At 41.2% G+C, this 62,904-nt stretch overlaps 2 protein-coding genes across 5 annotated transcripts in view; one reads left to right on the top strand and one right to left on the bottom strand.

The window, feature by feature from the left end:
• Window positions 1-6,187: 6,187 nt before the first annotated feature.
• LYPD6 (LY6/PLAUR domain containing 6) lies at window positions 6,188-43,759 on the top strand. 3 transcript variants are annotated; one of them, XM_065672837.1, is made up of 6 exons: window positions 6,188-6,243; window positions 6,597-6,848; window positions 32,035-32,195; window positions 33,709-33,807; window positions 38,933-39,063; window positions 40,122-43,759. In XM_065672837.1, the coding sequence occupies exons 3-6, from the start codon at window positions 32,078-32,080 to the stop codon at window positions 40,314-40,316; spliced, it is 543 nt and encodes a 180-aa protein (XP_065528909.1). In that variant the 5' UTR covers window positions 6,188-6,243; window positions 6,597-6,848; window positions 32,035-32,077; the 3' UTR covers window positions 40,317-43,759. The 3 variants fall into 3 exon arrangements, with proteins under 3 accessions (XP_065528909.1, XP_065528910.1, XP_065528911.1); XM_065672838.1 differs by having other exon boundaries at window positions 32,035-32,246; XM_065672839.1 differs by lacking the exons at window positions 6,188-6,243; window positions 6,597-6,848 and adding an exon at window positions 26,902-26,912 and having other exon boundaries at window positions 32,035-32,246.
• An 11,703-nt stretch (window positions 43,760-55,462) lies between these two features.
• MMADHC (metabolism of cobalamin associated D) overlaps window positions 55,463-62,904 on the bottom strand; it is a 12,700-nt gene continuing 5,258 nt past the window's right edge. For both annotated transcript variants that reach the window (XM_065671231.1, XM_065671232.1), the window contains exons 5-8: window positions 62,060-62,165; window positions 60,701-60,831; window positions 57,592-57,678; window positions 55,463-56,260 (exon numbers count right to left, since the gene is read on the bottom strand). In XM_065671231.1, the coding sequence (XP_065527303.1) occupies window positions 56,063-56,260; window positions 57,592-57,678; window positions 60,701-60,831; window positions 62,060-62,165 (522 nt within the window). In that variant the 3' untranslated portion in view covers window positions 55,463-56,062. The remainder of the gene's footprint in view (window positions 56,261-57,591; window positions 57,679-60,700; window positions 60,832-62,059; window positions 62,166-62,904) is intronic.

The following is a 62,904-nucleotide window of genomic DNA, read 5'->3' as shown; positions in this document are numbered from 1 at the left end:
TGGTTAAAATTGTCAGAAAAATTACTAGGAAGTCTCTTTGCAAATACGACTGAGTACAGGCATGTGGGCTCGCATTTTCACACAGGTCTGAGAGAAAGAGTTAATGGAGTACAGAGCTATCAGGTTCATTTCCAATTTTCCACCAGACTGTAATGAAATGCCACAATGCCTCAAACCAAACCCCTCATTAGTCTCCTTATTAGTTTTCACTCTAGTAAATAAAATAATGGTGCTACTAGCAGTTAATAATAGGCGATCAGGATCTCTTTCATGCCTGTCACTTTTCTCCCTGCTCTTAGAAAAAAACAACCTGTGTGTGTGAGAAAAAAATAAAATTAACCTCTTTTTAATTCTATTGACTCTCTTTCCCTGCACCCCCCTTTTATTTTAATCCTTTATTTCATGGTTCTGTGCTTTTTTATGGCTGCCACTGATCCAGAAGTACACTTTCTGTGAAGCATCCTTCTCTGTCAGAAAGGCTCCTGGCTAAGTTTCTGCAGTTGATACCCACCTCTGGAATTCTCTTCCTGGCACAGAGATGTCTCCTGCCAAAACCTGGCAGCAAAGGAAAAATACACCGTAAGCAATTTGCTGAAATATTGTTCCTGATGTGTACAATGGGCACGCTGAAACAGTAGTTTATAAATTGTGAAGCACATTGTTAAAACATGCCACACACATTTAATACTTCGGCTAGGAAACAGAGTTATGTAGCTGCTGAGGGTATTTTGGAGGTTGGTGCATGGCCAGAGCTTCTGTCTTGTTCCTTACTGACTTGGCCACTTTTTTTTATGGCCTAAAACCTTAGAAATCGATTTTGGGCATGTCCATGCTTCTGCTGTGGCACAGAACCCTGCGTTGGCTAATTAATCTATTTCTTGTCAGTCGAACGATAGCAGGTCCTTGAGGGTATAGGGATTTCCCTTGTCACCTAACCTTGGATTGTCTTAAATCTTCCATTCCCCTTCCCCACGCATTTATTTCTCCATGTTCTGTTACCCATTTGCCCTTGAAGCATTCCTACTCTTTCCCTCCAACTTTTCTATAGCTGCCTATCTTTCTATAAACCCTACCTTACTCTTTCCAATAATTTATTCTTTATTTGAGGTATTAAGGTTTTTTCTTATACTTGATAGGTGTTAAATATTGTTCTATTAAGCTGCGCTTTCTCAAAGGAATGTCCAAAAGGAATTGTATTTGAGAGTTACCAGTGTAAGTCACAGGATACTCAACTGGTATGAAATCCTGTTCTTTTTGAGATTGCTTTGATGATTAGGGTGTAAGACTGGATACAGTTAAAACAAATAATTGATCAGAGTTTTTGCTCTTTTCAAGTGATCCAGTCAGTCTAAAGTTAAATGAAGGATTCAAGAATGCTCTGCATGTCCTGTTCTTCATAAAATGTTGTCACTTAGTACTGTGTTCCTAGTTTTACTACTGGAAAGTAATTTCCAAATGCTAGAGACCAGTAACTCCGTAAATATTTACCTTAATTCTCTTTGTGGAATTGGAAAATTCACTATTGCTGCTATTGCAGAAAGGCACCAGTTTAGACTGCTCATTCAGTCTTCTGTCTCTGAGCATCTGTTGAATATTATTAAATGTTATTAATTATACCACTAATTCCATACAAAACAAAGGACTGTTGGGGCATGCAGGAAACTAAGCCTAACATTTGTATTATGATTATAAAACACTGACAGCTTGGAATATGTCACCAAGGTATTGTCCTTGAATCTACCACCAAATAAGACAATTTGGTAGAATCTTGTCAGCAGCTGAACTTGAAGCTTTAAAGCTCCATACATTCAATTGCGTTCCTTTGATGTGCCACTTAATATCCTTTCACTGATTTTGAACTTTTTTCTGCTGAGACTGATGGCTTGGAGTTGTGCTTTCTGGGGTCAGCACACAAACACCACAGTGCCCTGAGGTTTGCAGGAGGCAGAAGATAGGTGGAGGTTTGGACAACGTCTTTGTATCAAGACTCTCCTATACCTCTGAAGATGTGAAGATTCTGTTCCCACCAACAAGCAAAATGATTATTATAGCATATCCAGACTTGGGATATGTGGAAGCACCATCATGTTTCACCACCTCCTTGTAGTCTTTTTGCCCCAGATGGTGAACAGCCACAAGAGACGCTGGTAGACCTGCTCAGAGGTGTTAAGTGTGTGAGCATCTCTGCCATGCCCTGGCTTTTGTACAGCCTGATCATGGATGCCCAGCCCTAATTCCACCAAGCCTAAAGGTTAATGATTTACACTTCCTCTTCCAAAACCTTGGCCTTAATCAGGAGGTTATAGGAAACAGGCAGTGTGCTTTCTGGGAGCTGTCTGCTACTGCAGTAACTGAGCTGTTCTTTCAAAACCACCAAATGCTGGGTGCTCTTGGCAAGGATGTAAAGGTGACTAAAACTGACAGAAAGCTTTTTAGAAAGGGCATAGCAAAATTTAATTTAGACAGATGTGTTATCTCTGATGCTAGTAGCGAAGAACTATAAATAGTAATAATGAGGTACACTTACTAGGAGAGGTACTGTTCTGAGATACAGATGCAAAGAAGTTCAACTAGATTAGGTCATGACGGACACAGAGAATGAAATTATAGTAATCCCAGTTTAGTTATTTTCCTACTGTTTATGGAGAATCTGAGGAATTCAATCTAACAGTGTTAAGAACCACAGATGCACACTGTTGCTTGTACAAGCTATATGCAGCTAAAGAAATGGCTTTCATGTTCCCCAGCTATGAAGTGATCATTCATAAACCATTGCAAACAAGTGGACGAACGAAATGCATTGAATGTTGGCACAGAAACCAAGGGCTGTACTGAAGATACTGTTAAATAGTAATGTGTTTTCATGCCTGACCAATTAGGAAGCGTCTGAAGATATGTGAAAATTTAAATCTATTTTTACACAAGTGCACAAAAGCAGAGTCATAGCACTGAAGCTCCTCAAAAGCCCCCAACCATTTCTGAAGGACCAGATGTCACTCATTCTTTCACCATAAGAACAAAACTAGGATTTGTTATCAACAGAACTAGTGTTGCCAGCTGGTTTTGTCCACAATTGTTAATTCTTTCATGTAATCTTTTAAACTAATGAATTAATAATAGCTATTAATAGCTGGCCTTTGATGCATCAGGATTCCCTAATTTAACTTGGTGTGAGACACCATAGCACTTACTTGGACCTTTGCGGTTAATTACTGCTCATGAACCTGCCTTAAATATCATGTCAGTGCTCAGACTCTCAAAGGGGTGCAGATGGTCATTGTCTGTAGTGAGCAATCCTCCTTAGGAGAAGAAATAAATGTCTTTCACAGTAAATTACCTAGCTTTTTGCGGTTAACATAAATTATTTCTTTAATCCTCAAGTCTGTATGGGACTCTTAAAATGCTTTACAATTTATTTAATAACTTAAATAATTTTACAAGTTATTTTAATGATGGTTTTATGTACGAAGTTTCCAGGCTGTTTGAAATACATTGTGTGATTGCACATACAATCAGGTAGATATACCTTTTAACAAATACTAACGGAGTGAGTTGGTATAAATTGATTCATATAAAACCCTTTTCAATTAGGCTTCTTGACCTCATAGTCTCCCTACAGAAACGCAAGGCCTTTGTAACCTTCATGAGACTTACAGCCCTTATAATCCTGATACTGTTGCTGGATTTTTTGCCTGTCCTTTTAAACTTTTCATCTTCAAGATGCAGCCTCATAATCTTGCTGCTTGTTTTGTCTTCCCTTCAGTAAGCTCCTTGTCTGTATTGTTACGATGGATGGGATGATTCACAACCACTGAAAGCTCCAACCAGATGACTCTGTTCCTAGTAATGGTATTTGTAGGAATAAGTATGAAAATAATTACTTACATATTATTCTGTGTATCAGGCTAGGCTTTTTTTCTTCTGAGGCTTGATCTTTGAGCTGAGTTATGAACACTGTCCCAGTGTCCCAGAATCACTGTCCACCCTTTGTTAGCAATGCTCACTGTTCCACTCTTCTAACCTTGTTTTCTCATTAGTTCCCCTGAAAAGGAGATTTCTTTTTTTACCCACTGATTTTTGGGGGCAAGGCTGGCTATCATCTCAGTTCATAGAGGACCATTGAATGCTTGGTCTACTGCACCCAGTTTTACAGCCACCACCTGATACAATCTGTGAACCAAGGAGTAAAGGTCATCAGATGCCTTTCGTTGGTTCAAGCAATGCCCTGTATCCAATGGGGGCTGCCATAGCTGCCTTCTTGCATGAGCTTTCTGGCTCTTGTCATCTCCATCCAAACACTGCCAGCTCAGGACCAGTTTCTGCCTCCACGCCCAGCCTTGACTAAGGTCTTATGCCCAGAGCTGGCATATGCATTTCAAATCACCTGCCTAAGCAGTTCATCAGCCAGAAATACGCAGCCACTCTGGTTCTGCAGCATGGCAAGGAAGGAGATCTTGTCCTGCTCCCACAAAGGTTTGTTCCTCAGTCCCCTGATGGCTTTCCCGAACCTCTTTATTGCCTGCTTGGACTTCTTCAAGTCCTCCTTCAGCCTTTATCTGACTTGTGGGATACAGTGGTCTGCCTAAGGAGGTCTGCCCTTGATCCTGGGTCTCAGTGATCCATTACATAGTATTTTTCATGCAAAAGCCTAAGGAATCTTTAAAATTAATGTTTATACTATAGTAATCTGAAGAGGAAAACGCAGACCTCAGCAAGATGCTATGTCGGTAAGTTATAAGCAGATAATTCATAGAATCACAGAATGGTTTGAGTTGGAAGGGACCGTAAAGACAACCTACTTCCAGCCCCCCTACCACAGGCAGGGACGCCTTCCACTAGACCAGGTTGCTCAGAGCCCCGTCCAACCTGGCCTTGAATGCTGCCAGGAATGGGGCAGCCACAGCTTCCCTGGGCACCTGGTGCCAGGGCCTCACCACTCTCACAGGAACTTCTTCCTCATATCTGGTCTAAATCTGCCCTCTGTCTGTTTAAAGCCAGCTCCCTTTGTCCTATCCTTACTTGCCCTTGTAAAAAGCCCCTCTCCAGCTTTCTTGTTGGCCCCTTTAGGCACTGGAAGCTGCTCTAAGGTCTCCTCAGAGCCTTCTCATCTGCAGGCTGAACAATCCCAGCTCTCTCAGCCTGTCTTCATAGGAGAGGTGTTTCGGTATTTTCATGGCCTCCTCTGGACTTGCTCCAACAGTTCCATGTCCTTCTAATGTTGGGGGTCCATGCAATTGGATGCAGCACTGCAGGTGGAGCTTCACCAGAGCAGAGTGGGAGAATCAGTTCAGTTCAAGGACCCGGCTTGACTTTGCAGCCTTTCCAGTGAGTGTGCCATGGTTATAGCAACAGAGCAACTCTTAAAAAAATGAATTAGACATAGGAGCACACGTGCAGCAGTGCTCAAAACCCAGAGGACAAAAACATCTTTGGCTGTGCTGGAGATCTGTTTGAGGGAGCTTATGTTTTGTAGATGATATTCCCATAAACTTTGCAAAAGGAAAAGAGGGAACAGGAGCAGCATGGAACAGGAAAGACCGGTGGTGTCATGCCGGGCTCCTGCTGGAGCCCCTGCCCTGATTTGTGTGTGGGGAGTGCAGGATGGGAGCGGGAGACAGGTTGTGTAGCTTCTCCCATCAGCAAGAGCGTTCCTGGCTTGATTAGCAGCTTTCAGCTGGCAGCCAGTGCTGATTTAATACTAATGCTTTTTTTTATGAATTGTTGTTTAGTCTGTTTTGAATGTTTTCTGCATGACTAATTAATGTACCAAAATGAATTAAATTGTGTTGCTAAACTTTACAGTAGTATGCAAACACATGGCTGGAAGTCTCGGCTCCTCTTCAGTATTTTATCTAAACTTTGTGTTCTCAGGGACAGGGCATTACTTGTTATCTAAAATCCACTTAACTGAGCTAAAATGTGATGTCATGCTTCTCTAAATATGCAAAGGTATTTATGTTCAGCCTGTTGAGAAACAGACTTGAATATAGTGAGATATACGTAATTACGTTCTGTTAATGATAACAGAACCCACTTAAAATTGGCAGGAGATCAAAACCTGCAGCCTCATATATGGGGTTTTGCTTGAGTAAAGCATTCTGTAACATTATGCTGGGGAAAACCGGCATGATTCATCACCGGGAAGACACTCCCAGCTGGAGCAGATAGTTAGAAATCACTCTCTACTGACCCTTGTGAAGAGTGGTGTCAGCTCCTCTGAGCGGAAAAGCTGCCGGGAAGAAGGTAACCCTGCAGCCAGGGCGTTTGTATTTCATATTTGAACAGTGCTGGTGAGGTGCTCGGTTTGCTTTTCACTGTGAAGGGCAGAGCTGTGCCACACCACCATTCCTCTCCTCTTTTGGCTGCTAATTCCCCGTGCTTCTGAATTTGCGCTTTATTGTCCATAGACAATTTTCTTTTTCTCTCTGAAACAAAGACGATTTGTGTAAGAGAGTAGAATAACAGCATACGTGTTTGATATGTGTCTGTCTATGCTTGAAATAATCCAGCATCTAATTTTTAATGAAGCATGAAAGAAAGCTAGAGCTCAGCACAATCCGTGCCCAGTGAAGATCCTAATCTTCCCTTTCCAACAGCGGAGAGCTGCAGCGGGCACATCTGTTCCATGACCGAGCAGCGTGGCTGCCGCTGGCCCCGAGAGGGAGGTGCACTGAGCCGGCAGCCTCAGGTCCCTCTGCTGGGCGATGGGAACCGGGCAGCGATAGAAAGCAGCGACCGGCCGGGGAGCGCAGCCGCGGGGACGGGCCTGGGGTCCCCCAGCTGCTGGCTCTGCTGAGGGTGTGATGGAAACCCCCTGAACGACAAGCCAGGAGAGGCGTGCTGCACAGGTACGTATCTCTCTATATATGTTCTACAAAATCTCTTCTTTCTAACTTTTTTCTCTATTACAGGAAAAAAAAGTGAGTTTCTTGTCTAAAAGTCACATGCCCGTAGGAAAACACAGTGTGTTTTTAAAGGGAAACCTGAACATTTCCTGTTCATTTAGCTATCTGTTGCATTATTTCAGTACTGAGTATGGCTTAGTCGCTTCAATAAGGAGAAAAACTGTACCCTGTCTTTGCTGGGGGAGCCTTGGGGGAATCTGGTGAGCCTTTCCTGCTCACCCATTTTGAGGTGAGAGCACCACCACATCTTCCCCCCCCCCCCAACATTGCCCTACAGCAGACTCATTTATCAAGGAGGGTTTACTTGGGTGCAGAGCCGCAGGAGCGGTTTGTCCGGGTGCTTTTTGCAAGGTGGGGTGACGGAGCGGGCAAGGCACGGTTATCTGTCTGTGCTCCTGCCCTGCTCCCCAGTGGGGATGTTTGTATTTGGCAGCAGAATGTGGGTGTGATTAATTATTTTTATTCATTTTTTTGAGAGACTGCTTATGAATACATAGTTCTTTACACATTGTTCTCCAAGCAGAAACAAATGGAATCATTATCTGTGTTGTGAGTCTGCGAAAGAGAGCCGCATCGCTGGTGCAAAAGAGTTTCCCAGTCTTCCTTGTTACTTAAAAAAATCACTGCGTAAATAATTAATTTCTTAAGCAAACAGTTGTGTTTCCAATTGCAGCTAGTGCACGAGCTCTTTTCTGCTAAAGTACCCTTTCTTTGGAGGGAATATTAACAGTTTCCTGGTTAAAATCACATTTCATAGCTTATTGTGATGGAAAACACTACATCACTTGCCACTACAAGAGAGAGCTGCATAATTCTTTCATATCTCCACCCGATTTATTTTACAGTTTACTTGGTAATGGATATTGACAGGTATGAGAACGTGCCCAAATTGTTGGACTACCTGCAGCAGTATCTGTTGTGTGTAATACCGGATGTTGTTAGGTGTGTATTTGTCGACTTTTTTTAGCATCGAAAGCCTAGGCTGCAGAGAGGGGCTGTGAACTGTCTTTTTTTGCCTGTATGAGATCCATTGTAAGTCCATGCCAGAGCACGGGGCTGATTGTTATTGTGGATTGTGAACTACTCATGGGTAGAACTGACACATCATACGTATTCCCTCTCTCAAAAAATCCCAAACCAACCGAAACCCAATAGACCCTGAACAAACCCAAACCAACAAAAAAACCCAACAACTAGCCCAGACCCCAGTGTGTTGCTTCAGAGAGCTTGTTCTGTGGAAATTAGTAGTAAATAACAAAGATCTCAGTGTGAACTGGGTGGAGATCCCCAGCGTGACTGTTAACGTACATTTAAAGTGACCTTTGTTGATTCTAATTTTTTTATTGCTGTGGAAACCCTATTTTGCACAGAGATAGGACTATCTCGATGCAGCAGAGCTCAGGGCTGCTGCTGGACAGTGGTGCCAGGAGCTCAGACTGGCTCCTGCATCCTGCTCCAGCTTCATGCCTGCAGAACCTCAAAGGATTTCAGACCTGCACATTTGGTTTTCTGGCATGGAAATGTACTGGTGCCATCAGCTCTGTAACAAGTGCTTAAAGAAAGGTAACTGAAACAAAAACATAGATATTTCCCCTTTAGTAAGCGATGAGCTTGTGGGCTCCATGCATTGGTAGAGAGGAGGCGTCAGGACAAGGTTTCTTCACTAGATCTGTGTTTGCTTTACTGTGGAACAAGGTAAAAATAAATCATTGGTGAGGTGCTTATGCGTGAGCGATCACTGTGATAATAATGGTGATTTAGCTTATTAGGACTACTCAGATAAAATGATTCCCAACACTTAACTGATAAGTTATGCAAACACGGAGGACAGGCTTTTAATCGGGCTGGTCCTTGGGTCTAACCCCGGGGGGTGCCAGGATGTAGGGAATCTGACCCTTTCGGTTTCCACTGGATTTTTTTAGGCCAGTACTCACATAAAAACATTTGAAAATTCATCCTGATGGTTTTACAGTAGAAAATTGTTCGCTGTAAAGCCAAAACTTTATTTATGTGTCATTGATCTGCTTGTTTAATTATCTGGCATTTGTATGACTGATCTTGAGTCTGATTTCCTCTTCTGCTCTGGTGTAAAAGGTGAGGTATAACTTACAATGACATTTGGAAACAATGAATTAAATTGTTTGTTTGTTTTGCTCATGTGCAGGATTGGTGTTTTCCAAAGAAAACCCAAACCTGAATCCTTTGATTTGTCCAGACTTCCCACTACCATTAGAAAATGGATTGATCAGCAAGTATAAGGGGTTAAGGAGTGCTAAAATAATTGCTCTACACCCTTCAAAATGCTATTTAGTCATGTATGAAGCTGACTGCAGTAAGCTGTAACCCCCACCCCTTCCTTCTTCTTGCTTCCACATTGCACCTAATGTCTATCAAGTTGATGCAACGGATAGGTAGAACAACTCATAAGGTTCAAGTGATAAAACACCCAAGCTTCGGTGATGGTAAACTCTCCAGTAGAGACCAAAGTATGTATCTGTGCAGCTGGTGGTTTGATTTGATAAAGCTCAGCAAGATGTACTTAGTTAAAATGAACTCATTTGCCTTGAAAACAAACTCTCATTTCAATCCTAGGGTGGCTGATATGGTCTCTGGGTAAAACATGGCATATCTCGATTGCCGATAGATATCTTCCTTTTGTAAGAAGATGTTTACTAAGTAAGAATAGCACAGGGTAGGCATTAAGGTAGAATTGTCAGTACTTATTTGGTGCACTATAGTGGGGTTTTTTTTGTGAGGAAGCACATGAGCACAAATGTATCCCATGTTGGTGTTTTTTGTTGTTTTTTTTTTTTTTTGGGGGGGTGTTTTTTTGTTTTGTTTTTAATTATTTTGGATTCTATGTTTTTTTTGGAAGGACAGGTTAGTTCAGAGAAGGAAACTGCTTGTTGGAAAGCCTTCTTTCTCTTATAAAGTGAATAACTGTTCATAGTTTTCCTTGTTGCCATGTATTAAAATAGCTGAAGTAGACCTTAGAGGCCCATTTTTGTCCTGTGAGTTCTTTGTTGTGTGGTGTGACCTACTCAGAGAGGAGTGTATTTCTTATCCCTCAGTCACCATATGTTCGCAGCAATAATCATTGTTTTCCATAAGTATCCGTATTAGTTCTGTTGTGCATACGCTGTACTTTATAGTTTCTGATGTAGTTTTTATAAAGAGCTGTGGTGGAAATTGTGAGGGTTTTACAGTAGGGATGTATGTACATAGGCAGGACTGCTTCATCACGGGCTGTATGTCACTGTTAACTGCTTAAATAATTTTTACATTGGTATACTGAATAAAATCTCAGTTTATCATTTGGCATTTGTTAAAAAAGGGAAAAGTTCTCTATAAATGGTGCTGTCATTTGAGTGTTACACAGCTCTGTGCCTACGTGATCCCCAGTTCAGACCCTTCTTCAGTGCTGCAGAGTGCGATTCAGTCTGAATCCACAATATTGCTATTTATTTGGCTCACAGCAGCGCCAAGGCAGGCGTTAAAACTGGGTCTCAGAAAGGATGCTGCAGATGCACACAGCAGGAGCAGCCCCCCATGCCAGGACTTTACTTTGCTTTAATACTCAGAAAATTCTCCATGGAAACCTTGAAGTCTGCTATTAGAGTGTACTTCAGATGAGGACATAAAATATCCTGCGTGCTCCTCCATCGGCATGTATTTCTGAGTAAGCTGTTGTGGGGGCTTGCCTGGCTTTATAGAAACAGCTAAATATGCTATATAAACTGCTAAATCTGGTAGGCAGAGATGGGAGAAATAGAGTCAATTATAATTAAAAGTTTTATTGTGTTCTTTTTCCTTTTATGTGTTCATATAATATATAAAATTCCTCGTGCATTCTATTTAAGTTCTGGGGCTTTCATCTGACCTTTCATTCTCTTCCTATACAACTCCTTTCCTGTAATAGAATAACATAAATTACTGTCATCAAATTCTGCCTGCAATTACTTTGTATCAGTCAACCTACTGCTTTTGTGTGTATCTGCTTTCATCTCATTAGCTGTTGTACAGACGAATTATGACTTGTAGGTAGTTGACTGACTAGCTGTTGGATGATTCCTTTGAGTACTGAAGGTATTTGGCCGGCAAAATGTTGATGTAGATATTTCAGCATTAGGCAGGTTACAAAATGTTTGGGGTTTGCACTGACAAGGGAGTTTCCATACTAAGGCATACGCTGCGCAAATATGTAAACGGATTAACAAAGCAAATTATTTGGATTCAGAAACTGGTTTATAGTGCAGTGAATAAAATAATTCTGGAAACTGGAAGTCATGCAAACGGGGTATTTTCATGGTGACTTGTATTCAGAAATGCTGAAAGCTCATAACCTTGCCTAATTTTGAGCTTATTGGATACAGCTATGAAGTGCCCCCAGGGCAATTAAAAAAATTCCTTAAAAACCCCAACCCTCTTTCAATGAGGAGTTTTATGAACTGCTGGTGTGTTAGTGGGGGGGTTAAATTATTGGTTTCTTGTATATTAATTTTAACCCTCCAACTCAAATAGTTGGAAATTGCTAACTCCCGTCCCCATTCCCTTGCAGTATTATCATTCCTTTATTGATGCAGAGATTTTCAGATGCAGTCACTTCGCAGCGTGAGTCCATGATATTTTCCAGCATTCGTGCTGAATCACAGTCTTGGTGACTGCAACTTGTGCTTTTATGCCATGATATTCACATTACTGTTATGGAAATCTTTTTCTTTTTTTCTTTTTTAAATTATATAAGATAAATAAGATGTAAATGATAATAAAGTATGAGTAAATAATGTGTGTCTACAGTTGTGCTTTGGAAGAGAAAGTAAAGCTATACCATAAAGATACATATTTATGTATATATGATCAAGACAAAATATTCTTTACTTAAACCACTGGATTCTGTTTGCTACCTCCAAGATTTTGTGTGCATATTTTCAGTTGTTTGTTATTTCATATTGATGTGGGTAACTTCTTAAGTAAATGAAGTAGATTGAGTTAGGTTACTATTTCAGACGTTACCTTTGAATAATTGAATAAACCCCAATTTGGGCAATTGTGTGAATAGCCATTTTCCCCAAATAGCACCGATGTGAGTGGAAACAATAGCTTGTGTCTCCAGAATAACGGAAGTCCTTGATAAAATTTTAGCATCTTAAGATATCACTCCGAACATCTGTTGCTAAAGTCATACAATCTCATGGGCTTCCACTGACCAAAGTAGCAGCAGTTTAATTCCAGCATTCCAAATAAACGTGAACCTTTCCAACTGGTGAATTCTGGTGAGTGCATGCACTTTGTTTGAATGCTATAAGCACAAACAATATCTGCTTCAGGTGGCAGTGGATATGTTGTGATTTAACTGTTTCTCATGCACACTGGAAGGGATGAAACATGCAGTGCTTGTGTTTGTCTTGGAAAGGTTTCCCTAAATTACAGCAATGCTCACTTAGTTTGAGTTGATTGGCAGGATAATCAGTTCGATAGTTCTGATATGCGTGGGCAGTTGATTTAGATTCGATTCATATACATTGTATAAATACCCATCTCATATTTGCTTCAGTGTTGCTATGCAAGGTTTGTGGCACTTCTGTAGGTCTAAATACATGAAATACAACAGACTGTCTGAATTTTCATAAGTAGGCAAACCTTCAGATAAAGATGGCTTTGACATGAGCATTAGTGGGTTTTCATGACCAATTTGCTAATACTATTATTATGGTATTGCGTATGCTTAAATATTTAATGGAGTTTAAGTTTTTACTTATTTTTACTACAGCTATTGAGCTGTTGTTTTTTTTTTTTTTTTTGATGCTAGTGATTGAAGGCATTCCCAGACTTTTCTGACCTTAAATATTTAGCCAAGGGAGCTTGTTTTCCTGGAATTCTTGTGTTAATATAACAATAGTCTAAAGCTAAAGCAGTACACGGCTGGATTTTGCAGAAATCCCTATTAGTTTTAGAGCACAGTTTCCAGACAAACATTTGAGGCTAAACTGCTGAGGAAGCAGATGCTAGTCTGTAGGTACTAAGAGTTAATATCTCTTGAGATGTGTTCATTCTCTTAAGGAGCTTCCAGCCCCCAGCAAAGCTTTTCAACAGCAAGAACAGAGGAGCTGTTGGCCAGTGTCTTTGGTCACAGTGTTGAGTGGTGCTGGAGGAGTGGGTGAGTGTAGGGTAGGGATAGATCTTTGGAGCCAACTGTAAATACTGAACTTGAACCCTGCATCACTGGGGTAATGTCTGTGACTTTGGGTAGGTTTATATGGCTTTCAAACAAGTTAACTTGGTGGGTAATAATAGTGGTGCTTCAGAGCATCCAAGAGCGTCAACAACAAAGAGTGGCTTGGGGGAAGTGAAAACTTTATTGATTCCCCCCAACACAAGAAAAGACTGAGTGTACTTGTCCTCCTTGTTTTACCTTGTGTCTCTGCTGAATGATGAGTGTGTGTGCATATATATACATGTGTGTGTATATGTATTGTATATATGTATGTATATATATAATTTGTTGGTTTCCATACATAAGTATGTATTTGTTGGTATTCAAGATTTTAAAGTTGTTTTATCAGCATTAGGAAAGCAGCTAAGTGTGAAAGTTTCATTGCTATGAAGTTGTTTTCAACAAGAGTTTAGCTTGTGTAAACCATACACTACTATAACATATTATAAGGTACAGAGGGGTTTGTGGTTTGAAAACGTTTTAATAATTCATAACATAGTTTTCTTTTTCCCACATAAAAGAAGTTTTAAGCAGCTTCTACCTCAGTATACCTTTGTTCTAGATCTGATATTCAGATGGCAAAATGGAAAAAAAGCATTCTCATTGTATTTTGTTCTCATGAGTGTTTTTCTGTGGTACTGCTTTACTGAGCAAATTTCAGTTGAGGCAGCCAGGAGCACTGTTAAACAAATAAGTATCTGCTTAACAAAGGTAGAATTTTACAGACACTAAAATATTTTATCTAGAAATCTGGTGTTATTTCGTTTGGTGTTCAGACAACAATCTTTGTTGCTTGTTTTTGAAAGCTCTAGCTTTCTGGAACTGATGAAATAGAAATCTTTGAGTATGACCCAGTCTGACAGCAAACTAGCCGGTGGTGTGCCTTGCTCTGAGCAGACCATGAGACTCATGTCTGATGAAGCCCTCTTTCTTACAGCTTTCTCTCTTATGCTGGTTTCTGGTCTGCAAATCATTTTTTTCCCCATGATTGGGGCACCTAAAATTTTTCTCTTTTGTTCTCTGTTGGGTTTGGGTATTGCTTGTTTTGGGGGGAGTGGTAGTTGTTTCTTTGGTTTTGGTTTGTTTTCCTTTTTGTCTAATGAGGTACTAACACAAGCTGCAGTGTTTGCTTAACTAAGGCTCTTGAAAGGGTGTTTCCAGTGTGTGTGTTCACTAATTTCCCAGCCTCTACCTCCATGTTCAGCCTGCCCAAATGCCACCAATGGCACAGAGTATTGCTTTGACTGGGGCAGGGAGCAGAAAGGTACACAATCACCCATGCTCTGGTATGATAGCAAAATCCTCCTTTCCCTAGGAAATCATGCTGAAGGTAGGATCAAAAGAAGGAGGATGAAAAAGGGAGAAAAAAAGCAGTAACACAGGCTGAATCAGGTTGCTTTTTTGCTCATCTCCAGTGAAAGGGTACAGAAATACTAGAGTCACCATTGGATGACCCACTTCATCGACTGGTGGTGGGATTCATGGTGGGAAACCCTTACATATGGATCTGGATGTTGTTTAGCTCACCATGAGAGTCTGGTATCATTTAAACTTTTTATCACTTCTAATAATAGAAATACATTTATTTCCAAGCTGGATTTTAAATGCCTTTTAGTTGATGTGATTCAAACTAATCCACTAAGAGCTTGATTATCTGCCAGCCGCTAGAGTTGGGCCAAAGCTCTGTAAATTAATGAGCTCAGGGTGATTAGTACAGGTTTTGGTGCCTTGGAGCATGCACCAAATTGGTACCACACAAGGTGTATGTCTGTCACTTTACTTCCTTTAAAATTCTTAAGCTTTGAGGATGTTTTCCTGGCTTGAGAATCAAAATAAACATGAAGGGCTCTGTGATGAAAATCATATTATGGTTCCAAAAAAGTAGGATAAATGTTATAACCACTGCTATGTTACAGAGACACTTACTGCTGAGATAATCCTAATCCAATCTCGGTTGAAGACCACTGTGTATTTAGCAGGTTTGTATCTGGTATCCATTCACAGGACATGTTATGGGAAGAGGTTACGTCTTGCAGCAACAGTTCTGCATTGCTTTTGTAATTGGAAGAAATATTGTGTACTGGTACATCTATCGTATGAAGCTGCGGAGGCTACACAGAGCTTCTGTGGACGTCAGGTTCATCTTGCTCATGAACTGTTGACTGGTAGTGGGTCAAGGAGAGGAGATGAGCCATTGCAAATTTTAGTGACGGTTTAAACACACACGTTATCTGTAGATCTTTTTAAAAACACGGTAACTTCTAGTAAAATGTAGCTTGCTTTGTAGGCAGAAAAGACTTGCATTTCATGAGCTTTCAGACAGCTTCCGATGATGGAAGAGTGATGTGTGATGGATATCCAGATTCACTCTGGCATTTGACAGAAGGTCCAATGACAGTTTAATGGATTTGGCAGTGGAAGCTCACATTTCTGAGGCCAGTCCCATACCTGCCTGCTGGTTTATATTGAGCATCTTTAGTGGTAGAGAGCACTTCCAAGCCATTTTGGCTGAGTTTTGTCCAGTTTGATCTAGAATATTTGATAAATGTGTTGATGCCAGTCTTTGGCTTCATTCTGTTTTTATTCTCTGATTAGCATTCATACTATAAAATTGCTTTTCCAAGACCTTTACAATCCTCTTCTTTCCACAGATGTCTGAAAATGGTTTACATTTGTTGGATATCATGAGCTTTCTTGAGGGAGGATTATTTTCAAGGTGATTTGCCTTGAAACGATTGCATGTGCTGTCAGCAGCTGTCAAGAGCATGTGGCAGGGCTGGACCACCAGTTAGCAGTCTTAGCTAGATCTGTCTAAGCACCATTCACTTGTTGGATTTTTTGCATTATTCTCAAGCATTTCAAGTAAAACTTTAATATCTGCTTGTTATTTTCAATTCCAAAATACCCGCAAATCTGTGTCGGTTAACTTGTTAGTTCTGTCAAAGTTGGTTCATTATTTAAAAGTGAGGCTGTAGCTGTGGTCTCCAGTGGGGCACCAAGTCTGCTTGTACCTCTGGGAAGTTTAAGTATCTCTATTTTTCAGTCTTTATGCCCCATCTCCTGGGGTTTAGGTCCATCTGGTTGGACTCCTTGAACATGGGACGCATTTGTGGATCATGCATGACTGTGCATACAGTAGCTGTCCTGTGCTGCTGCGTGGCTGGAAGAGCAGTTAGGTTCTGTTGAAGTACTAGTAAAGTCACATCCCATGGACAGACCTTGCAAGACATCAGAATTGACTGTGTAATACAGCACTTTGTGCCATCTGAAATGTTTGGTCCTTTGACACTTATAATTATGCACTGAGATTGCTTAAATATCTTTGACAGTTGTTCATTATTGTTGCTCAGCCCAGCTCAGGCTGTGTGAGCTAAGCCTGTTGATCCCCATCATTCATGGGTGGCATCCTCCATGCTGGGCATGGGCACATTTTGGGCGCACTTGTATAGGTAAAATGCTGATAAAGCTAAGCAGCCATTGGAGTTAGTGTGAGTTGTAACATCTACTTAGCAAATTCTCTCCAATTCTGACCCATAATCATACTTGTGACTTAATTGTGGTTAAAACTACCAGGTGTCTACAGCTATCAGGACTGGTTGGCTGTAGTATTAAATTGAGTTCTAAGTGATTTCTTGTAATTCAAACTAAATAGTAACTCCTCTGTCTCCAGTTGGGGTTTGAGGTTATATCTTCTACCCCATGCTCTATACTCCACGTCTGGGAAATGAGTAGCAGGGCAGGAATGTCCTGTGGTGGGCAGATACAAGCTGGTGGTTTGCTGCCTGCAGCTGTTTTGAAGTCTCTCTCTGACTTAAATATAGTCACATTATGTAAAATCCCACACTGTAATTTTGTTCTGTGTGTGGAGAAACTGATAGTGTGATAAGATGGTAGCTGTGCCTTGAGTTGGACATATATATCTCTATTAGCCCTGAGGGTAGTGTTGGAAAAGTGCTCTTTTGTTTCCAGTTTAGCACAGGAAGCTCATTTTGGCTTCATTTAATATCACTGCTCAAACTGGCGAGGAATCAGAAATGTAGTTACATGACATCATATCTCTGGCACAGCAGCATGGCTTGGAGCTTCATAGAAACCAGCCCCCACGACAATAAATCAAAAATTGAAACATTTCTGCAGTCTGTCATAGCAAGAGAAGGTCGCATGGCACATTTTTTACTACTTCTCTTCCGCTTCCAGAAGAGACACAGTTTTCTGAACTGTTAGAGTGATCCGGAGACTGGGGTATATAAAAATGCACAGCGGGCGAAGTTATGGGCTTTGTGCTCTGGGGATGGGTGTCTGTCCTGTCCCCCTCTGCTGTTGTTGGGACTCAAAATGCACCTGCTCTCCCAGTGCAGTGCCTCAGCTTTGGCCTGGGTTTGCTGATATATGTCAGAATTGTACTTACGGGGATTGCACATTATTCCCGTTACACTAAAAGATATTAAATCTGTGCTGGCAGAGCTTTTCCTTGTGTAAAGTTGATTTTATTTTTGTTATTTATTTTTTATTTGTATAGCTGAAAGAATACAAAGCTAAGACTTAAACCACTGTTTGGTGAATAACTTTCATGTCTACAGTGTGCAAAGTTTTAGGGTTTATAGTGAATGAGTCCGGAAGAAACAAATCACTTGTGGAGTCATGAGACCTTTTCTGCTTTCCTGTTAATCACATAGCGGAGAAGGCATGGGTGTGCACAGAGAGTAAATATAAGACAAACTCTGTAAACTTCTGTCCACTATCTTTTTTTTCTTTATTTCTCTAACATTTTTATCTTGACCTATGTGGGGTTTTTTTTGGGGGGGGGGTTGGGTTTTTTTTTGGGGGGGGAGGGTTGGGGGTTCTGTTCTTTCTTTTTTTTCATCTCTTCTGGAGTGTGCATAGAGCAATAGGTGTCAGGAGGAGTCGGGTCTGGTGCCCATTTTCCTTGTAAACAAAGCTGTAGCAGAAGGAGCAGACACCTGATCAGACGTGGAAACCTGTTTTCTAATTAATTCCTGATGCTTCTCACGCTGCTGTATAACTTTATAAGGAGTTCAGAGAGATACTGTTCCGCTGGTTTGGGAGGCTTGGTTACTGCACACCTTATCCTGCCACATCTCGGCAGGCCTAGATTTCTTCAGTTACCTGTCTCTTCTCTGCAGAAAGGTATATTTTATAAAGTGCTTGTTGTATCGTGAGGAGGTTTTATGCTGCAGATGAGGGACCTGGCTGATTGTGGGTGAGAGCAGGATGGTTTCCTGGCGCCTGACCCCATGGCATGAGGCGCTAGCGCAGCACCGCTTTGGCTCCAGTGCTTGGGTGGGTTTTGGTATGAGCAAACTCTTTTTATTATGCATTTATAATTGTGATGCTCAGATTATCAGCGGCTGCAATTATGGGCTTACGTGTAAAGGTACTGTTGGTGTAGGAGGGGCAGGTCTGGGTGGGTGCTGCAGCTCTCTGCAGGAGCTTGGCTGTGCTGGCATTGGTCTTCACTCAGCTTTTATAGGAGGATGCTCATCTTGTCATGACCACTTATTGGAAGTATAGAAACATGTGAGACTGCTCTATTTACATCTTGAGATAAGCAGTATTTTATATACATATATTTTTTGATGATAATTTAGGGAAAATAGTTACTGGAAATGGGATCAACCAGTCAAGGAGTCATGGATAATAAACTCCTTTGCACAGGAAAAAGAGAAGTAAACAAATAGGAAAGGGGAGCAGGGATGAGTTGACTGTTCAAAAATTATATGAAAATATTGAAGATACTAAAGGGAAACATTCTCTGGTCATGGATCTCTTGTCTCTTTGGAGGTAGCAGATGTTGGGATGAATGGGCAGACAATGGTGAACCTCGCTGGCTTGGCACTGCTTCTTCTAGTTTCTGTGGTCCATGCCCAGGACTATAGTAGATAATTACTGCAAACAGCAACGCTGTGTCTTTGTTTCTGAGTATCACCAGGGTTGATTTCACTTATAAGTTGGGTGGAAATGGTCAGCGTCTGGAGCTTGCAGAAAGGTTCCCAGTGCTGTAATTTCCCTGCAGTGCTGCAGAAACTGGGGGACATAACGGATTTATAGTGCTGTTTCGCTCCATGATACAGTCTCACTTTCTGTAGTTCTTTTTAAAAGTCTTTCTTGCATTGGTGGTTTGAAATATTGACAGCTAGCGTATGTCTTACTTAAAAAGAGGACAGAAATGTCATAATTTTTTTTAGAACCCGAAGCGGATTTAAGCACATAGATGGTTTTCTAGGCAGTCTGGAATTTGAATCAGTCTTTCAGTTGCAAAATATGTATCTGTTGGTGACTATTGTGTTTATGATCGTAGATGTCCATGGCAGGGGGGTTGGAACTAGATGATCTTGAGGTCCTTTCCAACCCTAACTATTCTATGATTCTATGATTCTATGTTGTCTGAAGGGTCATCATTCCTAGTAAGAACCTTGGCCTGATTAACTTTTCATGAGGTCTAAATTACATTTAAAAGAGAAATTAACTAAACTAATGCCATAAAAAGCAATTTGGAATTCCTCTCATCAGACATGTTCTCAGGTATCCTTCAGGACCTGAAGGTCTGATTTTTTTAATTTTCAACCCGTCAGCTATAATTAGCCTTTCTGTCAACTTTAGAGAGTGAACTTCTATCTTACTTTAGTCTAGGCTGATTTAATTATTTTACCAGGCTTTTAATAATCTGTAAAATCTTTCAAATAAGCACTTCTTACTAGTGCCTGACTTACTGTCGGGGCTTTTTTATGTTTGGTTGGTTTTTCTTCCTTTCCAAATAATAATGTGTTGTGCTGCCAGCTATGTATCTTGCACAACAGTACTGTCTCTGCTGACCCATGGGTAATGCTTTGCTATTGCAAAGGAGCCTTCAGCCTTTTGGAGGTGGTTTCTAAATGCTTAGGGAGGTTTTTGCTAGGAAAGAAGTATAATGAAATATGCTAGTGCGTAAGTTGGAAAGCAAAACCGTACAAAGTTTCAGTTCAATTTTTTAAGATAAAATGGTGTTATTTTTGTCTTGAATATTCTTCTGTTGTGGAAAAAATATAGCTGTGCCATGGATAGGATTGTGAAGTGTCTTTGCTAGAAGCCTGTTTTCTCCCAGGGCTGGAGGAAGAGGTGTCCCCTCAGGGTCATTGTTTACAGTGGTATATACTTACTGTCAGCATTGGAAGTAATTGTCAGAAAACATCAATTTTAGAAAAATTAGTAGATGAAGAGCAATGTATTTTCAAGTCGGATCAATATTTCACTGATCAGACAGATTTCTCGACAAGTTTTGGGGGTAGGACTGAGGGTGAAGATCGGGTCTAATGAAAACCAGTAAATCATGGTCTTCCAGCAGTGAAAATGTCAGTGGTGACATAATGAAAGCTGTATATCGTGGCCTGTGGAATGCCAGATGATTCATGTGTGAAAATTAAGCAACTAGTTAAATAGAGGGGGCACATGTTCTGAAAACTATGTCTCCTTTTAGTATGTTCTGTAGGTGAGCATTTAAGTCTGATGAGTCGGAGCATGATTTTGAGGTATTCTTCAGCTATGCTGGAGATAACATCTCTTACCTGGCAGACATTTGAATTACTGATGATACTCCATAAACACGCTGTACCTTGGGAAAGTGGACTTTCTAATGCCAAGATGATGAGGCATTTGGATCCAGCAACAGGCACAGCAGATGAAGAGATAAACGAAGGAGCAGAGGAGTTTGAAGTGAAGCTTGATCTCTGGGAGGTGAGGGTTTTAGTGGAGCAGATTGAAGATGGAGCAGGAGGAGGTCTGCCTTAGCTCTGAGTTACTGATATCAATTATGCTATTTAATATCACATATAATGTTTGCCATCTGGTGAACTAATGATATTAAAGCATCTTAACTGAATGAAATGGACAGTAACAGAGATTACAGTGCATGGAAAGGTGGTTGATGGAAGGTGTTAGGGCAAATGCATGAGACATCAGGGTGTGTGGCTGGTTACAGCTGAAGGCAAAGGGGAGATGAGGATGTCAAAACCCCAGAGGGGCTGCCTGATCACCCTGATGGGTGCCTGCCCCAGCTAGGCTTATATGAGGGACAAGACTGAAGGAGTGACAACTCTGACATTGCAGAGATGTTCTAGGCTGGAGGGAGAAATTACGTTTTGAAGTTTAAAGCTTGGCTAATACAGAGTAGGGGTTATGTTTTAATTTCTGTACTGGAGATTGGTAGAATTGCCAAGCAATACATGACCCAATGTGACCAGCTGCAAAATGATTTATGGAGGGGCATGCCTCAGTTTACCCCCCATGAGGGAAGTCAAGTAAACCCATACCTGTTTGTCCAGGTGTGTCTGTGTGTGAGGAGGACTACAGAGGCAGGAGAGCAGAGCCATTAGCTTCTCAGGTTTCCTCATTTTCTTGTGGGTTGAAGTGTGAGGAGATGTGTAATATTGTTCAGTGACTGTGGTTTTCTGTCCATCCTGGGCAACCCAATCTCTCCACACTTCAGCTCCTGTTCCTTTCCTCTGCTGATCTCAGGCAACAACCAGCCCTTGTCCTGGCTCCTAGGCTCTTCCTTTAGTGCTTCTCCATCCTGATTTTTGTTTGCTCTGCTTTTGTTACCAGAACCAGAGTTTACCTGTTACGGTGGGCACCGGGTAGTGGTCCCCTGACTCTCAGGATCCAGCCCACTGAATTTTCCTATAAGGTCCCCAGTGACTTCCTGCCCCACTTTCCTCTTAGCCCTTTTTTAGGTGGCTTTATTCATGTACACATCATTTCTGCCACGAAACTAAACAAATGTGTGAATATAATATTGTTTTTTTGGGAAAAGACTAGCTAGCCAGATACTGTAATTTCAGGGAGATTCACTGTTTCTATCTTTGTGCACTCTGTTGTTGTTTGAAACTTAGCATGAATCAACACAGTAAATAATTGATGAGCTCCAGGTAATTATTTCTGGTGGGGTGAAGTAACAACTGGGAAAAAAAGAATCATGAAACAAACAAACAGACAAAAAACCAAACCCCAAACCAACAAAACCCAACAAAAGAATCCTTTTCTGACATTACTCACAGATGAATAGATCTGGTTTTGTGAGAAATCCAGGAGGATGAGAGCCTGGTTTTGTGCTTGCAGTGATCCTAGTGCAAGTGTTTACTTCTGTGCAGTATCTTGATTTACTGTTATTTAAAAAGAACAAATATAAATACACGTATGAGCTTTATGACATGTTAGCAGACAATCAATGATCTGGAATGTCCTCCTGGTTAACTGTGTCCTGTAACAACAGTATTTTTGATGAGAATATTGTGTTATGCTCATACCCTTGCTCATGTAATTTGTACACAGTAAAATGGAGGAATGAGTGACAGTGATTAGCTACAAGTGAAATGTAGGCAGGGTCAAAACTTGTAGGAAACTGAATGAAAAATGAAATGCTCAAGGAAACTGGTACAAGGGGGAATGAATATATCCCTGCTTTAGCCCTGGTGTTTTCTGACTACAGTTAATTCATTTTATAAGCAGTTGCCTCCAAACTGAACTCCGAACAGCAAAGTGTTTCAGATCACTTTAGCTTCAGAAGGGTGAATTCAAGCTAGCGTTAATGCAGCTATTCAGTGAATAGTGTATGCAGCTGCAGCAGACTGCATAGCTTTGGCTGTTTCAGATTGAGTCAGGTTGCAGGGTGACTGTTTTGTCCATCTATAAATTGTAATGGCATTAATAAGAAGGGGTGATTATTGCAGAGAAGCTTTCCGTAGAAGCAGAGGGTAAAGATCTTTATGTAGGAAGGCACATGTAGCTTTGCAGGCCATGTATGTGTGGTTAAGTACCAGCAAACATGCTGAGGTCTCCATATCAGACTTCCACTGGGACCCAATGGTGCAGTGCTGGAAGCTTGAAACAGTCACAGTAGTGGTGGCTAAAATAAGAATGGTATTTTATAGCTTCCTATCATGATGGAGAAGATAACTGTCTTTTAATTGGTGCTCCCCCCCCCCATCAACAAGTTATAAAAATAAATCAATTAAATAGCTTTTTCTGGGAGGACAAGTGCCAAATAATTAACTGGCCATTGAATACAAATAACACTTGCAAGTCTTATGGGGCATGGGGGGGGGGGGGGGGTTGCTTGTTTGGGGTTATGGTGGGTTGGATATTTTTCTTGGGGGGGTGGCTTGGTGATTATTATTATTTTTTTAAAGCTGTTGAAAATTACATGAGTTAGTGATGGGAGTGTTTGCTTACTCCATTAATGAGCTAGGCAGCTGGAAGGACACTAATTGGTCAGTTCTAATTTGAGGTTCTGTTACGTGACTTTAACGATATATAGCTTTTCTAATGTTTATACCAAATAAAAGAGTCCTTAAATTCAGAGGTATGTCAGTGGAGTAACTGAGTAAAGCTCTAGGAGCAAAGTATTTCAATTTCAGTACCACACGGTAGAAAACATGAAATCAGATTAATTTTGCTCTTTTAATGCGACTAATTATGGACATTTTTGTAAAGAAAGATTTCCTACAAAGTTTGTTATAGTCCTTGTGGAGTGAAGGCTGGCAGTGCATATAATGAAACAGTGCAAGAGGAGAGTCATTTTGATTCACAGAACCAGTTTTGGATGTCACCTCTGACTCTGCTAGATGTGGATGTACACAAACGTGAGCTACTTTTTTTCTATCAAGAGAAAATGAGAATGAGATACCTACTTTAAAGGATCACTAAGCAAGGCTCAGGTCATTGTTCATTAAACTTTGTATAGGTGCCAAAAGCGAATAGCTGGGAATGGTCAGCCCATTCCCAATTATTTCCCTGAGGGTTAGCTGCCGACATTTGTGTGGCATCTTTTGCAGCCTCGTTTGAAATATCCTCTTTGGAAATGAGCAGCAGCAAACCTGTTATCCTCATATGTGTCCTCTCCCATTGTGGCTTGCTTGTATTTTTGATGCCTTGTGTCAATGGGAATTCACATGTGGGTTGGGAAATAAAAAATAGCATGAACTCTGGGTGAACTGCCAGGGGAGCAGAGCCATTCTGCAGCGTAGTCTGTGCGTGTCTGGGGCTGAAACAATACCACCTGGTGTTCATTAACTACCATATAAATATGTTAAATTGTTTTGGGGAGAAAACATGGATATGGCATGACAGTGTGAATAGGCAAAGCAAAGGAGTTCATTAATATCTTGTCTGTTGTGAGGAATAGTAATGGACCAATATAGTTTGCATTGACTTTGGTGACAAAGCTCTCTTCAGTGGGGAAGAAAGCCCAAGTTTTGAATTAATTCATAATAATAAAATCTCATTCAATACACAATATTGTGTATTTGGGGCTGATCTCTGAACTTCTACAGAGCCCTCTTTGGGTAGATGCTGAGCAGTCTGTGACTCTGTGCCTAATCTAGCATGTCAAATGTGTGTGGTGATGTCCGAGAAGAACTGTCACAAATCACTCTGGAGAGCTGAGGGGGAAGGCATCAGGAGAGTGGGGACACAATGGTGCAGATTGATGTATGGTTTTATTAAAGCACAGTTTGTTGCACGACAGACAAGCAATTTGGCTCACTCTTTCATGTCTTCTTGGTGTTTAATACAAAAAGTTTCTTGTTGTCAATATTTCTGGTATAAAAATGCTGAAAATAGCTTTGCAGGAAAGTGGAGGGGGGAAAAGAAAGTATTTTCTCTTGAAGATACCCCTTTTCACCAATTAGACTTTGAGATGTCACTAAACTGTTTTGTTGGGTTTTTTTTGTTCGGCCCAAGCATGCTTGGTTAATTGGGTAGAACTCATTTTTGTAATCAGAAGGGTTTGGTGCTTTGGCACTCTGCTTTGGTCTCTCCCCAATTATTCTGTGTAACAGTCTCCTCTCACAGCCAGAGATGTAATCCTGCCCATTTGAAAATGATGGGTTTATTTGGAGATCTATTTTTCCCCAAAACCCTACCAACCCCTCCAGCAATTTTGCACAACTTGAAATGTTTGTTGCTGTAGCACAAATAAACTGTCCTGTGAGTTTACCCAGGACTGACTGTAGGCTAAGCAGTTGCTCCTTTGATCCTTAAAAAATACTGAGTTTGTGCTGATGATCCTCCTGGTCTCTAGATTTTCTTAAAGTGGTCCCAATTTTCTAGACTTCATAAAAATATAACCTTAAAAGCTCAGTGGGATCATCTCATTGTTTTAAGACTGCAATGTATATGTGTGGGCAGGGGGGTTGGAACTGGGTGATCTTTAAGATCCCTTCCAACCCAAACCAGTCAATGATTCTATGATCTGCTAGCCTGGTACGTGGACTAGAAAACTACTTTCTTAAAAAGCTTCATGTCTTGATTGCAGATCAGATCATTTGTAAGATACTTTGTAAGTATGGGATACATTCTCCTATTTTGTTTGATTTCACTTGGTTTTGGCAACTCTTATTCTTTGGCTACATGGTAATATGCTGCAATTTTTTCCCCTTTTTCCTAGCAGATTCATTGAACAGTCATATTGTCAGTGCTTTCCCATGTTTTAACTGGAATGCTCTTGCTTTTTGGGTTAAATGTAAGTAGGAAAGATGGTTCAGGATGATCCAAAGCGCTGTTGCCATACCAAACATGACTGAAATTTAACTTAATAAGCAGCTAAGTATAAGGTTGAGACCCTGTTTTACTTTTCCCTGGGAGAGCATGACCACCCTGCCCACGGCCAGTGCTGTTTCATGGTGTGGCCACCAACCCTGGCCGCGCAGACACAGCCTCCCTCCCCTGAAACACCCTTCCCCAGGTGTCCTGGGGCTGCCTGAGTGGAGCCTTGCTCTCCCTTTTCTACAAGACATTAAGGAGGAGCAGAAAGGAGATGTATGTAATGAGTAGTCCACAGAAATAGTATCCCTGCCTTGGAGAGAAGAATCTTTTCATTTGTGCCAGTGAACTTCAAGGTTTATTTAGCAAATTATTTAACCTCCCATCCTTCCCCTTCGCAGAGGTGCCTGGCCACTGGAACTCAATGACTGGGTTTTTTGCCTCTTATTAGCAGGAAAATCCCAGGATTTCTGTGCTCACGCATGGTTTCCTTATCCTCCATCTGCATGGAGCCGGTCTGTCTGTGCATTGAGGTCAGCCCTCGTGCTGTGGGACACGGGAGGGGTTGAGTGCTGGCTTCCAAAATTCCCAAACTTAGCCAGATCCTGATCTTACACATCCCATTGAGTTCAAGGCTTGCTGCCTGCTGCTTCTATTGCATGCCATGCAAATACCTGGGAGACAGGTCTTGAAATGATTTAGATCATCCATGCCCATTTTGCAGCTAATGCAGAAGTGTTCATAGTCAGTCTTACATTTTCTGTATAATTAAAAAACCACCAACAAGCTGGTGGTGTCACTGCACCACTGTGTGTTATGTGTGGTGGAGTGAAATCGGAATGAATTATGTCCAGCTTTTAACATCTCACCTTCTTAGTTAGACAATTAATTTGCATACATTTTATTTTCTCATATGAACATTATGACCTGCCTGATTTTTAAGGTTTTTTTCTGTCCTTCACACCAAATACTAAGTATCTGAAATACTCAAGTGAAATATCTCTGTTTCATCTCTCCTCTGTGTTCATCTGCAGCCAAACTATCCTCTGGGGATGAATGAATAGAAGTGACATTTTACTACGACCCATTAGAAGATGAGGGGTTTGCACATGACCTAAGAAAAGTTAAGTTTTTGCCAGTTGGACTGAAAATAAAAGTCATGCAAGTTGAAAATAGAAGCAGTGTGCTACTTTTAAAATAATCTTGAAACCACATCTTGTTAAAGATTAAATTGCATCTGAAGGAAGACGGCATGAGAGGTAACATATTGTACCCCCCCTTCATTTCCCCAGGATGTGGGCTTTTAGCTCAATGGACTACAGGCTTTGTAATTAGCAGCAAGGCGATTAGATTGTCCATGTTTCTGGGAGTAATTTGTGCGCTAATTGTTTGATCATTTAATTGCTATTGCTTACTGCAATTGAGGAGAGGTAGTGAACCCTTTTGCAAGAGCTCCTAGAGGTTCCTTAGAAATTGCATGTACTTCACTGCATCCCCTATTATCAGGAGGGTAATATACATTTAAACATTTCAAGGGCCAAATTGCAAAGAAAAATCTCTAAATAGCAAGCAGGAAGAAGAATTCTGTAAATGGCAAGTGTAAAATAATATGATTAACTACATATTCTGTAGTTGCAGTAGTGCAAATTCCAACCTATAGCTTTATGGATGAAGGGCAGAAGGGAAATCTAAGGAACAGTAAATATTTGTATTATTTGGGAAGGTGATGTGCATAAGGGGGAATTACTGTTGGGTAGACTTTGTATCCAGGAACAGATCTTCCAGCACTGTCACAATGGTTGTAGTTCCTTTGACTTCATTTATCACTGATGAATAATCGTAACATAATTGAATGATAGACCAGGTGACCTTTCACCGTGGAATTCACAAAAGCAAATTACTGATGCTGTGGTGTCTGCAGTTTCTCACAGATATTGCTGCTTCGACATGCTGTGCTTTATACTTTAGGGCTGATATGTCTACTGCCTGCTAAGAGGGAGTTTTTATTTGCTTTTGCTATTTTATTTATCTGAAGTAAGTGTTGCTTTAGGGTGTTCTGAGGTGGAGGCTTTTCCAAGTGAAAAGATAAGAGAAAATGTCTTCAAGATGAAAAGAGGTAGTAACCTATAAAACTTGAAGATATGGCCCAGGCAGTGAGGGGGAGATGTAGGAGGAAGGTGGAGGTGAGAGATCAGCAGAAGCATCAACCTCCTGTGAGACTACACAACCTCTGTCTGCATCGGATGTCCAGAGAGAGCAAGGCCATGTTTCATCTCCTGTGGGAGTGGGCACTGGCCACCACAGCATGTGCTGTCCTTGCACAGGGAGGAGAACCACAGAAATGCCCACAAACTAGGAATTCCTTCATTAATTTTTTCATCCTGAAATGCTGCAACATTTGCTGCAGCCCCGCAGCTAGTAGCAGCCCAGCTCGTGGCCTTCAGTACTGATCAGCTAGCAAATACCTATTAAACTTGTGAGAGGGACAAGAAGGAGAAATACATCCTCACAGATAACTCCTTTCCAACAATGCGTCTCTCCCAGAACTGGAGATCTGATGGTCGGGAGTACCTCTGCTCAAGGGCTCCCTGGTCCTTCTTTGGAGGATGGGGACCTTCCCATTGTCCCCAGTGCTGGTGACAGTGAAGATGAGATGTTGCTGCCCTAATAAGACCTGACAAATGGGCAATTGGGCTGTGGCTTAGGGAATTTAACGGTTAATTTCCATAGCGCTGTGTCAGGGCAAAGGGCAGGAAGAAGTAATTCTGCTGCAGAGCAGCAATGGGGATGCCTTTCCGTCTGAAAGGTGCTGGTGAAGCTGGAAAGATTGAGTTAACTAGGATTTCTGTGTCGGCGCCCAAGAACTTTTATAAACAGACTGTATGATCTAAATACCATGTGACTATTTCCCCTAACTGCAGTCTGGTATCAAATTCAGAGCGGGCCATGCCATTTTGTATTTGGTTGGTGCACGTACTCTGCTATGCGAGAGAGGCTACTAGGCCTGTGAAGGAGAGAAGTTAGTTCAGAAAGAACTGTGCCTGTACGCTGGAGAACAAGTCTGCCCCGTGAGCAGAGGTTTAGCCCTGTAGTAGCTGATATGTCAGCAATAACTGTTTGAAAACATTTTTTTTTGCACAGCATTTGGCAGTTTTGCCTGAAAACCTTGAACTAAAAGGGGCTTGTGAGTAAAAGAAAAAGCCTTCATGCCCTTGATGAAACTTCTTTTAGGGCTTATAGGCTTTGTGAAGAAAAGCCATCTTTGCAGAAAAATAACATTTTGGAGGATTTATGGGAAAAAAAGAGAACTGAAAACAATTTTCTGTCAAATGTCTGCAGGTTTTCCAAACATATATGTATCTCCTTCCTTTAAAAACAAAAAAGCAATTACATTTGGTTTTTATGTATGGATCTAAAACCAGAATGAGTGTGCTGAACAGTAACTATTGAATATGCTTTATTCAAAATAGTTTTTGATGTTCCGCTGTCTGTGAAATATCAGTATTACTTTGAGCACCAACAAACAATCAAATATTTTCTCAGTTGGATATAGTATATTTGTATATGTATTTTGCCCATTGTGAAAGACAGAACTATGTGTAACCATTTGTAGATACTCAATATATTTGTGAAATACTGAGTATTCAGGTTTCTGGCAGTAGGTACTTCTATGTACGTGGAAGTATCTATTTTTGTGTTACCTATGTGTGTATGAAATGATCACGTAGAAGATACTTGCTGTAAAGAGCAATGACTATAAGGGTGGTAGGTGTTTTGTTCAATAAGTACTTTCTACTTCAGTAACCAAAGGGGTTTTTAATTTTGCCTATAATTAAACCTGTTTCAAACATATAGAAGTGGGAAAGTGAATTCTATGTATTCATTTGATGTTCTTGCAACTTGTAAGAAGTGGTGTTGGCAAGTTACTTGTAATTAGGAGAAGCACAATGTGAGTATTTTTAGCATGCAGCTGGAGGATTCCTGCCACCCTTTTAGACAGGACTAACAGCCACTTGTCTTCTGAATCTGACAACTAGGCAAGTACTAACAGCTACACAGAGACTATTTGGAGATGGGCTGAATAAGCAAGTGATCCCATAAAAGGGAAGGTGAACAACAGAGGGAAAACTGGTGTCCTCAACTGGAAGACTGTACTGTGACTAGAAGAGCCTTTTATGAGGAGCAAGCAAATTAATTTCTTATTTTACTTTGGAGGAATTCTTAATTCATTATCTTAAGCTTGCTGTGTTTTAACTTAAAATACTGCTATTTGTCATTTCTGTTGAAAACGTGTTAATCATAGGTTTCTGCTGAGAGTTAGCTTTGAGCTACGAAGAGCCTCTCTCTTTGGGATGGGAGTCCTAATTTCTTTGTACTGTAATGCAGGATTGCTGCAGTTTCACTACAAACTGCTGCTTCCTTGAACTGAAAAATTGGCCTTGCAAAATTTGCTTTGGTTTTGTCTGGGATAAAAAAAAAAAAAAAAAACCAGAACCCAAACCCCTCTCACCTCTAATCTTTCATTATCTTAACAGTATGAATAGTAAGCAGTTTCCACATCTAGTTGCCATCAAGCAGCTCTAGTCAAGCAGTGAGTAGAGAGGCTGATGTGTGTGTCATAATGGATGGCTCTCCTTTTGCATAGGAGAGGCTCAACTCAGGAGTCCAAACGCATCTTATTTCCTTGTGCTGAGCGTCGCTTGTTACATATAGATATGTGCCCTGAAAGCAAATTCTGCCAGAGTGGAGCATGTCTGCCTGGTGACGTTGTTTGTGCAGCTGATGGGTCCTGTTTTCAGAACTGGACAATCAGGACAAAGTTGCCATTTGGCCAGCTCACCTCCAGGTGTATTTAGCCACGAGGAACTAAAAAATGTGAGTAGTTCCATGCACGTATCTGGCTCCCTTGCCAAGGTGGGCCCCAGCTGGCTTTACTGGGGGCTCTTTCCCTGGATCATGCAGAGTCATGCTGGCCTCATTTCTTTAACCTTTTATGTGGCTGGGAGAGGTTTGTTTTATTTCCTTTTTGCTTCTAATCAGGAGTTCATTTAACCCTGGCTGATACACATCCATGGAGTAAACCCAATGGAAATTGGCATTTCCCCCTTCATAAGGTTAAAACAACACAGTTTAATGCACCATGTTGTGTTATCTGTTTCTCTCGCTATTTTTATGATTTCACAGTGCTTTAATAGAAGAGCTGTTTTCAGATAAGAGCCAAGGATGATGACAGCCCCATTTGAGCTGCTAGTCCTGTGTGGGTCTCCACCAGGAGACAAATATTTGGAGACAGAGTTGGGAGGTTACACCCCTGCCCCTGGGACAGCTTTCCTGAAAAAAACCCAAAAAACAACCAACCAACCAGACAAACAAATTCATTCAATAATAGCTCTCACACTTCCAAAGGTGCTGGGGAAATACCTGGGTATTGCAGAGCTCTTGGTCAGTCTGGGTGGAAACAAAATCCAACCCCCTATGTTCTGGATGAACACCAGCAGCCAGGGGAAGCCAGCGGCTCCTGCCTGGCTCGGCAGCTGCATCCTCTCAGAGCTTTCTTTTCTCACTCAGTTTTCGAGGCCCTTTTTCATCATTTTTAAGTAATCCTAATAATATTAGCTGCGTATCTAACGATGCACTGGTATTGTCTGCTCCTGGATGGCTCCCCACTGCCTGGGTGCAGGGATTGGGATGCTCCTGAAAGCTGCTGGTTTTGTGAAGCTTCACAAGTGCTACTGCACAGGTATTTCTTTCTCCTTAAATTGGTTTGTTATAAACACCAGCCAGCTGAAGGCAGAAAAAACCTGCAGCAGCTGGAGCTCCTTGCCTTTCCTGAGATACGTTGAAAGTAATGTGGGCTTCTGGCTTGCACAAAAGGTGCAATTTTTGAAGGGTGTGAGCCTGCGTTGGAGTGTGGGTTTGGGGTACTCATCGCTGCTCCCTTGGACATCCCAATGGGTCTTCAGCAGTGCTGTTTCCTTTCTTCCTGGTCTAACTCTGCGATTTTCCAGTATTCTTTAAAAGAAGCTGTTAAATCCTGTCGCAGTGCAGTCTCTGATGACTTTATCAGTGCCCTACTGAGGTTTTTGCAAACCAGTCACTGACCAGTTAAATTGTAAATGGTGACAAGCCATTCTGCCATTCGCCTCTGCTCCTGTTTGCAGCTCTCTGGTCAGGGGAGGGTTTGCCCAAGTCCCTTTCCTAGGCAGTGACAGATGTCACTGAAGCTGAGCCAAAGTAACCCCACTGCTACCTGCCCCTGCGGTAGGGCAGCTGGAGCTTCATGGGAGCATCATGGTTTTGGTGAGGTTGGGTTGCTGGTGGCTGAGGTGGCGGCCACCTTGTGGGTTTGCTCTGCTCATCCCTCTTCTCTACTATTGCCAGGTGTGTTTCTCCGGCCACCGCATGAGTACGTCCTCCCCCCGCGATGGCCTCGCAGCCCACACTGGCATGGGTGCTGCTGCTCAGCCTGCTGGCCAGCTGCCTGCCAGCCGCGCAGCCCAGGGACTTCACCGTGAAGGACATTGTCTACCTCCACCCTTCCAGTAAGCCACCTTTGCGCAGGCTGCAAAGCCACAGGCAGCCGCAGCATGGGGGTAAGGATGAGGGCAAATGTGTTTTAAGGCAGCAGAAACATCAGGGTTGAGCTGGGAGCTGAGCAAAGATTAAACAAACATCCCCAGTACTCATAAAACCAAGTAGATGTGCAACCAGACCATTGCTTCCCAAGGGCTCACAGGTCAGCGAGGCTTACAGGCAGTTGCTGAGCATGTCAGGAGTTTCTTGTTTACTATTTTCTGTTCCTCAATAATCTCTCTGGCCGTGAGACCAAGCTCCATGCCATGCGGTTTGCCCAAGCACATCAATAGCGGCGACTGGCGACCAGGGGGCAAAATTGGACTATTAACAACTACGGCACTAACTGCTCCTGACTTTATTTCAGTAAGTCCCTGAAGCAATGCTATAGCAAAGCTATGCATCTTTATGTCTTGTCTTTTTACTAGTCTGTTCACTTTACTGGATACAAAGTTATTTAATTCTACAAAAAGAAAGCACTTGCTGAGCTGTATCTGCCATCTGCCCCCAGAAAAAATTCATCACCTTTCTGGATCTGGATGAAACTCTATATTCTGTACAAGATGAAATTCCTGCTTTATGTCGTAACTGTGACCTGCTAGAGGGCCATGGTGATGTGGGTGAACTTAGTTAGTGGTGGTGTGTTGCCCCACCCGAAGCTGTTGCTTGAGGGCAGCACCAGCCCCACCAGGGATGCTCCCAGGGAATTTGGTGGTCCCTACCCAGAGAAGCCTGGGGACACGAGCAGTGAATGCCTCTTGCTTCACCTCTCATACCTGAATGGGGTCTGGCCCAGAACTACTGGGCAAGGGGAGGAGGTGAAGAGGAGGGAGAGGCGAGATGTGGTCCACAGGGCTGTGGATGTTCAGCTTACTTCATCCCATGCAGACAAATGTGACCTGTTCACAATTCAGCTTCTGAGAAGGTGGCAGCATCTTGAAGATGTATTGAATGTGCTACAGAAACCCTGCCAGGAGATCACTTAAGAAGTTACAGTCTTTGTTTGGTGAGATAATAGGATAGAGTCTGCTGTTAAAAACTGGAGGTTCAGCTGTTCCTTTGGGGACATCAGCCTGCCTTCAAAAGGGATAGCTCATTTTCTCAGCGGGACAGTTTCCAGAAGTATTTTAATCCATCTGATATTTTGTTATCAGGACTGATAAAGTAGCTGTATTGGATGTGAGCTCTGATACCAAGAGGATAAGTACTCCTTGCTCACATTAACTCCCTTTGAAGTCTGCAGTAGGCACTTCTGCTAGGTAAACAGGGCTGAACTGAGTCCTTATTGTGCCTGTATGTGCCTTTCCTGCATTGCTATTAGTGATAGGATTTTCATAAAGCAGGACCAACCTGATGAAGTTGAAACGTATACTTGTAGAAAGATATGTCTAAAGAGAACAAATGCTGCTATGTGCCTCTGAAAAGCACAGTAGAACCAGATTAATTGGCTCACTTTAACTGCATATTGTCTATTCCTTTCAGCCACACCATATCCTCATGGATTTAAGTGTTTCACCTGCGAAAAGGCAGCGGATAATTATGAATGCAACCGATGGGCTCCGGATGTCTATTGTCCAAGAGGTAACCAGCTGCACGCTTGTGTTTAATTTAAACCCACCTTACAACAACCTCTCACTGTCCTCACTAAGGGACAGCACTGAGCCCCCATTATTCCTTGAGCATACTTGGATGCTGGTGATTGCTGTTCCTGCTTGTAAGCCATCTCAACACGAAAGATGTGTAAGCGATCTGGGTAATCCTTTAAGCTTTTCTGTCTCTCTGGGATGGATGAAGTTTAGGACTTTGATCTATTCCCTGTACTCCTCTAGCTCAGCTGGAAATTAAATCAGGCTTACTCTTATTTAGGGGTTGTATTTCTCTTACTGTTGTGAGTGCGGGACCTGTTCTTGCATTGTTTGCTTCCCCACCCTAGGGCATAAGCCCATGCTTCAGGGCAGCTGAAGCTTCCTCTTTTTGCCCGGCATCGAGGTATTTTCAGTATCTTGGGCTCATAACTCCAGAGTCAGAAGCTGGGAGCAGCTCAGGAAGGGCTTTGGAATACAGGCACACAAATAGCAGATCCAGGTATCAGGGAGATCCCTGGATCTCCACCTCCCTTACCACTTCTCTTTTTAAGATACTCATCAGGCATTAAGATTGCCCACAGATGCTGATGAAGCCCATTTAGTTGGGTTGGCCATGGTGTGTGTCCTCACCAGGGTGGGTGCATGCAGGATGCAGCTGAATTTGCATGGGCAGACAGATGCTGCTAGGGCTCGTTGCTCTTCTAGTGCTTTCCCTGGGCTTGGCAACCCTGTTCAGCACCTATCCAGGATGTCTGCGGTCTGTTGTGAGACATTATGAGTGCTCTCAGAAAATATTTGTTTTGGAAGGGGACAGACAGTGACCTGTGCTGGGGGACAAGCCAGCTGTGTTTGCAGCCTGTGTCAGAGCACCTTATCTGTCTGAGAATTTATTTGCTTTGAGCTGAAACCAGCGTAACATCAATAACAACAAAAGAGATCAGCCTAGCTGGCATCAGATGAGACCAACAGTCACGGATACTCCCTGTTTTGACAGGAGTGGATGGTATTTGAACTGTAGCCTGTAGATCAGTGTGCAAGAGAGGCCCAACTCTGAGGTCTACCTTAACATAGCCAGCAGAAATGACCTGACCAGAAAAAGTTCTAATCTGGCAAGTTAGCATGTAGTGGCTGTTTAGGGGAGGGGAAAGCGACGCTTCAGTGTCTGAAACTCATCAACTGCATTAATCCAGATCAGAACTGTTAGCTATGGTCACCTGCCCTCCTACCTGCTGGTACAAACACCCACTGTATGTTCATGAAGCAGGATGGGGTTTTATCCAGGAAGAGGGGCTAGCTGGAAATCTGTCTTTAATCTTCAGCACAGGAGACTTCTTAACTCCTTAAACTGGAGGGATCTGGTAATGTTTTACCCGGCACAACATGTCAGTAACCAGGCTGTCTGACAGTGCGTGCTTTGGGGCTGGAGAATGGCTCTGCCTGTGGCATGGACCCACAGCCCCTCACTGCTGGCTTTTGGGTTAGACCAGGGATCCCCTGGTGAAGTTGATGTTACTGTGTGTCAGAGGAGCAGGGACTTGGGGAAAGGGGATGGGCACTATGGGTTAAAGGCTGTGTCCTTATTCTGTTGCAGTGGAAGCGAAGACAGGAGCAAAACTGATACTGTCATTGCTCCCCACTCTGCAGCTATCAGCTGTTGCTTTGGGATGCCTCATCACCACCAGCTTTTGTTGATGTCGCTTAGCTTTACACCCAATACACTTCTACATCAGAAAGCTTTTATTAAGGCAGCTTTTTAATTTTGTTACTTTAATTTTCAAATGCAATTTTGAGTTTGTGTAAGGAAACCACAGAAATGTAAGCTTAGGGTTGAGGCGTAACTGAGGTCATCTGCTCAGGTAATCACCTTGTCTCTGGGAGTCAGAGGTACACACTGTGCTTTGGTGGCAGAAAACGAGAAAACTCTGTCCAGCTGCTATATTTTTTGAGAAAGGCAGAATGCTGTTAAACCCCAAATATTTTCATCAACTATAATGTAGGGCTTATAGGGAACTGCATTTTATTTATAATAAAACTTGTTATAATGGAGAGTGAATACATGAATCCTGCATTAAACAGAGATTAGAAAAAGAATTTCCTAGAAAGGAGACCTCCTGCTATGCATCAACCTTTATTTATTAGCTTCAGCTCAAGCAGAAACTGTGTTAGTGATCTAATTTGCATGGAAATTCTGCACTTGGAATACTCCCAGTACTCTGTTTTTGGACGGCCTATGAGCGGGCTGACAACTTGTGAAGGGGATAGTGGCCACAGCTGCTGAGGCCATGTTTCAGTGTTGTTAGAGGCTTTGGTTTGGGAAGCAGGCTCTCAAAAGTCAATGTGTGACTCTGGGCCCTTTGAAATACCAGATTTGGTGTTTCCCTACACAGTTTAAAGCAGAGAGGTCCAATTTTTCCTTCTGGAGACATGTATCAACCTTGCTGAGTCTCAACATGTGCAGCTGGTTTCTTAAATTTAGCCTGGATGTTGGGCTGCACCACCACTTCTGGTTTCGGTAGCTAGATTCTTTCTTTGTGTTCCTCTGAAGGGTACAGGAGGGTGCTCATGAGGTGGACCCCCTGGAGAACATGTGTTTTAGCTGTTGGATGCTGCTGCTGTGGGTCAGCATTGCTCAGGTTGAGACTGAGGTGGTCTGTTGTTAATAGATGTTTGGAGAAACCTTGCTGTCTTTGCAAGACAGCTCTCCCAGAGGAAGGAAAAATGCAAAAGCAGAAGTGACAGTGTCATGTGGGTGGTCAGTATAAATCAACAGCCCTGAAACCCCCCCAAATAATCCATAGAGCAATGATCTAATTTTCAAATGCTTTTGTAATGGAATATGTTACTGGACAGGTAAATATTATACCACAGTCAGCTTGGCTCTCAAATGCCTTTAAAGATGCTCTAGCACTGCAGAGTTTAGGAAACAAAAATCCATGCTTGTTTGGTACGATACCACTGAGACCTACCCTTACAGTGTGGCAGTACTGCTGCCTAGCTTGGGCAACACATTACTTAGAAGCATCAGCTTTCATGTTGCAATGCTTTATTTTAACTGCTGTAAACATCTCTTATTTCTGGTAAAATTATTACAGTGTTGGGCTTATGTTCTTCACAGGCTCAGCTTGGAGTTCCTCCTCCATCACTATGACAGGCAGCCTCTCTATCCACAGGGCAGTTGTTACGGGTTAGATGTGATGATGTTCCCCATCTCTGCTTTGCTCTGGGCTCTCCCAGAACTCTCTGGCCCCGTCCTTTTCATACTGCCTGTCCTGAGAAGAGAGGCAGGCCAGAACACAGTGAAAAAGTTACTATTGATTTAAGTGAGTGGATTTTTTTTTGCTTATTGTGGACTTATTCTGTAGCTGCAGCCCTGCAGCCACCAGTGATGGCTGTGCAAAGACAAGCATGTGGGGAAAATACATTTCTCAAAGGTGATTGCACAATATATTCTGAAGACACACTTGGAAGAAAGAATGAAACAGCCTTAAAAGAGTTATGGGGTGATAGAAGCTTTATTTGTTTCATCTGGGACCTGTCAAGAGTGAGCTCCACTTCACAGACAGAGCCATTGCAGGAGAAATAAAGCTCCTGTGATTCATGTATGGCTTTGCTGGGGAATGGCACTTCCAGGCAAGTCCTGGGAGAAGCTCAAAGCTTCTGCTTGAGCAGAGAGTGCTGCTTCCCTTCGGGTAAGACTGTGAGCTTCACCCCTTGGGATGGGAGAGCCTGGAAAATGCATTACAAGCCATATGTTGCAGCCCTGGCTGGTTTGACGGAAGACAGCACGCCGAGAATATCCAGCCTCTGTTGATAAGCTAAGTCTGTTTGCTGTGGATATTGCACTTGAGTTAAGAGCAGGTCAAAGATATGACAGATGTCTGAGGGGTTTTATTGCCTAATGAATAACATGTTCAGTTGGCAGTCTCGCTCTGCTGTTGCCGAATGCCTAAAACATGTGAAGTATGCAGGGCTTTGCCCATTGGAGACAAGGGCTGAACAGGAATGTTCACTTTAAATTAAATACACCTCTTTCCCTCTCCTCCACTTCCCCCCCTCCCCGCCATGAAAGCAACAATTTTATTAATAATAAGGTTGATTAATAAGAAGTAGGTTATAATTTAGAGAAGAAATACATAATGGCATGTTTCCTGTGTTGAAAATCCGGTGTTTGCATCTTGGAGTGCTAGGAAGCGAAACAGCACCTTCAACTTTCCTCTTATGACTAAAGCAGGAAATAAACCTAAATTCCTTTATGCCTGAGGATAACCACAGCATTTGTCAAATATTCTGCTTTGAATTTTCTGTGTGTTTTACAAGCGTTGCTGGAAAAGTAGCTTAAAAAGGGAAAAGAATGGTCTCCCTTTGGGATGAGGGAGCCCACAGGAGAAACATGTGGAAGATGCGATGGGAGTAGTAGGGGACAGTCCATTTCATGCTGTTTTTTCCAAAGACTGGGGAAGTGAAAAATACATAAATCCTTTCAACTCTTCTGATGGTATTTTATAGATGGTAAAACTGAAGCACAGAGAGGTTCGAGGATCTCCTCCAGGCTCTGCAGGAGCTGTGGAAGAGTCGGGATCAGAGCGTGAGAAGCAAGAACAGCTTGCATAGGCTGTTAGGATATAGGGAAAGGTGTCTCCAATGTGTAATGCTTTCGGTAGCTCTACAGAACTACTGGTTGTGCATGAAGCTAGGAAAAAATTAAGCCTATATAACTGAAAGTTAGCTTCAGATATAAAGAGGTGTGAATATTTGTTTTTCTTGTTTTTTTTTTTTTAAGACAATTCCTATAAAACTGACAGTGCACAAGATTTGGGGTGTTTATATGAACTTCCCCACTGTGACTTGATTATCCAACATTCTTTATCTGTAACACAGAGGCCCACATTAGAACTGGGAACAAATCTCTGTGTTCCAGAGTGCTTTGAAGCCTCACATTTGCACTAGAGCTTGGGGTGTGGGTGTGTGTTTATGTATTTTAATAAATATATCAAAACGATCTTTTCTTTTAAAACCCCAAGATTTGAAAAAAATCTAAGACTTTTTCCCTGTATCTTCCTATTTGTAGACTATCACAAATCTTAATTTTGATGGATAAACAGATTTTTCTGTCTTTCTAGATACAAGATACTGCTTTAGCCAACATATGATGAAAGTTACTGGGGAGAGTGTATCTGTCACCAAACGCTGTGTACCATTAGAAGACTGTCTGTATACAGGATGCACATATGTAAAGCATGAAGGATACAAGGTATAGGACAAAACTTTCCCTTTTTTAAATATGAAAATTGGGTAGAATCCTTCTGGCCTCCACCAGAAGTCTGACTGGTTCAGTGGGTAAATCAGCATTGTCAAATATTTCTATTCTTAATGAGCTCCAGCTCATTTCCATTTGTTACAGAAACAAAGGAATAACCTCTCTCAGAACAAAAGAATAAGCTCTTTAAATAACTCTGTTGCCAGTAGTTCAGGGGAGCAAACCACTCCCTTCTGCTGAGGAGGGCTTTGCCTGCAGAACTGCATCATGTTTCGGCCCCTCTGCTCTGCTACGGATTCCCACAGACAATCTTGTGGGCTTCTTACTGAAATGGGTTGGGGAAAGCCCCAAAACCTTCAGAGCAGATGCTTTATATCTGAATCAAACAGCTATTTATTAAAGATTCTTCAGAAGGTCACTAGCTAACTGCTCTGAATTTCTCCAACTGGTTAAAATAAGAGAGCTTTTTCAGCTCTGAGGCACACTGCAGCCTCATCACCGTGTGCACCCCTACATGAATAAATACTGGTTATATTTTTTAGTTACAGCTTGTGAGCTCTATGTCTTTACTGTGAGGGTGGTGAGGCCCTGGCACAGGTTGCCCAGAGAAGCTGTGGCTGCACCATCCCTGGGAGTGTTCAAGGCCAGGTTGGACAGGGCTTGGAGCAACCTGGTCTAGTGGAAGGTGCTCCTACCCGTGGCAAGGAGGTTGTAACTAGATGGTCTTTAAGGTCCATTTCAACCCAAATCATTATGTGGTTCTATGATTCTACCAAACAATGTTAGTTTTTTGTCAGTTTAACTTATTTGATGTAGAAAAGAAAAGAACTCTTTGGAATGTGTCCTCCTTGTACCAGCCAATGTACTGCTCTTGTACAAATGAAATTGTTCTCCAAGCAGATGGATTAAGTAGATGGAGGAAAGAAGCAGAGGTGGGGGTGGAATCAGACTGGCCACTGTGCTTCTTTGAAAATATTGTATTATTTCCCTATGTCTTTATTCAGGGTTTTGGTATTTTTCATATAACCAAGTTATAACCGGGTTTCTTTCAGATCTGCACCTCCTGCTGCGAAGGAAGCATCTGCAACTTGCCTCTACCAAAGAACACAACAGATGCTGTATTTACAACCCTCTCCCCCCTCAACAAAACACAGAGACTTTCACATCCTGCCCTGTTGACAGCAGCGTGTCTTTGGCTGGGGTTTATCTCACAGCACTGGGTTGTGCTGCCGGGTCCAGGCAGCTGAGCTGCGCGAGAACATCTGCGTGAACATTCATCCTCTCCCTACAGAGCCTGTGGTTTGGAGTTGTCTTTGGAACTGCTTTTCCTCCTGATTTCTTGCTAACCATGAACTAGCGAGCCTGGAATCTAGATGTATTTGAAGGGTGTAAACCCCACCCCTACTTCTCTACTGTTTTCTGAAGAAACTTATGCAAGATGTTCCCAGAATCCATGTCTGAGATGGATGCATACACTTTTCTTAATGTCTATCTTTAAACATACTATATTGCCAATAGTATCAACACTTACTCATTTGAAACTTTCTTATTGTAACTTGTCAGAGCACTAACTCTGGTGTTGTATTAACCTCTTCTGAGAACATACAGTAAATAGTATACAGCCAGTGTATGTCTTTGCAGTATCCCTGTATCTCCTGCTCTTCTCTGAGCAGGCAGGAATTTCTACGAAGGCAGCAATATCTGTCAAGGGAGCAGCAGCAACTTGGATCAGGCCAGCATCACTCACAGATGCTTCCTCTGAGTTTGTCCACCAGACGCCTGAAGAGCCACCCCTACAACAGCACACACTGGGATGTGCAAAAAATCACTGTTGCTTATAAACTGAACTGCAGAAACTCTAAAACCTCTGTTTCTGAGGCATGGTTAGAGGGGAGGAGGGTGTGTGGCCCCTGACCCTCAATTGCAAGGAAGTAAGGTTATGGCGAGCTGGTGGGTGGCCCAGTTGAGATGCTGGCGCCTACCAAGCCAAAGGGTTCTTAGTGTTCTGGGGCTTTATATATGTTGGCATTACTAGATACAGCTGTATTTTGGTGACCTGTGTTGCTTGTTTTGCTCAGAAATCATCTATGCAATATTTATTTTTGTATGTTGAGTAGGATTTAAAGTGTTTAAAAGATCCTTAATACCTATATTGCCAGGTAAAATGGTTGTTTTGCAAGTAAGTAAGCCTGTAATATATAAATTATCATATAAATATATATATATATAAAAGTTCTTAATTTTTAAAAGTCAACTTTGTTTGCAAGGTCAGTAATAAAAGCAGGGTGTCATGGACTTGCTTTAAAATTAAACCAAACTCTTTTGTAACTTTTTCCCCCTTTTTTAACTATAGTTATAAATTATTCTTTTAGGAGCTAACTCTTTGCTACTTGTGCTCCAAGGTAACTTGTGCATTATCAAGTTACAGTATGGTTATGCTCTGAAGTGCTTTTTTTGGTGAGTTACACAGTGAAAGGCAGGTGAAGAAAGGCAATGCTGGAATGCAAATGCTTTGTAAAGGGCTCCTAGAGAGTACAGGCAAGCCCTCATCTACCCGTGTGTGCACTGCATACCAGTAACAGTGAGAAATTCACAGAGCTGAGCACGCAAGGTGCTGTCCTGAGCTTTGTGGCCTATAGACCGAACCTTGCTTCTACTTCCAGGGAGTTTTACTGGAGGCAAAGGAGGAGAAGGAAGAGGATCAAGAGCAGCACTCGCTCCCAGTTTAGTTTCAGGTGATTTCTCTGGGGAAGGAAAGCAGGCTGGAAGCCTCGGCGTGTTTTGCTGGGAAATGTCTTTTAAAGACGTATGTATATAGACGTATGTCACAAAAACTGACTTCGAACACAGTTTCTTTCCTTTTGTTTAACTTTCTATATAAACCTAGCCTCTTTGAGGACAGGATGGCTGACCTCGCTCACAGACAAACCTTGTGTTTTGCTGCCCTTTCTGTGAATTGCTCACAGATCGCTAGTACTGAGGGTTGTTGCAATCTGTTATTTTGAGAAAATTAGACCTACCTGTGAAGACCCCCAGGAAAATCAACCCTGTCTCCTTCTTCTGCAAGCTCACTCGGGCAGAGCTGTGTGCCGTACTTACAGGTCGGGGAGAATGAGCTGGAGGGGGTTATGACTTCTCTGACAGCAATTTAAATATTTTGTATTATTATCCTGCAAAATGGATGAGTTTAAGGCTGAAAGGACCTCATTTAGAGGTTCAGCTGCTCTCCTGGGGTGGGGTTTAAACAGGTTTTCTGCATTGACTGAGCATTTTGGCAGCACTCTCCTGTTGGAACTGGGCTGGATCCAGAATACATGCTTTGAGAAGATGTGCTGGAAAGCCAGCATGATGAGGAAGCATGGGAAATCTGGGATTACTCATGAACAACATCTTGCTTACCTTTTCAACCAAGGTAGGTTCAAGGCTCGGGCCATGTTGCACATGGGCAGCAGTAGCACCTTGTGGGAAGCTCCCCACCATCAGGACTCACACTAGTGATGGCAGCTCAGCTGGACATTTTAAGGTTTTACATTTTTACTTTGGGCCTTGCACTTGCTTTTAGGAGCGAGTCCCTCAATGAGATACCTAACCAGCAGCAAGAGGCAGATGTTACCCCCTGACCTCAGCTGGCTGCCTTGGTCAATAGCTTAGTCAGGTTTCTGGCTGTGCTGTACATTGTCTCCCCCTATTTCCCATATATTTTGCAATCTCACTGTTATCCAACCAGCCTAACCAGTGGCATGGTAACTCTGAGCTAGATACCTATGACCACACAGGATGAGCTGCAGGAATAGCCAGGTTTCTTCACAAAATACTGGGACTTGTAGGACCATTACCACCCCATTAAAGGTGTGGTGCCTGCAGTGAGGCCGTAAGGGCTCCAGTGCTAGCTGGCTCCCCACATGCACTAACAGACAGGATCTTCATGCTGTGTTTAGGTGTACTTCAGACAGACCAGACACCATTTCTGGGTACCTTTCAGTGCTCTCTACACACAAACACTGGGTTACCACTGATCAAATGTAGTTATCAGTGTTGTAGGGGAGTTAAACCAAGGCAGTTACTTCTATTCCCTTTGTAGTCAGTGAAGGGTTGGACTGATTCACTGTATGCTAAAGTGGTGGTTGAATTGTCTCAGGCACATGATGGATGTGCCTAGGAAAACTAGTTTGGTTATCAATACCACATCCCACCTAGGTTATCCAGCTGCCAGCCACAGTTACACCAAGACCAGCGCTTTGCAAAGACCTGAGCAGGAGCCACTCCTAAGCATATCGCTGGCTTTACTCTGACCATGACATGGCTGTAGCCAGAGAAAATCCTTGTTTTTGTGATGTGCTGGTCCCTCTCCACCATGGTCGTGCCACAGTTTGTGCCCTTCAAAAGGGACCTGAGCCCTGTCCAACCGAGCTGCTACCTCCTGCTGTGGTACATGGATTATGGACATTGAGCTTAAAAGAGCAAATTAAGGTGACTGAGAGCAAGCACAGAACCCACTGAGAACCATCCCTGTACCAGCAGGTTGGTGTTCCCCATCTGCCCGCAGAGCTGTTGGGGGCTTTTTAAAGCACATAAATGCTGAGCTGCACTGTATTTTTAGGCTCTATATATGTGATATTGCTTTTAAATGTCTAACTTTTTAACTCTTGTAAATGCTGTATATTTGTATAAATAAATATTTTAAATATTCAGATAATGTGTGAGGTGTCTGATAACAATGGACAATCACCGTCACTAGCCCTGCCCCTCAGTGTGGTGTTACCTCCTGCGCCGGGATGGTGCTGTCTGCTCCCCTGCCCCCTTTTCCTTTCTCCCATGTCCTGCAAGCAAAAAAGAAAGGAGCTGAGCTGTATTTAGAGCACTTCCTTTCAGCTCCCCCTGTAGCTAACATTGAGCTCCCATGGTTACTTCTTACAAACTGGTTTACACTGGGCATTTAATAAAATAAGTCGGGGGTGACTCCTCTTTAGTTTGTGACCCCTGGATCTTCCTTTCTCTTACCTGCTCTGGGAAAGCTTTGCATTTTCCCTAATGAGACGCAGTGTGTTCTGGGGGGGTTTCATGCAGTTATTTCTGATTTTCACTCCTGACCCCAAAGACTTGGATGTAAACAACTTCATGCAGCTAAAGAAAGGTTTCAAAGTTGTCTGTGGATCAGGCGAAGCAGGAGGCAGCTCACAGTATTTCTACACAGCTCCAATTCCCAAGTCTTCAAGTTGAATAAATGCAGTTTGTAGTAGTACAGTGCATTGGCTTACAGCTCCTGAACTTCCCCTTAGTCCTAAACTAAATTTCCCTCTGGCTGTTTGTTTGGCATTTGGTGCACCTTCGGTTTACAAACATGCTTTGAAATAAGAGGCTCTGTTACTCCATTTCAACAGGTGGCTCTGGAAACACCAGTTGCTGCTCAGGCTTGGGACATGATGATCCTGGGTACACAGCCTTGCAGCACTTACCTAGCTTGTTGCTGAATCAGTGATTTTTTCAGCATTACAGCACAGTGAACTGAAGGCAGATGTTAGTTAATGAACACTTTGAATTCAATTGTTTTGCAGAAAGTAAAGCATTGCCAGTAAAACAATTAATCTTCACTGCATAGCTCTTTTCCTCCCCTTAACCACCACTAGACACAGCTTTCAGCTACCCAGTTCATGCAAAACACACCTAGCACCAAGGCAGACAAAGCAATACTGAACCTCCTGATTGTAGCAGCAAGAACCTCTTTTCCACTGCCAGGCAAAATCCAGCAGAGCCCCACAAAAACCAGTGTGAAGGACCTGGCCAGGCAAAGGTTTTGAGAGCATTTTTACCCTCCTAAAGAAGCTCAAGTAACCAGCAAAGGGTATGCCACCTAGTGTCTCACTAATGCCTGGAGGTTCCTGTATATTCCTGTTCAAGGCTGAGGACAGCACTCTGCAATATAACTTGCTCTTTCCACCAAGAACCCACCAACAAGTTGAACTCTTGATTCTGGTGTATGGTATCACCATACCCACATGCAGGTAGTGGGAAAGTAAATGGAAAATGTGCTTAAAATATGTATTTTATGGAATCAATAATGTCAAGCATAAATTCTCATGACCTGAAGATGCAAACCTTGGAAATGGTGATGCCCAAAGCTGCATCAATTCAGACCTTAAAAACCAAGATGGGACCCAGCCCTCTAAATCAAAGCCCTTGTACACCCCACAGCATTACACTCCCTGCTGTGCATCAAAACAGGCTTCCAGTTTTTGCTACATCTTGCCAATACATGCTTTACAATGCCAGCCTCATCAGCTCATTTGATTGGTTCTTGTATCAATTTCTATTTGCCCATTCCTGGGTGGGATTCCCCTTGATATTAATCCCAGTGTCCTCTTGGCTTTCTCCTTAGCCAACCATCAGCCATCCATTGCCCAGGCTGAGCTAGTAACTTAATTCCTTTAGCACTGACATTATTTATTTGAAAGCATTTTGAATATGTCTATTTCAACTTACCTACATGTATTTATGGGCTTTAAGGTTTCTGATCCCTTTTTTAAGATTTCACCAGGTCTTAGACATGTAACATTTACACATTTCATCACACAGAGCTCAACCTACAAGTCCTAGGCTATAAAAATTAGCAGGATATCTATCTATCTATCTATCTTCAACATGATGGACCCTATCCACAATAAAAAGAAACAAACCCAGCATAGGGCTGATGATACCAGAAAAAGAAAAAGTGATACCAAGCTGTCAAAAAAACCCCCAAAACCTCTAAGAGGTTTTCTTCATGCCGAGAAGCAATCTGAGCAAGCCAGCTTCACTGATGTTTATAAACATTTCACTACTCACTAATATAAAAGTTAAATAGCCTTCAGCTGTGCTACAGATGTTCCTATCAAGAAGACAGGCTAAACCTCTGCTTGCCAGTCCATGTGTGTCAGAAATGGCTAAGTCCAACCTCCTACACAAAAGCTCAGGTAGACACAGCAGTAAGGGGCTGCCAGCCAGGTTCCTTCTGTTGCTGGGTGCTGGAAGGAAAATATTTTAAGTAGGTAACTATTTCAAAGGGGTAACTTACAGGTTTTCCTTGTAAAAATGTAAATAATCCTCTTGCTGTGAGGTTGTGTGCCATGCAGGGCAGTATCTGGACAGCTACATAAAAGAGCTGCACCTAACACCCACAGCAGGTGTCACAGGGCTGATCCTACTGACCCCATAGCTGACCACCTGGAATGGGTATTTCTTACTGGTCACACTCATCTAATTTCTTATCAGCCTAAGCACAGGGAGGGTGCAACACGTGTGCTCACACACAGCTTCTCCATAACAAAAATGGTGGGTCTGGTCACCCGAAAACATCCCACTAACCCAAATGCTGAGTTTTCTCCAAGTGAAAATATATTCCAACAAGTTCATTTCCAATCATTTTCTATCAGTACTCACCTAGTCTCTATGGGATATCACCATGTCTCAGACACAAACCCCTCCCCAAGTCCAGCTCTCAGACTACATTTGTTTTCTTAAAGCTTTTCCAGTCTGCCAGACACTGCAGTTTTAGCAGCAGAGATTACTTACTCAGTGAAGCGTAACACCTGGTTGCATGAAATTTCAGTCTCATAATCCTGTTAGGTTTTCCCTGTCAGACTCCACACCGATGAGACCTTTGTTTGTGCAGCAGCCTGAGCCTCACCAAAAAAAAACACTTGAAAGCAAGAACTGCCATTGCCAAGGTGAAGTGCTACTGTTTTAAATGCACCACAGCAGCTGAGGGAAGAGAAAAGCCACAGTCAGTTTGCAACTATTACTTAGTCTGTGTTTTACACAGACCGTGGGTTTGGGTGCCAGGCTCAAAGCTCTACCACCTGCCTTTGGCTTTTTTCCAGGTGTGACCACATTTTCTTTTCTTAATGGATGATGGTTTAAGAGAAAACAAAATAAAACAGCCATTTCTTATCCTTTCTGCGGGCCTTAGTGTGTAGCAGAAAACCTCATTCATTACACTAGAATTCTGGGAAGAATAGATGTTTTTCCAATTAAATTTTCATTGAGAGACTTTCAGCAGGTTTTCAGAACCATTTTTTTCAGCAGACGCAGGGATGGAAGGGGTTCATTTTACTGCCACTTTGCTCATTGACATTTCAGTGTCTTTTCAAACTCCCAGATTTCCTAGTTTGCCCCACAAAGACCAGGGCTTGGGCCCAACAGCCTTCTGAGGCTCCTTCCAGCGCTAAATCACTGAGTCCGCAGCAATTTTCCAGCAATCAGATCCAGCAGAAAACCTGACCAGTGCAAAAGCTGTCAAAGAAGGGATTATTCTAAAACTGTGGCATACCAGTGAACTTGATCTATTAGCTTTGTTTGTTAAAGTCCTCCTTTATAAAGGATTTCTACATTCAAAGATAGATTTTTCAGCTTCTGGCTGTGGAAGCATGTAAAACTTCAACTTGTAATAGCACACTAGTATCCATGTATATATATTCATACACAGCATATACCGTACATCCATATGTACACATCTCTTAAAAAAACAAGGACAGGGCACATGTATGGAGAAGATGATGTTAGGCACAGACCGTTGCTGAACATGCAGTCTGCAGTGAAAGGCTACAGTCCACACAGCTCAGGATCCCTGCACTTCAGTGTTTAATAGTTTTCCTACTAGAACAGCTCACTGCCTAGGTAGAGATTATTGAGCGTTTGGTTAAAAAAATGGAAAAAAAAAAAAAAAGAAAAAGAAAAGCAAGCTGTCAAAAGCCTCAGGAGATATGCTGTCCTCACATATGTAACAGATTAGCTGGAAGAGCAGTGGCCTTAGAGGGCTGCAAAGATCAAGCCCTATGCTCGTTCCTGTCTCTGTGGAATATTTGGGTCATTAAATAGGACATTTCCCCTTGGTAAGGGTCAAGATGCTGGAAGAGTCAGGCCTGGACAAGCAGTACTGCACTGAGCAGTTTTAAGAAGGACATGGTCCTGTTTTGTGTTGACTGGGAGGGATCAGATGAGCAGGAAGGGGCAAGAACAGGGGTCCTGTCACCTGAACTCTGCAGGCACAACCAGGAAGATGTCAGCTTGTAGGGAAATCCCCCGAGCTGAAACTCATGTGTTGCTCTGGGCAACTTCCCTGAATAACAGAATGAAGTTAGAAGACCTGGGTTTCCTTTGATTCCTACTCCAATTCCTGCCTACAAAAATTACTAACGTTACTGTCTATGCTTTTGTCTTTAAATTCAGAACTTTCCTGGTCTCTCCCTCCTTTCTCTTAGACTCCAGAGTACCAAGCCAGCAACAATCCTGCTCTCTCCCCTCAGACCCTAATTTCCTTTCCCACCCCTCCACACTCCTGCACCTCTGGGTCTGCTCATCTTACAATTCCTCACCAACCTCTGTTTTCCAATATTCTTGAAGCATACGTACTTCTGGATTTAAAACACACAACACTCTCCCTTAGAGGGAACAAAGGCCTCTGGACAAAATAAAAAGAGAAACATACCTAATTCCCACAAATAAACAAAGAAATCCTGGAAAATAACCACATTTATCCGGAGCTCATCAGCTCCACTCTAGCACTTAAGTTCTACCCAAATTAGTAAATTACTTGGTTCAAGATTTTTCAGCTTCAGGATTTCTTGATCTAAGATGTTACTGTGGTGTATCGACAACTGGAGGCCCTAGGGCAGGGCAGCTCCCTGAGCAGCAGCCATGCGGTCTCTGCAGCAAAGTCAGCCCTCAGGAGCCCCCAGCTGGTACAAAACCAACCCAGTATTTTATTATTGCTTTAGAAACACTCGAGTTCACTGAACATTTTGCAGCTTCTTCTGCTGTCACCACATCAGCTTCTCAGCAAAGACTATAACACTTGGGTACCCTTCCTCAACCTGCTGCTCAAAGGGAGAGAAGATTTGCAGCTGCCTGCAAACCAAACAGGAATTCAGGCAACTAGACTGGACTGCCCTCCTGAGCCCAGTCCTCCCCTCTTTCCAGTACCAGCCCCACTAAAGCTCCCCCAAAACCTGTAGGAGACTGATAGGGTCTCCGCTATCTTGAGACCCAAGTACTCACACAGCAATTTATTCTCACAGTATCCAGACCTGAAAGGCCACAAGCATCTCACAAACACAACTTACCCACGTTGAGATTAAGTATCAACCAGATCCTCTTGGAAGAGGCAGAAGTTCAGCAGCACAGCAAAAAAGGCCTCACAGCAGAGCTGCGCTGTGGGAAGAAGGTGGGCAGGGCTGGGGGAACCAGCTGCAGCTCACTGAGCCCAAATTACCCACCTGCTGAAAACCTGCCTCCCCTGGTATCTGGTCAGTGAGGGAATGGGGCTGGTTTGGTGTCTTGCAGCACATCCAGCTTTGCTGAGTTGTTCCTAGAATTTGCTAGGTAAAGTTTTTGTGTTTGAGTGTAATGTTTAGGATGCAATCATGAGCAGACAACTTAGTCTCAGTCACACGGTTCAGACACATTAGCCTCAAACAGGTTAGAGTGTCAGACCCTGTGTATTGAGAGGGCGCAGAAACCCTTCACACAGCAAAAATTAACTTTGCATCTCTAAGCCAGACTTAAGTGGTATGTATCATCAACACTGCATGCATCCCCTGGCAATGATCTGCTCCTGACAAAGACTGTCAGATGCTGTTATTCCCCTGGAAACAAAGAGAATTATAATAGAGCAGGACCCTATGAAAAAGCCAACACATAACTTATTCTTGCAGCTGACACAAGCTGTTATTGTTGTCATCAAGCAGCTGCTGCGAGCCTCGGGGGTGTGTGTGCTTATGGGCATGCAGCTCCTGGACAACTTTCACATTCAGGGAGAAGTTCCTCCATGCAAGTGCCAGCCTGCACGAAAACTTACGAGCACAAAAGGCTCCAGCTGACCTGCGTGGAACAGCAAGCAGAAAGCATGGCAATAGTGACCTTCCTTGAAGCATTAAAGTTGAGCTGTACCTTTATTTGGTGGAAATGAGAGCAAGTCTGCTGGCTTCAGTGAAAGCATTTGAAACAGCTGGCCAACTGCCTCAAAAAGTTAAAACCAAAAAAAGCCCAGGTCATAGCAGCAATCAGTGCTCAGGTGCAGTTAAGTCTTGATGGGTGATGGAAGCTCTTTGGCCAAGGGTTTTAATAGCAGGGTCAAAACTTCAGTGCTTCACCACTCTAATTGCTGCTGCTGTAAATGAAAATGTAACTTTTCAATTAGTTAGTCCTGCTGACATTATGCTTGAAGAAGAAAGGTAATCACAATAAACTGCAGGAATTTCACTATTAATATCTTACCTGTAGTTTCCTCTGCTGGAAATTATGACTAACCTTAGTGGTCATTCCTGACACAGCAATTACACAGAAGATACTTTTTTGGACCAAGCATCACGTTACCTTTCATAGCATACCTAGAGCCTTCCCATCCAATGCTTTTTCAGGCAAAAAAACCCCAAACAACCCAAAACATAGAATTGTATCCAGTTAGAACAGCGACATACAACAAAGTACTGACACTAAAAGGCAGAACAATACAGCCAGCTCGTTAGTATATGATTATGAGGATTCCTCCCCCTCCTCCCTGCAAGAACACATACAAGCTCGTCCCAGAGCAGCAGAACTAATGCATTCTGCCTTGTCTTCCTTAGGAAGCAAGTTTACATTACATTATTTTGCATTACAGTCCTTGTGTTAGCCTGAGTTACTAATTAACCAAACCTCTGTGATAACAGGAAGATACCTGAGTTTCAACAGTGATTAGCGAACTCAAGAATACTGGCAGAATATGCACTCTGGATCTACTCAGGAATACTTTGTCAGGACCCTATGGAGGCACAAGCTACGAAAATGTAACTTTTCAAGCTCTGGGTTTGTGGATTTCATAGGGTGTCCTAACGAACAAGCATTAAATTCTGCTGTTTGAAAGGGAAACTTAAAGGCGAGCGTTTTCATAACTGTCGTGTTTATGTGCACAGGAAAAGCTCAAGCAAAAAAATACACACACATATGTGGTAAAAACAGCTATTCAGAGAGAACATGGCTGTGTATGGAGTTCAGCTTTGTGCAATTAAAAAAGGAATCCCAGAAATATTTGAAATTTCTTTTTCTGAAACCACCCTATTTTGCTAGAAGAATCAGTATGCACAAATACCTGTACATGAGATGTTTCACTTTGGATTGAGGCATTTCAGCCCTCACCAGTTAATTCACATTAACATGGTTCATTCTCCTTCCTTCAGCCAGCCTTTCACACTTCTGCTGCCATGCTAACAAGGCATCTATCATCCATTTGCTATTAAATGAAAAGGTGGTTAATAGTGTCCATCAAGTATTATCTCAATAGCAAGGGAAGGAATTAATTTAATACACCTGGTCACAAAGGCAGCTTTTAAGTGGTAACACTGTGTCTTAGTAAGTCACCTCATTTCTAAAGTAATTATTTCAGAAATAAATATGCTATGCATCTGCAACACAACGCAACAACTGCTTCCATATGGGGCCTTAAGCAACCAGGTATAGTGGAAGGTGCCCCTGCCAATGGCAGGAGAATCGGAATTAGACGATCCTTAAGGTCCCTTCCAAGACAAGCCATTCCAGGATTCTACGATTTTAGATCATGCATCCATGAAAATCAATTCCACCCTTGTTTTGAATCAGCAGCTTTCACATCTTCACTCTGGCAGGCAGACTGCAGGAAGAGCTGCTCTGCCGCTAAGTGTGCAGCAGAGAGAAAAAAAAACCAAAAGAGCAGAGCAATTGCGCTCTGTCTTGGCTCATACAAATCACTCGGATTATAAAAACTTTACTGCCGCTCCAATACTTACTTCAAATTATTATTTGAGTAAGAGCATGAACACACGCACAATACACCAAGTTCTTCCAAATTAATGTGGTTTTCCATCACAGATCTAGACTTCTGCAATTAGTTTTGCCTGACCAGGCAGAAGCTTTTAGAGTAAGACAAGATCACAGACCAAGTTTTATGCATGTTACCATGACAAAGCAGCTTACATCCTGCAGCCTCACCTTTCTGGATCAGCTACCTGGAGCTGTCTAAAGTTACCACCGTGCTTTCCTGCAGGTTTATGAACCAGAGTACCTCTTGTTGAATGACACCTCAATTAGCAAGAAAGGGCAACGAGCCTGCAGCCAAGATGGCAGTCAAAGAAAAGGGGCCCTCTCCCCCAAGAAATACCTTTGACCCTCCAGATTATTTTGAGAGCTTTCTTCCAGCCAGGTGGCTTTCAATGGAAAGAGAACTGTTTATGCTCTTCTAAATGCTCATTTTTCCTATTCTCTATAAATGTATGCACAGTTAGTTTGAATGACAATTTTGAGGATGCTGAGTAAAAAAGGGACTTAAAAAAAACAGGCTTTAAAAGGACTGACACATGAGGCCAGCCATACAATTATTTCACTATTACATTTCAGCTCTACATCACTAACTATATTTTTACTCCTTCCACATGACATTTTAGTGTTAATTTGTAACTCAGTGAACCAGAGAAAGACTAGTTTATTTGTTAGCCCACAAATTAGGCATAGTTAAATATAAAGCAAAGTTCTAAAACCTGCACCATTACATAAGGATGTCATGAATAAATCAGTGAATTCACTGAACTGAATCAAGGTGGTTGAACAAAAGATTTGGAATAAGCTCTGCCATACACAATCCTCAATATGGTAAAATACTGTACTACTGTCCTGTCTAATAACACTAGATAACTACCTAACAGTCATCTAGTGCTATTTAGGTAACAGAACAACTCTGACAATTAGCCCTCACAGTAGCACAGCTTAAACATGAACAGCTATGACACTGAAAACAAACTTTTTTTGGTAGCTGCTACTTCAACATTTGTACCAGAGTCTGAGCAAAACCTATCAGAATCTAAACTCAAGGAGTCTGGAGGTGGAAAGATCCCCACCACTGCATTAAAGACTTCAAGACAATTATTTGCCTGTACCAATTCAACCAACAAAGTGATGTCTTCCCATTCCACTGAGCTCTGACATGCAGTGAGGGCCTTCATCTTTCACAGGACAGTAAAGCACTTCCTTCCAGCTGGGAACTAGACCTTTCTCTGTCTTGTATTTCTATTTATCCCTATTAAAATTTTAAGCATGGTTTCAAATTTATTTTGTAGCTTAAAATTAAATTCCTGTCACCACTGCTGTCCTTTGCCGTGATGCCACCAGCTATTTAGGAGACTAAAGTGGTGTAGAACATCTGTAACATTTCTACACTTCAACCGTAACATTACTTTAGCCTTTTGACTACTACAAATAACTTCAAGTCTTGCAACATTTTAAGTATATTCTCCATGTATACCAATATGCTTGCAATTGTAACTACACAGATAACACTGCTCTTGTGATATTCTGCATCACTAAATATGGTTTTATGAAATACACTGGGGAAAAAAAAAATCTGGTATATTTGGTAATGAATTAACATCCAGAAATCAAGAATGTCTCTCTGAATTAAGAAAAATAGCACCTCTCACAGAGCAGTAATCTTTTGATAGAGAGGCAAATGTGACCTTACATACAATTGTTCCTCTCATGTTTGTTTCTTTACCTACAAAGGAATTCATTCTTTAACACTGAAAGTTTATTATCAGAAGTACAGTTACACTGTATTCAAGAATTTTTATAGCAGCAAGTTAATTAATACACAGTACAGCTCTTCTGATGTGAGGCAAATAGAACTGGAACAGTTCTAACCTCTTTTGAGAATCAGTATGTACCAGAACATTTAGAAAAATACCAGGAAATCACACCTCCCCTCACATTCTGTCATGGCACATCAGTATTAGCTAAGTCAAGCCAAAACTCCCACTACTTTGAGATTTTTGCCTCACATTGAAGTCACTGGAAAGCTACTGTAAAAGCCCTTTACAAGACAAAACTTTAAAGAACATGAACAAAAAGCCAGCATCCCAAACCTAAATTGAATAGATACCTGATAGCTCCCACCCTTTCTAAAACATAGGAAGGTAAGCATAGCAAAGTCATCTGAAGGAATGATAGCAGCAAGTCTTCTAGAGAGTTAACATGTGAACCATTTCATAGAATTTATTTCTCTAATTTTATCTGAAGTTCTCCCCAAGTGTGCTCTATTGACCAAAGACACCAACCCTCTTCTTATCAAATGAGCTAATTTAAGTGTACTTTGCAAACAGAAAAGACACATTGTGGCTTCTCAAGATTTTTTTTAATCCTCTTGATGAGAATGAGAAAAAAAAAATAACAAATGACTCTGAAGTAATACATCTTTCTTGACAGTAGAGTGGCAGTCAAGAACTTGGGCTCTGGAAATACAGCACAAATTCCAGAACATGGTGATAAGCATATCCTGCCTCGAGACCCATACACTTCAACCCTGGAACGTGTGCAGACTAGAGCCAGCAGTGATGACAATGATGGTAGGTGAGCAGGACCGCTTCTGAGTTCCTGGCTTAGTGTGTGACTTTAGAGTAGACAGCACTCACTTCTCCAGTGGAGAGTCTTCCCCACTTCTGTCTCAGGGATCCAGCAAAGTTACAGGCTTGCAGCAGTAATTAACAAAGACAGATACAGGCACTTGGTAAACGATAAGGTTCTAAACCCATTAAAAGCCAATAAAAAGACTTTGGTGAAAACTGTCTTAGACCCTGAGCAAGGAACAGAAGTATAATGCAAACCTAGAACAAGTTTTCAATCTGTGTTAGTCAACATTGGGAAAAACCACAATGAATAAAATCCCCAGCTATCTCACAGGAAGCTAAACCTCTCAGATCATAGTCTTGTGCCTCCATTATCCAGACAAAAGTTGCATTATATTTTGATGGCATCAGGACTCAAGGATTCCCATTGTTACATGAACTGGCATAGCTACTACTGAGGTGTGTTAACAAATGGCCTCACTAACTGACTGCAGGGAGATTAAAATCTAGTTTGTTACTTAGTCTGTGAAGTGAGGCAGCTGACAGTTATGTTATTCATGTGCTTTGAATTTTCTTCACTATTCTTCCTCTAGTAGCTTCAACTGACCTCATTGCTTTTATGATACCTGAAGAGACTGACTAGTTTACTGGAATCTTCCTGTTGAAATATTTTTATAATTGATCATAATTGCAATAATTGATCATAATTGCTCTTTGCATTTCAAAATTCCACAGAGACAAGTCTAAATTGCATCCAAGGACAAGAAAACAATGATGACATCCAAGCATTGCCCTATTATCGTTTTTTTTTCTTTCCTCACAATGTATTTAATGACCTAAGAAAGTTACAAAAGCAACTTTAAATTACATTTACAAATATAAACTAATTAAATATATTTAGCTAACACTGAGAAAGTAACATAAGGACAAAAAAAAACCAACCAACCAAAAAAACCAACCAAAAAAAACCCCAACCAAAAAACCAAAACATTAAGAGATGACTGACTCTAGAGTAATTGAAGACTTTTTTACTGAGTTGCTGGATGTAGCATTTGAGTGAACACTTCCCTGCTGAAGTACAACTTGTAGTTAGAGACCACTGAAAGCTTACTTCATTATTCTCATTTTGGAACAGCAAATGAGGGATTAGTCCAACATAACTTCTGTGTTTCTATTAAGTTTTATATTCCAGAAAAATAATCTTATTACTTACTACACTTTTTTTTTTGCCACTTGCTCATTTCAGAAAGCGACAAAATTCCTAGAAACGTCAGTGGCATCAGGATTTTTAATATTAAGAGCACAGATGTCTCAGACACTGAAGGAAAAAACAGTTAAGATAATATTAAAAAGGGTATGCAGATCGCTATGTACATGTATGTTTAAACTCACTCAAGGTGAAAGAAACTCACAGCTTAAAATTTATGTAGCATAAAGGTATCTGTTTGAATGCTGTCAATTAATATTCTAAGTCACATGTGGTGAACACATACTCATAACGACTAAAATAAATAACAGCTACTTTATTATTTGTGGCATTTCCTGACAATGCTTAGAGAGAATCATCGAGGAAGAGAATGCAAAGGTCACAAGAACTTGTGAAACCTTGAAGACTAGTAGTTTCCACTTAGTTTTCTCATGATCGGACTGTCAGGTTCAGCATTAGTGAAAATACTTCCTACAACCACGTGAGTACCCCAGATGTTATGACGAATAACTTTGCAGCAGCCAAGATCATCAATGGAAAATCCCAAGTGGCGGTAGCGTTCATCTGTTTCAAACAGAGTGTTGTTTGTGTAGGATCCAAAATACTAGGTGGAAAAAACAAAAAAAAAAAGGAATTTTTTCATATGAACATTTCCAAGGGCATTTAAAATGCCAGAAGTATCCCTTTTTAAAACAATCCCTAAGCCCAGAAGTACCAGCTACATTTGTTGGAGCAAATTTTATGTAGTTTTATTTATGAAATTGCACAGGAAAATAAGCTGAGCACTTCTGGTTATAACGGTACCCCATATTTACAGATACTCCTTTGCCGCTGACAGAGCACTGAAGGCATACCATTGTGTTTTAATGGCTAATCAATCGTATATAAAAAAAAAAACAAAACAACTCAAGTGCTTTGGAAAGGTTCTGCTACTTCTCCAGGCACCAAGGACAGAACCCTTCTGTGAGGCATGTACCTCTTTAATGAGCCCCCAGTAAAGAAAGGTGCTTTGAAGACCAAAAACGCATGTAAATTGGGAACAGGTATTTCAGTTACCTCAGGAAGAATTTTCTGACCAAAAGCCTACTTCTGATGAACAGATTACCAGTAAGGGTGTTACTACTGATTTCGACAGAACCCATTCTCATCGATCCATAACTATTCTTTAAATGCATGGAATTTCTGGGAAGCTTTTAATCACTATAACACCTTCAACTGCCTGTTCACCTTATAAACATCCCATTAGGCATATTTGTCTCTGTTGACACAATAAATCAACTGCCTTTTATACTGGTTTTAAATAAAAACCCTCTAACCTGAGCTTGGCACGATTATGTTCAACTGGTATGGTTTTACCAGTTCTCAGGCAAAATTGCATATATATACTCATGCTTTGACAGGAGCTTTTTCAATTCTTTTTTGTAAGTTTTAAGACTATGTTCCACAGGTGTCTTCGTATGAAACTGTTGTCTCCTCCAGAGAACTGATGTGATCCAGTAACAAATGCTAATGCTGTTTTATAGGAACATGCTATTCATTTTTTCTATGTAACAAAGGTATCATTAACTAGTGCTAAGAGACTTTTTAAAACTCTCCATCTACACAGATAGACGTCAGATCTACCCAGTTACCTTGGGAGAGCAAAACCAGCTTATTGTGCAGTGACCAAGAGCCTTTGAACTACTAAAACTACAGTTATCTATATTTTGACTTAATTGCTGAACAACATTCTCCAAAGTGCCAGCTGCAATGACAGTGGACACAGCATGGGAACTAATGCAGGTTTACTCTCCTATTTTGATTCACGAGAGAACTTACCCTAACAGCTTTTGAGTCATGTGAAAAAATTGGACTTAACCCATACAGAATACAAATAACACTGCTAGTTAGGACACAGCGGTGCCCATTGCATATTCCACACAGCACATAACTTACTGCCAGTCCTGAGGACGGATCAATGAAGTCGGCCCAATAGCCTTCTGAACAAATTGCATAGCAAATTTCCTTGGCACCATTAATGAACTTAAAGAAAATAAAAGGGAAAGAAGGATATCAAATGAGATTTTTGTTACATACATATATACACACATTTGCATCTGTACATATAATATTCTGAAAACGATCAGGCACAGATTTCTTTTGGCCTGTACTAATAAATAAGAAATTTAGCATACTTTAAATAAAAATATTACTAAGAGGATTAGAATTACGTTAGACTACTCCAATCATACGGGATTTACGAGTGCTCCTCATGCCAGTCAGTAATGGATTAACAGCTTGTACAAGAAATAATGCAATTGCTTTCATTATTCATGCAGATTGCAATCATACCTGTTATCCTCTTTAAGAAGTCAACCATTACATCAGGCGTTTGTGTTATTTCCACAAGTTTACTGATCTCACCTAAACTCCACAAATTTGACACCGAATGTAGCATTAAATATATTTTTATAAATATATGAAAAACAGTTTTGTCCTATGGTCTTATTTCAGCCAGCAGGACAACATTATGTAGTTCTTCCTGCACTACAAATGGTTTTAAAGAACGCTTTAGTTTTGCCTCACGATACCAAACAGTTCCATAGGTATTTGACTTTTTACACTAATTTACACAAATTCTCTTGAATTACTGCCAGTAATTCTTGGTGGTCAGGATGATGATTTCAAACTCTCCTACTATTTGGTTGTCAAAGTTGTAGACCATATTTCAATTACACTGGAGGACATTAATTAAAAAAAAAAAGTATTTTTAATAAAAACTGTATTTTGAAATGAAAATACTATTGTCAATTAAGCAATACTATTGTCAATTAAGCGAGATGTTAAGAAGTTCCCTATTCTGCAACACATCATCAAATAGCTCCCTTCTTTGAAGGGACAGCTTAAAGAATCTATCATTTTAGGTAACTTAAATCTTTGGTGTTACGTTGCAGTTACCTGCTTGCCAGATACAGAAGAAAATTTAGCCAGGTAGATTTAAAGCTGTGCTCCTGTACTGACACCAAAACACACAGCACAAAATAATTACACAACCTACAGACTACACAGCACATTTTTTCCACAGATAAGTCAGCAACAAGAGACCTCAGTTATGTGCTTTTAATCACCCAGACCAGCAGCTTACAACCAATGTTACAAGGGGCAGCAGGGGCCCATAAAAATCTTCTGAAGAAGCCTGCATAGTTGACAAAACAAAAAAAAACAAAACAAAAAAACCCCAAACCAAAAATGACAAAAGTTGACATTTGTGATGGTTCTAAAACCATCCATGCACTCAGAAAAAGAAGACCAAGTGCAAAAATCTAAACAGCTGAAAAGACTGAGCCAGCACAAAGCACACACAGAATTCATGTAACTGCCTCAAAATGTGAAAGAAATTTCCTAGTATCACAAAAAAAGTATTTCTAACTTCAGAATAATATTTTATTCACTTTCAGTTATAAAAATAAGATTGTTCTCACAGTTAGTGCCCTCAGCAGCTCAAAGTTTCAAATTCACAGAAATATTACTATAGTTACTCAGCTTCAGTTCTTTAATGGATCAAAAAAAGGAAAGTTTATCCTTTGCAGTAAGCTGTTCTGTAGTTTGAGGTTTGATGGCTCTGACGATTAACAATGTTCCAAGTGTAATTAAGTCACAAATATAAACAAGCCATCCGAAGACAGCATTTTAGGCATTATATTTCTGGTACAGTACATCTTTTGATCTAATGCTGTAACAATCCTCCAGCGATCACTTAGAACAAGATTAACAAACACTGGAGATTCACTTCTGTAAACATTTACATTTGGCTGTACATAACCCTCATTACTTTAGCACAAGCCTCTCACATTAAATTAGTATTTTTAAAGTTACTCCTAACCAACTATGAAGCAAACAAATAGACCGTTTTCTTGTGAATTTGCTGTTAGTAACCTTTAGGCCGGGAGGTTACAACCAACATCCTAACACCCCTACAATGACTATTAGATTTGACAGGGAGGTGCACACGGAAGAAAGATGCCAATTAACATATAATTAGACCAGATTACAATGCCAAAGACCAACAGACCATAAATAATTCAAAGAGAAGAACACACTAAAATGAAGGGAATTTTAATTTGTGTGTATTCTTTATGTCGATCCTTCAGCCTGCTTCTTCCTTTTTTGTGGGAGCCCTTAACACTGCTCCATACAAGCTACATTTGCAATTTACAGGATTGAAAAGGACATTACCACACTATTTTCAAACACAAATATGACCAGCACAGATCTAAGTCCCATAGGATGATTTTTTTACTAGTTTTAGAAAAATTATAACAAATAATGTACAGAAACATTGCATTTTGAGGTGCCAAGACAAGAATGCCGGCGGTGGTGAACAGTGACACCTGCTGTACACACAAAAAATAATCAAGAACACGAAATTAAGTGATTTTCAATGAGACATCTAGTGGCAACAGAGTAAAAAGACAAAATTCATCAGGATGGTTAGGATGAAATAAATGTAACTGATATCCAGGCTAAAAATATTAACTGTATTCATTATCAGAATGTGGGGGGTAAGAGGGGGAACCACAAAAAAAAATCCAAAACAGAGCAACCACTTTTTACAAGTAAGCACACACTTTATCCATAGATCTTGTCCTGGAATCTCAATTACATCATGCAAAAACAAAGGCAACAGTGAAATCCTGCAAAATGCATAGCATTAAAGCAGAATGAAGGTGAGAAAATAGTTGCTGCCCTTTAACTGCAACAGGACAATGATCATGTATCTTTATTTTATTGATCATGTATTATTATTTTACCTTATACTTTTGACTCACCCCACTATAAAGAATTTTATAGTCCTATGAGATACTTCATGTAGTCAAAAAGCTACAAAGCTGGAAAAAAGTAAGAGGCATTCTATCCGTAAGAGACCATAGAATTAGTGCAAAAATCCTCTAAGTAGTAAAATAGATACTACTACCAGAGCTAGAAACAGACCAAAATACACACATAGTTCACAAAAGATTAATCTGCCAACAAAATGAAGCTGATGCTAATGTCAGCTACTTACATTTTCTAACAGCATTTCTCTCTCATCCTCCACTTCTTGACTCCATACGGTCATATCATTTTTAGTCTTCTGGGTGACAGTTAATACTGTTAACTGGTTGGTATTCACTTCTGGAAACATTGACTCAAAATCTAAAAAAATGTAAAACCGGCACATTATGTCTTGTTCTTACATTTTACTTACAGTTTTTCAGTTTGACACAAATTATCAATCCTACTTTAGAAACCTCCTTTCATTGAAATACACGTGTGGCAAACAGAGTGCTGACTTGAAATGCTGATTTGAAATGCTGATGTTTCTTTTGTGGAAACTAAGGTCCTGTTAAAAGCAACTTGGGGAGCAGAGTTTGCTAGTTCAAGACCTCCTGCTGAACTGCAAGATGACAAAAGCTCCAGGAACAAGTGTTTGCCTTTGTGAAGATATAAAACCAAGTATAATAATATTTTATTATTTGGAATTGAACACCACCACAGTTCTCCACACACGCTGAGAACTGGCTAAGCCACATTACACGATGCACTCATTTTTACATTACATCTTTCAGTAGAAGTGTCTCAGCTCTAATTCCTAGGACATGACAGCAGACGCAGTATCAGCAGTATACTACAGGCATGAGTTGTGGCAGTTAATCACCTGGAGCAGAAAAGGTCCAAACCCATCATGATTTTCTGTACATCATCTTTTGTACTACAAACAAGAACGCACACGAAGTGCCAAAGTCATGATAAGGGTTCATGGAGCCTTGTTTTCAGTGTGGGGAAAAAAAGCCCTTTCCCGAATTAAAAAGTCCAAAGGTTCATTCTTCCTTAAGTCTCTGAAAAGTCTGCTCTCTTCCTCACGTAGACCAAGATTTTAACCAGATTATTTCAGTCTCTTCTGTCTTTCAGTTTATCACTTTTTAAATTAGAAGGTTTTACTCCAATTTAATTTTAATAATTTCCTTCTTGAGCACATTAAAGAAACATACAAATCCAATGCTTTCGAAAGTTTCATAATTTCAATTTGCTATTTTACTAAGAAGCAGTGCCAAAAAGATTTGGTTTTGTCAGATTGGTTTTTGGATAGTGAACTAGCTCCAGAATCTACCTCACACAAAAGAAAACCCTGAAAGTTACTCCCTGCCCCAAATGATCTTGAATTTAAGTGGCACTGAATTTTATATGAAATACTAAATAGTGTCAATAGCAAAGTTTCAGTTTTCCTTTTATAGTGTGTATTTTTCTTTTGAAAGTATTAACTCTGGATTACTCTTTTCTCCTACACATTTTGTGGCATCAATTACATCAGTGTGTTTATTTACATATTTTTGCATTTTAAAAAGTTATAATTTCTTAGCTGTCAATGAAAGTGAAAATATACCTTTTCGTAACAGTTCAGGACAAGCTTGTACTGCACATTCTACCCTTGCATTTTCAAAGTAAGTTTCAGCATTATTTATTTGCTGTTTCTGTGGAACATCAGCACCCTGAAAAAAATGAAAATTGTAACTTTCTCATTAATATGTAACAGGAATAACTTTACACACTAGACTATGTCTTTGTGATACACTGATACACTCAAGCAGTTTCACAGAAAGGCGATTTACAATGAGTCTTAATTTTCCAACTACTGGAAGTGGAACATATATAGATAAGTATTACCTGTTAAAGTTGTACATAAATTGTAAGTTTTATATCTTATTGTAATCATATTATCTTAAACCCTTAAACAATACAGACATTTTTGAAACACACAATTCTGAAAGAATAGCCTTAAGTATTCAACACAACACCAACTGATAGCTTTTAGATAGACACATTACCTGAGCAAGAACAAAACTTTAAAGTTATACGACAGTTCTAGAGCTCTGAACCACCAGTATCTTCAGCTTTAGCTGTTTTAACTTGAAAAGCAGATTTCTAATAATAGCAATTTCCAATTTTTTTTATAGTTTTTAGTTCTACAGTTTAAAAAAAAACCACCAAAACCCCCACAAAAACCTCACAAACACCACACCCCAAACAAACAAAAAACAAACAAAAAAACCCCAAATCCAAACATCATAAAAAACCCCAAAACAGATTCTTGTGGTATGTTACATCTGGAGCACCAGCAGTTAGATATATACCATGTAAGCTTAAAACACCATTAAGAAGGTGGTAACAACAGCTGCCTCCTTTGGGATAGATGTAAAATGCCTTAATGCAGTTTTTCTAGCTCCAACT

Source organism: Lathamus discolor, chromosome 3 (genome assembly GCF_037157495.1).
Source record: "Lathamus discolor isolate bLatDis1 chromosome 3, bLatDis1.hap1, whole genome shotgun sequence".
Classification (NCBI taxonomy): domain Eukaryota; kingdom Metazoa; phylum Chordata; class Aves; order Psittaciformes; family Psittacidae; genus Lathamus; species Lathamus discolor.
Note: the sequence above shows the minus strand (reverse complement) of the source record. Positions and strands in the feature narration are given on the sequence as shown.

What these genes read in the sequence shown, in the direction of transcription:
- LYPD6 (XM_065672838.1), top strand. Translation starts at nt 32,078, where the DNA reads ATGGCCTCGCAGCCCACACTGGCATGGGTGCTGCTGCTCAGCCTGCTG. An exon ending in CAGGCAGCCGCAGCATGGGG is followed by an intron (nt 32,247 to 33,708) that starts GTAAGGATGAGG and finishes TATTCCTTTCAG; the next exon opens with CCACACCATATCCTCATGGA. An exon ending in GGATGTCTATTGTCCAAGAG is followed by an intron (nt 33,808 to 38,932) that starts GTAACCAGCTGC and finishes CTGTCTTTCTAG; the next exon opens with ATACAAGATACTGCTTTAGC.